Source organism: Callorhinchus milii, unplaced genomic scaffold, assembly GCF_018977255.1.
Source record: "Callorhinchus milii isolate IMCB2004 unplaced genomic scaffold, IMCB_Cmil_1.0 Scaffold3, whole genome shotgun sequence".
In the NCBI taxonomy this organism is placed as follows: Eukaryota; Metazoa; Chordata; class Chondrichthyes; order Chimaeriformes; family Callorhinchidae; genus Callorhinchus; species Callorhinchus milii.
This window is the reverse complement of record NW_024704744.1, coordinates 85930652-85988315: the sequence shown is the minus strand read 5'-3', so window position 1 is coordinate 85988315 and position 57664 is coordinate 85930652. Positions and strand designations below refer to the sequence as shown.

At 38.2% G+C, this 57664-nt stretch overlaps 3 protein-coding genes across 4 annotated transcripts; 1 reads left to right on the top strand and 2 right to left on the bottom strand.

Moving 5' to 3' along the window:
• Positions 1 to 2714: 2714 nt before the first annotated feature.
• Positions 2715 to 8014, bottom strand: prph2a (peripherin 2a (retinal degeneration, slow)). Its single transcript, XM_007892457.2, has 3 exons — positions 7437 to 8014; positions 6928 to 7174; positions 2715 to 2947 (listed from the first exon to the last, which is right to left on the bottom strand). The coding sequence occupies exons 1-3, from the start codon at positions 8012 to 8014 to the stop codon at positions 2717 to 2719; spliced, it is 1056 nt and encodes a 351-aa protein (XP_007890648.2). The 3' UTR covers positions 2715 to 2716.
• A 4469-nt stretch (positions 8015 to 12483) lies between these two features.
• Positions 12484 to 13831, bottom strand: tbcc (tubulin folding cofactor C). Its single transcript, XM_007892456.2, has one exon. It carries the CDS (start codon positions 13769 to 13771, stop codon positions 12710 to 12712), a length of 1062 nt encoding a protein of 353 aa, XP_007890647.2. The 5' UTR covers positions 13772 to 13831; the 3' UTR covers positions 12484 to 12709.
• A 3291-nt stretch (positions 13832 to 17122) lies between these two features.
• bicral (BRD4 interacting chromatin remodeling complex associated protein like) lies at positions 17123 to 50451 on the top strand. Of its 2 annotated transcripts, XM_007892451.2 has the most exons (11): positions 17123 to 17218; positions 24049 to 24169; positions 26119 to 26164; positions 27403 to 27451; positions 28233 to 28304; positions 29124 to 31097; positions 43234 to 43295; positions 46454 to 46602; positions 47060 to 47154; positions 47489 to 47591; positions 48374 to 50451. In XM_007892451.2, exons 1-11 carry the CDS (start codon positions 17213 to 17215, stop codon positions 49324 to 49326), a joined length of 3630 nt encoding a protein of 1209 aa, XP_007890642.1. In that variant the 5' UTR covers positions 17123 to 17212; the 3' UTR covers positions 49327 to 50451. The 2 variants fall into 2 exon arrangements, with proteins under 2 accessions (XP_007890642.1, XP_007890645.1); XM_007892454.2 differs by lacking the exon at positions 24049 to 24169.
• The last annotated feature ends 7213 nt before the right edge of the window (positions 50452 to 57664 follow it).

Genomic DNA, 57664 nt, shown 5'->3' with positions numbered 1-57664 from the left:
CAAACTATTTTTTTTATTAAAAATACATGTGTTGGATTTTATGAGTGTTACAAACAGTTGCTTTAACTCAGTCTTATCACAAAAAGCACCGATTAAGATAAAAATGTTGTTTGGGAACAAATTAACCTTCAATAATCAAATATGACTACTCTATTTCGTATTTCTAGGCAATGTAGAAATAGTAACATTAAATCAGCAGTGAAGGTTCAAATTAACATGTTTAATCCTTTGAGCACTGGCTATTTGAAGCTTTCAAAACATGTACCTTATTTCCTGTTATGTCTAACAGGTTCCATTTTTAGAATATCTCCAATGTCACAATTTGTTAATTTTTGATTTTTAGAATATCTCAAATATATTTTTCTAACATTGATGCAGTCCTCAAAAAGCTAAACTCAGTCTGAGTGAACTAACAGTCCTGTCTCGCACAAAACAAAGTGAAATTCAGAACTTGAGCCTGAAAAATGAGCTATGAAATATTGTCAACTGCTTCCTACAAATCATAAATCTCTACCACTTGAGCTTGATGCCTATTAATACTCACTACAGCCCCTCCCAATACATAACCCACCTACTTAGTGTAAAGGTCATTTAGTTTTTAATTAGGGCCCGAAGTCCAAATCCAGGTGCAACAAATTGCATCATCCCACCCTCCAAAGTGAACACATTTGCCCAATGACTTCCCTATTGCAATCTCACGAGAAAAGATCATTTTTAATATAGGATTTTAGTCAGGAACTTTGAATTAAAAAGTCTCACATGTTTTCCTTTGAGAGACTGTTTTCAGGTGATGATTTGGTTTTGTTAAGTTTGTTCAAATATTTCCCAGTCTTTTTCAATTCAGTGCCATGTATTGGAACAAACCAGCATTGTGAAGCAACATTGTGGAGCAAGCCTGGTGCCAATGCTCCATTCACGACTAGGAAATGTTCATTTGGACCCTTGTCTTAACTGACCTTTGCACGGGGGCTTCACCAGGAGTTGCTTACTATTTGTCATATTATGCCTTCTATTTGGTAGGCGACTGGGAGCATTTTCCAACTCGTGCAGGTTGACTGAGCTGCATTGTTCAAGGATAGATTGCCCCTACCTACTGACCAACCGAGGAGGCTAAATGAGAATTGAAAGAAGCAGAAAAAGTGAGTGGTTGTTTCCAAACCTTGCATTTCCAGTTTCTAAAGAGAATCTGATTAGAGGAAGTTGTAAAGGACAGAATGTTAGAACAATGTCTGAGGACTTCAAGACATCTAAAGACTTCCGAGGTGGTACCATTCTTACTGTCCTCTTGTATTTATCGTACCTTTCTGCGTCACTTTAGCTGTCTTCGTCAATTACTTTGATGCAATGTCTCCTTTGAAAAACTTTACAAAGGTCAATCCTATAAACTGGTATTAAAGAGATTAGGATTGTGTTTATCCTGGTAGTTGCTGTGTACGGTTATACCTTTAAGAACTGCCTACACATGAAAACATCTGCAGTTCTTATCACGCAAGACTGGTTAGGTAGACTATTAGAAACACTTCCAAATGACCACCCAATCCCTCCTATCTTCATTAAACAATTTGGACCACCTGAAATGAAATGCTATACATACCACATTTCGCTAGTACACCTCACAGTACGTGATACAATTTAATATATTTTACGTTTACAATGAGTAAATCTGAAATTTTGGTAGCAAAATCTATTTACAAAAAATTATTTTTCAATTTCCATCACTTAAAGCAATAAATGTAATGTGATTGCAATGATTATTGTACATTATGGCCTATTAATTAAATTAATTTTACTTAAAGTCTAAAGTATGCCTGGTAGGTCAATGAACATTGTCGTCCTGTGCCCAATGAAAAAACGCATTTTCCCATGCCACAGGAAATCTATTAATAGTTAAAATGGATGAATTCAGTTTTATGTAATCTGCAATTGTTGCATTTTAGTGTGCCAATTATTGAATATTTGGTTACTTGATCTATCTGAGTTGCTAAGCAGATGTGATGTGGCTTGTGGTGGTGGGGAGAGGCTTTTGATATATTAGATTTGAGAATGGGAGTAGGAAATATGCTGGGTGTCTTAGTAGAGCAACTTTCTGAAATTGAGCCATCTGATTACGTGCTTCCCACCACATACAAAATAAGTGATCTTGTTCCCCGCTTAAATCTTCTGGTTATATTTATATATTCTTCATTTAGTTGACTGGAGTTTTCATTTTCAAATTTCTAAAGTAAATATGTTAAATGGACACAAAAGATTAGCGGACATTTTCATTCAATGAGCAACTGTCCTTGTTTTTGCTTTTAATATTCTGCCCTAGTTTGCAGCAGCACACATCCTGTTACATCGTGTTTGAACTACGTTAAAGATGACAGGAACATATTGTAAAATAAGTGCTTTGTTCTGTTACAGAGCCGCATTTCCAGGTTCAGACAAATTGGTTACGTTTTCCACAACATAGCAGAAAGTACGCCGCCGAATAAATATACAGTATAGTCAGAATGAGTGTAAATGACAATTCAGGAGCAAATAGGTGACTGGTTCCACATGAAAACAAAATACAGGAGATTCTATTTTTTATCATCATAAAGAATTTTCAATATTATACAATGAAGGGATTTATGCATTTGGTTTGGTATTGTACATGTAAGATGGTATACTTAAGTCAATGTTTCATTTCCTCATAAATCCAAATTATTTTGTGTTGACTTGCTTCTCAATCTCTTCAACTGACTGTGGCGACGGTGGGAGTGCCCGTTGCATCCTCTTGCTTTTCTTCGGTTGCATCTACCTGGTTGAACTTACCAAGAGCTTTAATGCTTTCCAACATGGATTGAAATGTTTCCTTGAAGCCTTTCTCCAGTAACCAGCCCTCACTCTCACACTCGGGATCTTCCGGGTTTTCAATGTTTTCCAGGGCTGTGTGCAAATATCGCATCCCAGCCACTACACCAATCTACAGGCACAGAATACACCATAAATAAACCCAAACCATTAGTGTATGCAAATAGCAATACACGTGTTTTTATAGTGCGTAGAAATCAATACCTGTGTTTCTGCTGTGGTTTTTAATTTGAATGTAATCTACATGTGATCAAATCCTCCAGGTTTTAAAATAGTGTCTACTGTATATTTCACTATGATCTTGAATTCAAATGTTCTGGCATGTATATTTAACAGCATCAAAACTGCAAAATGGTTGTCTGATTTCTATCATCACAACCTGGTTAAGTATTAGAATGATCTGGCTCCTCTATATTGTTAGTTCAGTTATAGATTCCTTCTATCTTTAGCTGCTGTGAGTTTTATTGATTTGATATGTGACATGATCTAATCCTCAATTATGTTTGATTTATAACTTTTTCTGTAAGCAAATCGATATAATACCTCGCCAATCGTTGGTTCCATAAATACAGAACAGTTTTAACATGAAATTGGTAACAACAAGATCAGTAAGTAAAGTATTGAGGAATATGGGGAAAAGGGATAGAAATAGAATTACAGAGTTGGAATAGAATATGTGGTTGAGTAGACCATTAGGCCACTCCTGCTCTGGATTCCTGAGAGCACCTCTCCCACTTCCCTCAATAGGCAAATAAAGTACTGCACAGTGACAATGTAGAATTGGTGACTAAAGAAATGTACTGCACCTCACTTAGTGTTATAAAGGATGATATATGTGATGGTGGTTAGTTATGCTTTATTCCTATGCCAAATTAGTGATTAGAAATGGTGTGAGGCAGGTATCTTCAATAATTCTATCTTGTATATCTACATAAAGTTCCGGAAAAGTAACGCGGATTACTAACCACTACCATATTCACTATGTTGTTTACTGAATTTCATGACTTCCCACATTAGGTTTTACACCTCTGATCAGAATTTTAAGGATATCCAGTAGGGTAATTTAAGCATACAACTAACTCCCTTTGTGACATTCAGCCTGGAGATCTCAACTGGGAAAATTATGGTTAAGACTTGACTGATTTGGGGATTTCCCTAAACCATCTGGATATGATTTGATTTAGAGGAAAGAAAAGTGACACAAATGTGGACATGTGTTCTTTACTGAGAGGGGAAAGCTTGGACCATGTGACCCACCTCAGAGGAAAGAGGAAAAATCATTATTCAATTTAAATATTGCACTGTGATACCAAATACGTTTCTAGGTAAGCTATCTGGTTGCTATTTTGTGCAATGTCTGTGGAAAACTGGCCCCAGAATTTGATAATTTACTTGTTTTCTATGAATCTTAAAATAAGTTATTCCACGAAGAGACCATTTTACGCCTTATTTCAAATAATCGTTGATGGTCACCAAATATCTGGTTTGTTTTGTGGTTACTGCCCTAAAACATATTTATTAGTGTCTTCCTAGATTTGTATATAAACAATCAATGTTGTCTCAGACATAAAAGATAGATGTATTTAGTGTAAAAATGAATGTTTTCTGTAGTTATTTACAAGGAAGTGACTGATAATATTGGTGTATTTGGCCAATGTCATTTTTCTATCCTTTATATTGATCATGGACATTGCTTCAAATGTATAGGCATGGACTGACTTTGTCATAGTCACTTTTTATATTTAAAAAGTCTTAATGAATTGTTTAATCATGCCAAGTGTCCTCTCCATTCCATTAAAGGGAATGTTATTTCGTTTGAAGCATTAGACTGTTCTTGTGCACTTGTTTCTTCCCTCTTGACCCAATTTCTAATTCCATACCTATAGCGCATCAAATTAGTCTTTGCAAATATAGGCTTGGTAAACATATTAAGGATAGGCAGTTTACATGATCATGAAAGATGTAACTTGCCCTAATATCTTCATAGGTAAATGCAATGGTCTCGTACCCAGATTCTAATCCCACTCTGAGTTGCGCAAACCCGTAGCACTTGCTGATTTTAAACAAATCACAATTGGGCTGTTACAATGGACATCAATGTTTCCAGGCTTGAAAGCGGGGAGGGGAATTGACCAGGGTTCTCACTCCTGTTTCCTACCCAGTGACTCCTGCTGGAAAATATGTGGGCGTGTGGGTTGGGCCATGACAAGTTTGTCAATGATGACCTCCACAATGCAATTACTCACTGGTGAAGAATGGCAACTTGGGTAGGGACCAGGGTCACAAAGGGTCAGAACCTTTAGGGATAAGCAAGTGGAGAAAATTGGCAACAACAAAAAAACGGCGAGACCATTGCTCAGGCTGACCTGAGCCACAGGAAAGCCAATGATCATACTGCTCAAAATACGATAGCCCCATGCGATTCAATTAATCGGTTGTGCTGTAGAAATTTAGGATCTGGCTTCATTTTGTGCTTATTTGGGGATATTTAAATCTGTCAAGAAGGCCGTGGTAATTGAATGATTAAATGATGAAATTTGGGGGGATGATTTATGTAAACATTTGTACTTGTTCTCATTGCAATAATACTAGAAAAAAATATATATTTTGGAATTCTTTAGCATTAAATGGTTCTTTTTTTGTATTTGAAAACTCTAAAATAACCCTTATGTTTAAAAAAGACGGTCGTGTGAACTCAGCTCACATTGTTACTTTGAAGTCAACAAAGCATCGATATTTTGAATTGCACAACAGATGTAAAGATATAATCGTGTTATTTAGGATATTATCAATATCCACACCACAAAATATTGTATTGGCAACTTAACCCCACCTCTCTAAAGGTTCTACCATTATGATCGAAAGCATAGACATGTTGGAAAGAACCGTTGAGTTTTGATACAAAAAGAAAAGGTTTTTAAAAAGGACATTCATTTAACAGCACTTGATCCCCAAGAAGACACACCACTTAATCTTTAAAGCGTTGATCTGGAAGCATTGGTGAAAGCCAATGCACAACAGCCCTCTATCTGCCCCCAATCTAGTGGATATAAGATAAATCGCTCATGATTTTCACTTAAGATATTGTTAGGAATCGGTGCAATTTTTTTAAAAAAATCACTACAGAAAATAACACGTTTTTCTGTTTTTAGCGATCGTTCTCGTCGAATTAAATCAACGCGTAACACAGAAGAAGTTCCAGGTAATCCCAAATTGGTGAGGAGACTCTGAACTTGTCAGCAGACATTACAGGCAAATTTTATCAGAGACGGGACAGCGTGGAGTCCTGTAGCTCAGTGGGTAGAGCACTCGCTTTGTAAGCGAGAGACCTGAGTTCAATTCCAGGCAGAGGGCGAAACCTTGGGCAAGTTTCCTTACTCCACACAGAGCCTAATAATAATCCCTCCAAAAAAACAAAACAATAATAAATTGGTCATTTTCAATCTAAGACTGTTTGTGGGACATTGCTGTGCGCAATTGGCTGCCGCGTTCGCCCACAAATATACAGTCAATTCACTTTACAGTGTGTTCTGTGAAGCGCTTTGGGACGTCCTCCCGACGTGAAAAGCGCTATATCAAATGCAAGGATTATTATTATTATAAACAATATTGTGTTAAACGACAGTTTCCACGTTCCCCGCTAATCTGACCAATAAATCAATTACATCAACATAGATACAATTGGCAACTCACACGGGCTCAGTACTTAGCAAAAGCCTAAATGCACAACGCCAGACATCGAGATGTACGCAATCTGCATTTGTCCACGAACAATTCACTATTTTTTTTTCCTTTCTCCTCCTCTACAATCCCATTGAGAAATCCAGTGCTGAAGTCGGTACATACTGTACAAACACACGTGAAAAGCGCTCCAATTGCGCACCGAAATGACCGGTCCATTTTCACATCACAGCAAAGTAGCAAAGGATGTGATTGTTTGCGCGGGAGCTTCGCGACACTAACATTTATAACCAGAACGTCAACAAGTACTCTGTGTCTGCACTCCCGGGGGGAGGGGGACCCACACTGCAGGTGATGGTCTCGATCAGTTAAGTGTGCGATCACCTGTCACACTTCACGGACTTCGCTTACCTCGAACACCCAGATAAACAAGAGCAGGATTCCCATACTCTGCATCATGCCGGCGTAGTAGTTGAGGACCGCCTGCTTACAGCCTCGGGTCCACAGGTTGAGTTCCTCGGTCTGGTGCTCGTAGCTGAAGTGTGCGGAGTTGTTGGTGATGTGCTGCTGGATGCAGGGTCGGGGGGACGCCGGGTTACAGCAGCTGAACGGGACGTCATCCACCAGAAACTTGCCATCGACATTGCTCTTAACGCGACTGTAAAGAGAAAGAATCGGACCTCACAATAACCGGTCTCTGGAAACCCATCTACAGGACCACCAAAAAGGGGACCTGTCAATGAACACATCCGTTCTCCTCGTCTTATCCGTAACGATGGGACACACCAAGCGAATCCGCTCTCACACTGAGGGCGAAATTAAGGGTCATTTTACACCCAATGACAGGAGTAGCGCTACATCACCATCACCGGGTGGTCACTCCTACCCCCGGACACGAATTCTCGGCGCTTTTGACTTACTCTTTCACGTCCTTGGAGCTGAAGTCCAGGTATCTGTTGCTGATCCACTGGATTTCGAACCAATCTCGAAAGCCGTTGTTTCCGCAGCAGCGAAACTCCATCTGCAGCTGATCGATGGTCTTCTTCATGAAGCACCTGCCCGGGGTGTCGGTGTCGCGGTAGAACTTCATGCCGTTCCTCAGCCCCACGGACAGGGTCTCGTCCAAACACAGGCGCATCAGGAAACACACGATGATGGTGACGAAGGTCAGGAAACAGAAGAGCAAACAGAAGGCCAAGTAAATCTTCAGGATGGACTTCCATCGCGCGAATTTGGACGGATCCAATGAATCGTAGCAAAACTTGCCCCCAAAGCAGTTGATGGCGCAGCCAAAGACTCCGACAAGGATGAGCGAGTTGGGCACCAGATGACTCTCCGCGTTGTCCATCACTTCGCTCCGTTTTTTCAGCTCGATCTTGAGGAATAAACCCATCCCGAAGATCACGATGCTCGAGAGCACACAGAACCAGTTTAGGAGCCATAACCCCTGGGCGAGCTTGACCCGCTTCTGCAGGTTGAATTTGATTTTCAAGGTCATTTTCTGAATGTTAATTTTTTTTTTTTTTTTTGCGTTAAGTCCGAAAAAAAATCGAAACTTGTGGCGTTGTGGGGGGAAGAGGGGAGAATAAATTAGAAAAGCATGTGCGTGGGTGTAGAAAGGATAGGGCGCAGACTGCCTGAGTTAAGCCCAGTCATCTGTCCCTCCATACTGAACACCCTGGAAACACATCTGCCATCAGGCAACGTGCTCCAGCAAACGAAATGTTGCTTTTCCTCCCCCCCCCAAAAAAAAAAGCGCAAAAAGTTATATTTCCAGCCTGAAACCGACAGCACGTCACTAAAAAGCTAATAGCGGTGGACCTTTCCTTAGCGAAACGAAACGGATCCGAACGCCACAGGAGAAAATCTGAGTCTGCGAGACGTCACCTTAATACCAATCACAGGGCTTATCTGTAATCATTCAGAGAAATCTCTGCCCCAGATGAGCGATTGAAATTAATCCGCCTTTTTACTGTGTAGTTGCTTTGCACTCACATTGTCAGCTGTTGTGCTCGCACCTAGAAAGTTTGAGGAGTTGGGGGCTTGACTGAATGTTCACCCGACTTGACTGCCCACCCACCCACCCACCCACCCACCCGGTGCTTTGTGTGGCTATTGCTTTCCCAGACCAGTCTAAGAGGTGATTTTCGTGGACCCTTTTTAAATCAAATGGAACCGTGTCGTGAATTCTTACACTTTGTTTCCACACATTACATGTTTTTTTTTGTACAAAATGAAAAAGGTTAAAATAACAAGCGAACATAACCTTAAATGTAGGTTAATGCCCTGGAATAAATAAACATTCGCCTCGACCGTATTAATAGATCCATGCAAGTGGAGTACGCAAAGCTGTGAAACAGGATTGCAATTAAGCTCTTCAGAAATCTTACACTTAGGGGATCTGTAACTCATATAGTTTAATGTTTGTTCAGCATTAAACGATCTGATATGTACTCCTGGTTTTGTTGTCATGTTATTTTTGCAGTCTCTATCCCGCTTTCCCATATACGATGACTGAAAGCCATCCTGTCCCTTTCCTAAGTAGCTAATCTTCATTTGTGAGTGGTTGACAGTGAGAGGAGACTATTTAGTGAGAGAGGCTATTCGACCATAAGGCAGACCATCGTTGTTGGAGCCAGTCTGTGTACTCTTTCCAGTAAGGTTGATCTGACAGCAATCAGAAGCGGTCGGTCAGCCTTTCTTGAATTTTCTCCTCCTTAGCTCGAGAGCACTCAGACCAATACTAACGCACGGGGAATACCCAGACTGAGACCAGCTAACTCAGCACAAAAACAAGGAGTCATCCATCCCAAGATCTTCATTATTTGCATTGCTTCAGTGCACTCCACTGAGCCTATAGAGAAACTAAAGCCTGTAGCCACTGTATTCATTCTGCCAGTGACTGGAAATATAAAACTACTTATTGTACATGACTAACTTTTTTTTAAAAGAGCTAATACACCTATGAATAGAGTTCCAAAATTACATTTTAGATCAAATTAATCTATGAGTTACATGGTATTTTTGAAGTCATGAAAATGGAAAGTCATTTTGTTTGGTTGAGGGATTTACTTGTTCTGACGAATCTCAACGATTTTTAAAACAGTGCTCGCAAGCCAACAAAACCATTGTAAATAGTCTGTTGAACATGCGGGTGCATATTTAAAAGAATACAATTTGATGTAATTTAAACTCAAAATGGTAAAGAGGAAAAAAATTAAATATGGAAGTCCAAGATGGACCTATTAGATTGTTGAACTCTGATAATCCTTGCAATTGATATAGCATCTTATAACCTTATCACATCTCAATGGAAACATCTAAAGTACTTCATGGGATTTTACTGTAAAATGTAGTAACTGTGTTTGTAGGCCAGCGTGATAACCAAGTTGTGCTCAGCCATGTTTCAAACAGCCATGAATTTTATCTGAAAGATTTTTTGGTCAAGACTCTTTTTGAATAATACTTGGGATCTTCAATATTTATCTGAACAGGTAGACATCCTGGGACTTAAATTTGAAATCTAGTGATTTACATTAATAGTTGCTAAAATCAACATTTTTACTTAAACTAATCTGTCAAAAGGGTTTTGGTAATGGTAATATTGCCAACACTTTGTATAAAATACCTTATTTTATTTAAACCTGAAATGAATAAGAATTAGAACAAAATAGATGTGTTTATTGCACCCACCCTACAGTTGCTGCTTTAGATAAGACAATACAGAGAGTGGTTCTGACTACAACTAAGATAGGAAATATTTACATTTTGAACATTTACATTTTTACATGAATCAAATTCTAGGAATCTGGCTCATGTTTTGACAACAATCTGTGTTCCTGAATCCAGGAGATCCCTAACAGCTCTGAAGTTTAGCAGACTAATATTACACCATAGGAGTTTCTTTCCCCTCAACTACCACTGAAAGCTATGAAAGATACTTGTTTTGCAGGAATTTGTATTCTCAAGGACCACTTGTACTTGGCAACAACAAGCTGCTAACACAACTGCCTTTATTCAAGGTTAGCTAATCGGTTTTAAAATATTAAACACAGCGGGAGACTGGTTTTAAAGTAGCAGAATCCATTATCCTGACATCTGCAGCAAGGCTTTGTTTTACGGCTATCTGATGAGATTCCACCCGCACTAAACTTCGTACCCAGACTCCACAAGCTCCCTATCAGAGAATGGATCGATTTCAAGATCCTCACACTTGTCTTCAAATTGCTGAATGCCCTGGCAGCTCCTCTCCAACCTGCTTACTATCCGTTGCCTCCCCTCAATTGGCTCCGGCTTCCTGCTGGTCCCTCGGCGACTGCACGTTTAAGCCAATATGCCCTGAAACTCTGGCCTCTCCCGCAATCCCTCTACCTTGCCCCTTCCTTCCCCATCTTCAGGTCACGCATAGAGTCCTTCCTCTTCAACCGTGCTCACGGTCACCCTCCCTCCCCCAACCACTTGTGTTCTATATCCCACTCAAATTCGACCCATCCTGATTGAATCTTCACACACCAAATAAAAAGCTCAGCTCTTTCAATATATAGTGCTGCTCACGGTCCAGTTCTGCAAGAATCACGGTTATTGTTCCAGCTAAGATCAGCCAACTATGCACAGACTGGGAATTTTACCTGAAGCTTTTCTGGTTTGTATGACTGCAGAAAGAACCAATGCAGAAAAGAGTGGATATTTTGCTGCTGAGTGTGAGAAGTGCTGTTATCACTCTTGAAAGTATTGGAGCTAATGCTAATTCTCTCAGCTAAGTGAGCTAAGATCAGAAATATGGGAAAATTATCCTGGCCTATTCTCTCCTGCCCAACTATCCTTTTTTTTTCAGAACCTTTTTATTGCGGTTGCAGAATCTTTTAAATTCCTGCACATTGCTTCTTCTAAAATAAAGTAACATTTCCTAGGAACTATTTCATATAGTAGTATTTACTAGGTATGAAAAGCTTTAACCTGAAGCATCTTTGTTCAGCCTTGAGCCTTTTATTGCCTGGATAACTTGAGTTTAGTTACTGGAAATCTTTGCCACAAGCAAATGTTTGGTTGGACTCTTGTAAGATTTGTCAGTGCTTTCTCTAACAAGGTAGTTTCATGAGTTAAGGTAGTCCATCAGTGAGTTATGTACTTTGCATATTCTGGGACAATTGGGGGGAGAAAAGAGTGCTGATCACGTAAGTCCAGTGAATGGGAAGCAAGTTAAAATATCTTGGCATGGCTTTTCTGGTGTCTAGAAGTCTAAACAAAACTAATTAATTCCTGTAAACTATACCAAATGTGACGATCAAAGACAATTTCAAGTCATATCCCCTTCTTGCAACTCATCCACAACTGTGTTGGAGATAGTAAGCTTCTTCTTAAAAAGAGTATTACACTATACCAGTATGAATGTGGGCCTTAAGCAAGATAATGATGGTAAAATTGATTTTTTTAATATATAAGTAAGCTCATATAATTCACAGGAAGCTAAATAGAACGGTCAAAAGTGCCAGTGCAGGAAAATTAATTCCATCTAATATTTCCAAATAAAAATAATAAATCCTTGCATTATAGCATTTTATCACCATCACCAAGACATCTCAAGGCACTTCACTGGATATACCGTTAACAGCGTCTTGCGACATCCTGATATGAAGGGCAGTATACGTATGTAATTTGTTGTTGAATTTTGTGGTGAAACGTTGCATTCAATTTGCACACAGCAACAGCCATGGACTGTGACCGTTTTTATTTGAGGGAATGTTAGCTAGGACACTGGGAGAAGCTTCCTTCTCTTTTTGAATAATATAGAATTAATAATTCTGTCAGTTTCTAAATCTATCACCTCTTATTATATGAAGCATAACAGTATTTGGGCTTGTATGTTCGGTGGCAAAATTTTCTAATAGACTCAAATATAGTGTTCAGAATTTTTTGAGTAGCAGAGAATACCTCTGAGTGGTATAGCTAAAAATAAAATACAATATACATGTGCAAACTGTATAATTTATTAAGTCTATTGACAAACCAATTAGTATCACAAAATCAAAGTCAAGCAAAAATTAAGATTACTTGCTTGTTGCTCAATACAAACTATTTATGTAAGTTCAAGTATAGGTAGAGCTGCAGATTGTAGCATAGGCTGGGAACGCAATAAATTTAAATGATAATCTGCAAAAGCTCTGTAAACACTCAATTTTGGCACAACCACACCTCACGGTGACAAACTTTTGTCCCAGTCAGTTATTCTAGACTCTTCAGCCAGGACTCTCCAGTTTGGAGAATGATCAGATGCTAGCCAGTTGAAATCATCAATATTGTTCCAATTGTTTTTCGTTCTGTCCAAACCTGCCAGCTCAAAATCCTTCTCGATGCCTTCATACTTCCAGTTAAAAGGAGCAAAAGATACACCAGTGCAATCCTCTATGATGGCTCTGCTTGTCACATGCAGATATACGTTTGCGTCTTTCGTGTTATGGGTCCGCAGCTGCTGACATGCAACAGCAAAAGTGCAACCGACTGATTGATCCACAAAGACCGAGGTCGAGACAGGTCCGCACAAAACCTTGGTGTCGGTCACATTCTTGATGTGCAGGGTGTTGGGCGATCCCAAGAGCTTCACCACGCAGTTGGACAACCTGCTCAGGAGCACGTCTTTCCCATTGATCTCCTCTGCTCGCCTGACGAGCACTTGGGAGTCGGCGTCTGAAAAGCCGCATAGGTTTTGGTCCTCCCTTGTTGTGGAGTCGGCAGGTTTCGGGCTGACGGTGGAGATCAAGGAGGCGGGTGAAGCAGACCTGGGGGCGTGGGCGGCCGCCTTCTTGCGGGACTTGAAGGCGAATTTCTTCTTGGGGAGATGCTCCTCCCGCTTCTCGACCACATTGGCCTGGAGCTTCTGCAGAGCCTTCTGCGCCTGGCGCTGGTCGTAGGGGGAGAGGAACATCATGTTGTCGTTCAGGAACTTCTGCAGCTGCTGCATCTTGGCCGCCACCTGCTCGAAGTGGCCGGGCATAGCGGCCTTGTCCAGTGAGCCGCAGGCCTCCAACAGCCCCTCGACGCCAGACTTCTCGCCGGAGAAAGTCGAGGCGAAAAAGTTGATTTTCTCCTTCTTGGCGGTCTGCACCTCCTTCTGGTGCTTCCTCCTCTCCACCCCCAGCTGCCTCTCCTGGTCCCTGCGCTGTAGCCTCTCGCCCACCTTCTCCTTTCGCCGATCGTACTCGGGGTTTTCGTCCGACAAACGCTCCCCGTTCTCAGTCTCACCGCCAACCAGCGCCATCTTTGGGGACCGTTTCTAACTGCCAACTCCTAACGAGCCACCTGGTTGGTCCAATCGCGGCCGCCGCCTCGTTGCATCGGTCATTGTGATTGGCCGCGGCGGCCTCTTTGGTCACAGGGAGCTTTGCTGCTTGGCGTCTCCGGTCACGTGTCGGTCCCACACCCCAACTGCCCTTCTGGGTCTCCATCACCACCACTCTTCCCTAACAATAAATAATAATAATAATTCGAGACGTCTCAAAGCGCTTCACAGAATATACATACTGTAAAGTGAATTTACTGTAAAGTGAATTGCAAGCCTTTGGTTTGCTCAATTGGTTGTAATCTCGTCCCCAGATCAGAAACTGCTCGGTTCCACACATCTTCCTCGGTCAAGACTTTGACCCCTCGGGTGACAATCAGACAGGGCAGGACTTTGGGAAGAGGAAGGGAAACGTGCTTCAGTTGATATGTTCTATTGTGATGTGGATGTTATCCCCTGCCCCTGTTTGGAAAGAGAAGGGAGACCTTCCCTGGTTGTATTGGCCAACCTTCATTAGATTGGTCGGAATAAAAAAAAGCCTTTTCGGCCATTCAACCTGATATCTCCTGAAAGCCCTCCTTTCTGTCCCTCATTCAATGCATCAAGCTTTTTTTGAATGAGTCCAGTATCCTGGCCTTTCCCACCTTTCTTGGCAACCTGTTCCAGTTTTACCCTCTAAGAAAAACTTCCTGCTATCTGTCCTGAAATTGCCCGTTCCTAGTATCCAATAAATATTGAGGGTTATTTTGGTTACACTTTCATCACATGTTTTCTCCAAATTAATCTAACAGGCTGCATCATGAAGAATAAAACATGATTTATGTTTGCTAACTTTTGTGGTTAGTATTATAGGTTATTTTCAATAAAACAATTAAAAATCCAATTGGATGTTTTATATAGAACTATGCATAAGTTTAAGTGTTAATCAAACAATTTCAGATTGCAGTAGATATATCTGCAGCCCTAATCCTGATTTGTTTTGGTTAGCAGCGAGACTGACACATGTGGAAACTCATGGTTAAGTTTAAGAGTATCCAAACTACTCAGTTCCACACACTGTACCTATGGAAACTTTCATTTGTCTGGAATGCATTGTGTATTCTCTTCCGCGAGGGAGAGCTCTCTCTGCTTACTTAGTACTGGACTATTTAGTGATTGGTAAGAGCCAAGGCTTGGATCTCAGAGTTTATTTGGGGTACAGCTGGAGTTTAACCAACTAAAACCACATTGCCAAACTTCCCATTGGCTTGGCCAACTAGGAACATCCTTCAGGGGTAACTGAAGATGAGTGGGAATAATCTCACCCCCCCCCCCACTTTGACTGGTCTGTCCTCCATGTTTGTGGCTGTTATTAATGATGCCTTGAAGTTCTGCAGACCTACCTGACTTATGCTGTGAGGCGGGTACTGAAACCACTAGAGTTTCGACTCAATTCCTAACTTCAACTGCCAGGCATTATTATCTTGGATCTTACTCAGCCACAGAGACCCTGGTTCCCCAGGATAAAGTCAACAGTTATGTGTGTTTAATTTCTAAAAACCTATAAATGGAACTGCAAAAAATAAGAGCGATTTCCTCTTTCCCTATGAAAGTATGAGCATAATAATCCTTGCATCTGATATAGCACCTTATCACATCTTCAAGATGTCTTGAAGCTCTTCACAGAATATACTTTAAAGTGAACTGACTGTATATTTGGTGGGTGAAACGCAGCAGCCAATTGCACGCAGTAGTGTACCACAAACAGCCATGGATTGAGTGACCAAATTATTTTTTAATCAAAAGATTGTTGAAAAGCAGAATCAATTTTTCCTTAACAACGAGTCTGCTCTCACTTTTCCACGTTCCTGTTTGAAGAAATCCTGCGACTTAAAAACTTTTAACATTTAACAATGCACATTTTGCATCTGAAACCACAGAGGATCATGAGTTGTGTTGGAACCTCTTTATAGATTTTTTTAAAACAAAAATCAAGGCACCGTCATTTTTAGAGCCCTCCCCCCTTCTAGTAACTGCAAGCAAAAACGAAATAATATTGCAAGGAAAAAATGACAGCACGTTGCAATCGAAGCTGCACTCCTTCACAGTGCGGCCTCTCACTGCAGTGAGAGCTGCAGTCAGTGGGCGAGAGAGAGGCTATTGTACAGTTACAGGCAGCGACTGCTGGGGAGCGGGACGCGCATGCGTAATGGCTCAGGTAGAGGACCCCGGGCGCCCGCCGCTGCCGCGCTCCCTCCGCCCTCAAAGAGGAATGGCGTTGACACGTGTGCAGGAGGGCAGCTTCAGTCACAGGCTCGTTTTTATTACTGCTGTCACGTTATTCGGGATGCAGCAATGTTTTTAAACCACCCACAAAATCCTGCTGGTCTCACTTTATGTATATATATATATATATGTCTATGTATTCAAAAAATAATAAAAAGTCCCAATTCTTCCAAATTGGACAACGCAGTGGTGAGGTCCATCTGAAGAATTATGCTCTCTAATTGTCGCAATGGTGTTAAAAAAATTCTAGCACAAAGGCGATCGACGGGAACGAGAAAGAAAGAGAAAATGCCATGTCACCACCTTTGTAAAAGGCGAAAGCCACTCATCTCCCATCTACAAGTTTCCTGCTCCAACCACCTGCAAGGTGGCTTATTTGCAATATTCCCATAAACGTGTGCATACATAGCGAAAAAGATACATTTCGCAAATATTTGCAATAAGAAAGGGTATATAAAATACAAGGAAAGAATTGGGGGTAATTCTATCAAACCAGTACAACAAACCCCTACAATCAACGAGTTGTTTTTAGATATTGTGCATTATTTTATTTTTTGGAGGAAAGTGCCTTGAGCAGTTCTATTTTATCCCACTCCCTACTTGCGGGAAAACGCATTTTCATCTACCAATTTTGCAGGAAAATGCCTTTACCAGCTACCCCCCCCCGCCCCAATTTACAGGAAAATACCTAGAACAGCTGTAATTTCCCAATTTGAAGGGAGATTGCTAACAGCTCCAGAATATCTAGACTAACTCATAGAATTAGTTTTTTTTAAATGTTCTGCGTCCATAGAATTTTATTCCCAATCCTTACATTATTTTCACATCCTGTATCCTTTCATACCGCAGATGTTTGCCTTTGAACAGCTCAGTTAATTCCTTTCCAAATTTTTTTTTTTGCAGGGAAATGCCTTGAACAGCTCTGCTCTCGGCCCCAGCACTTTACTACTAACTGACTGACTTGCTGTGAGCAGTGCGTATATGCGTGTGTGTGTGTGTGGTGTGTGTGTATGAGGGGGGAGGAGGAGCAGGGAGTGTGTTTTTTTGGCGGGGGGGGGGGGTGGGGGTTGTGGTGTGTTTTTTTATTTTGGCGCCGGGTGATGTGGCCGGCCCCTGGCGCGATGGCGAGGAAGCCCCGTTGACAAGGCACGCTTCATGACGGTGAGTTTCCTTCAGTGTATTATAATTTTGTGATAAAAATTTTCAAGGGAAAGGGAGAGAAAAAAAAACACCCTCCGCCCCCCCTCCCTAAAACAACAACTCCTTCGAGGGGAGGTGGGGGGAAAAGAGAGCGAGAGAAAACACAGGGTCTAAGAATTGTACTCTTTTTATCACACAAATCTCCCTCCTCCTCCTCCTCCCCGGCTTTAGACAAGAGAGAAACACCACCATCACATCACCACCACCCACCATCACAGCGCAGCACAGAGTGAGAGCCAGGAGAGAGAAAAGCTCTTAAGTTGCAAAGAGACACAGACGCGCTGATGAATTTCAACAGCACTTCTCTCTTTATATATATATAAAGAACCTCTCCACCCCAACTCCCCCCCACCCCTTCAAAAAAAATTAAATGAGTCATCGATTTGTACTCTTTTTTTCCCGTCCTCTACCTCCCCCTCTTCTCCTCTCGTTCTCTCAAACACCTCCGTTTGATCAGGACGGGGTTGGAGACAAAAACTCACCACCCTCCTCCCTTTCTGCTTCCCTAAACGCTTTTTTTNGTCCAAGTTCAGGGGCGATTGCGGTTGTTTTAAGCGGTAGATTGACCTGACGGTGGTTATTCTCGCCCCCCCCCCTCCCCGGCATCAACGCGTCCATTCCTTTTTTTAAAAAAGGAAAGACTCCCCGATTTCTCTCTCAAGACGAGGAGAGAAAGAACATGAACAACTCCCTTTCACCTAAAAAAAACCTTCGTGCTTTTCTTCCTCATCGAGGAGGAAAAAGGACGCACCCCAACCATCGCCTCTTCGCTTTTTTAAAAAATGTACATTTATAAAACGTCGTCGTGTTTTTTGACTCCCAACTCCTCGTCCCTTCGTCAGCTCCCAACCGATCTGTTGCTTTAACTAAAATAAAGAAAGAAAGTGAACCCGATACAAGAGAGAGAAAAAAACGCCGTCTCGCCCGCTCCTCCCGTTCATGGCGATGGGCGGGATTGGATTGGAGGTCGATCTATTTCTTACCCCCCTCGCTCTCTCTTTCTGCCTTTTATTTTATTTTTTTAATTTTTCTCTCTTCTCTTCTCTCGTCCCCCTCCTCTGAGAGTCCAGACCGCGTCTGACTCATTTCCAAACGGTTTCTCGCTTTAAAAGGGCTTTGGGTGGGGTTTTGTTTGGAGAAAAGAAGCAAACCCCCCCCTCCCCCGTGTCAGTAACTGCAGGATTTTTTTCAAATGGTCACGACACCAGCTTTTTTTTCTTTATTTCAGATTTGTTAGTAATTACAAGTCGCTTTTCTATCTTAATGTGTGTATTTTAAGACGTGGCTCTTTGGTGGCCGACATTACTATTAACCGTCCGTCTCTCTCGCTCTACCGGGGCCATTTAATGCTCATTTTTGTCCCAACAGCAGTCGTTTTTCTGCTCTCTCTCCCTTTCCCCACTACTTTAATTTATATTTTTATTTCTCTCATCTGGACGAATGAGAGCAAACGATTTTTACTTGTATTTAAAAAAAGGCAGAAACCGCTTTGCTAGAGGAATGTTTATAAGCTAATTATCTTCGTTTTGATTGCGTGTATGTATATATATATATATATATGTATGTAGCTCGGCTTCAGGGTTTTTACAAAGGTTCAGCGTTTCTATAAACTCACAAACCAGTCTAGTTCGGCGCTTTTGAAAATGGCGTCAACGGGCTTTTTGTCGGTTTAGGCCCCGCTGAGACCCAATTTATTATTTTGAAACTCATGCGACGAAGGTTTGGGAGGTGTTGGACTTATTTAGTTTGGAGTTTGCAAATTCCCTACTCCCCCCGCAATGATGTAATTCGACTTTTTATATATGTATATATATAATATATATATATTAAAAAGGCTCTATTTGAAACTAATGTAATGGTGGAGAGTCGCCGCCCTGGCGCGATGCCAGGTGTGCTGGCGCACCTCTAATTCTGGCCGACGCCATTTTAGTTAGATGCTGCTTTTTTAAAACAATTATAAAATCATGTTCTTCTTGGTAAGAAATAGTAAACGAGGTTAAGTATTTTTTCACCGGAATCACCTTCATTGATTAAAAAGTCGGTCTTTTGTCAAGGTGACCTTGTCCTCCGTACCCTACAGTAAAGAAGCCGATTGATTTGACAATGTTATCTCAGTGTTTGTTGTATGCCTAATGTCCTAATGTACAATTTATTTGGTACAATAAAGCCTGATGTTAGTGCACAATACTTTGTATGGTGCTTTCATGTGTAAAGGTTTTGCATAACACGATAAAAACAAAATGCAGTCTCTCAACCAATATTTTACCGACTTTTTATATATCTGGTTTGGCGTTTATTATAATATAATGTCTTTCTTAATTTTAGGTCGCCGTAAAAAACATCCGAGATTTTCAGACGCTTTCCATGTTTTAGCATTTCCTTGTGGTGCATGTTAACGTAAACCTATTTATAATTTAGGCTGCAGATAGATCAACATTTAACTCGCTGCCCATTTAACTCTTAAGTTAATAGTGCAGTCGTTTTAAACGAGCACAATAAAACCGACTAATAATTTTATACTTTCCAGATAGTCATTGAAATGGGCTATAAAGTAAACCATTAGAGTAGTCTCACGTTGAAAAAGAGCTTTGAAAACGAGGTTACGTTGTTGCTCTTGGTAGAATAAAAATGCAGAGCGGATAAAAGTACTTGTTTCAGAATGCAAATGCACCTGCATTTACATTCTGAACAATTAATAGATGTAGAATTGTAGAGTCCAAAATGCTATTTTAATAATGGTAATTTTAAAAAAGTTTTTAATTGTTTAAAGATTGTGTATGGATTATAGAGGATTTGCAGTACTTTAATACAGAATGTGTAAAGGTTTTGCATAATACGATAAGAACAATTTGTTAAATTTGCAATTCCTTTTGCAATTCCAGTGTTCCAGAATATTTAAAAAAACTTGGAACAAAACCTATGATTTTAATATTTTTTTACCAAGTAATTTGACCCAAGTATATTGCACCACTGACGCGCTTACTATGAATGCAAAACTCCTGTCAAAAAAAAAGAAAACTGATAAACAAGTACTTGAATAGACCTTTTCAGCTAAATGCACAGCTAAGCTAAAATGGAAACCCATTAAAACGATCAGCAAATGGACTGAGCAATTTTAATCACCTTAGTGGGTTGACCTTACTAGTAAGCTTGTGTTCATGTACTATACAATGTTGAAATAAAAAAAATACACACAAACCTCACAAGACTACCAAATGTAGTGGTGTGAGTTTAAGGTAAATTTTTGCTGTAATAGTTCCTTATAGTTGTGAAACATTGAAACAACAAAATTACATTTGTATAGCGCCTTTCACGTCTGGAGGATGTCCCAAGGAGCTGTCCAGCGCCTTGGTACATCCTTCCGACGTGAAAGGCGCCATACAAATGTACTTTTGTTGTTGTTGTGGAATACAGAGAACGTTTTAAGGAAACAGTTTCAATTACAAGTGTTTTTCGCTGAAGAATTAAAACTTTACAAAGAACTATCTGATTGAAGTGAGCTATTGTGTATTACATTTTACATATTTTAGAAAGATAGGATGTTTAATTGGTTAAAAGTTGTATGGGTGTGCTGTCTGTGAAGAATATCAAGAATTTCCCAAATAGTATTTTTAAATAAATTGGTTTAAAATTCTCCATTTTGGAAACATTCATTGGTTATTATTGCTCAAATCTGAAGAACTTCTGTAGGAGTAGGCACACTAAATCTCCCCCTCCCCGAATTTTTTGGAAATTGCTAAGAACAGGGCAAAACCTTGGGCAAGTTTCCTTACTCCACACGCCTAATAATAATCCCTCCAAAACAAAAAACAATAATAAATTGGTCATTTTCAATCCACGACTGTTTGTGGGACACTGCTGTGTGCAATTGGCTGCCGCGTTTCGCCCACAAATATACGGTCAATTCACTTTACAGTCGATTCTGTGAAGCACTTTGAGACGTTGAAAAGACGTGAAAAGCGCTATATCAAATGCAAGGATTATTATTATAACTTTATATTTGCTAGTAACTGTTTCATAGTTCAGCAGTAGCCTTAGTGACAACTACCATGAATAAATACAGCCATAATGTGAAATATTAATCCCCTCATGTAGAGTTTTGACAATAGTGTTCATTTATACAGATATATATATATGCATTGTTTTCCTTTACAGTTGCTTTTATATTTATAAACAAACCCTTTAGGAATACCCTTATTTATAGAATTTTTAAAATCTTATTTTACCTAAATTCAAAAATAAACAGTTGATCAACAACAAGACAACAAGATCACATTTGTATAGGGCCTTTCACGTCGGGAGGACGTCCCAAGGCGGATCAAGATGTTTGTCAAAAAGATTCAGAGTTGTGCAAAGTTGAATTGGTGCAAATTATTGTAATTTGCAAAGCATTGCAACTAGAGCCAAACATTTATCCCAATGGGATACACAGGTATTATATTTCAAGTGAAATCAACTGAAAGCCTTTTTTTCCTGTTTTATATTTATACAGCAAGTGTAAATTTTGGTACATACCTTTTAATTGTGTCAAATGAATTAAAAGTGACTTATGTGGGAGCTTATATACAGAGGACAGATGAGCTTCTTTATGATGTCACAAGGAAACGGCTATGTATCATACAGTGTTCGCCACAACTGTAAATGTATGCAGAGGAATAACAAATGTGTCCTGTGGGTTCTGAATCTGCACAATGTATGAAGGTTTTGTAAGTGGACAGATTCACCACATAGTCTAAAACTGAGTATTTACCACAAACTGAAGTAAAACCAGACAAATTCATATTTAGCTTCAGTGTGCCAAATCTTCAGATAATGTTCATCTGCGTTTTTGCTTACGTGTGATTTAAAAAAAAAATCTCTTGAGATATCAAGGATAAATAAAAGGGAAGCTGTGGGATAAGATTTATATCCCCAAAGTGACAATATGCATGACTTTTGTAAACGATACAATTGAGTTATTGTCACTGCCACAAGTGGGATATAAATTATTTCCACAACTCATCATTTTTTTAAAATATAATTACATTTCAATTTCAGTGTCTTATTACAATTCTTTTATGCTATATGGGATAGGTGTTGCAGGATGTATATGTTTCTGAGCACCTTAGGGGTGACTAGTCATGTATTTATGGATAATCCTGGATATTAGATCTGGTTGTGTATTTGGTTTCTAACATGTGTTAGGATAAATAATATTGTATAAATATTAATTTTAAATGAACTAGATTGGTGTTTGGTTTGTGGATGGAAAGTTTTTTTGTCACTTTTCTCCCGTGCCTCAAAAGTGTCGATTAATTTCAAGCTCAGCTGTAATGCTCATATGGTGAAATTGCCTGATAGTAATTGCTGTCACAGCTCATGCATGAATTATGGAAGACCACTTGGGTAGTCCAAAGATGGATGATACCCATGGAGCTATTCTTTAGACTGAATCAGTGCCTCCAGATGAGGAGTGGAACAGACTGGCATTTGGAATGGCAGGAAGGAATTAATAATAATTGTATTTAGTTAATCCAAAACCAAGCAGAAGAAAAAGCATTCTTGTTTTTGGTTACTAGAATATACAGACCAGAATACAAAATACAAGAATTGGATTTTACAATCTTCCCCACTGAATAAGAAAATTGAGATAGCCTTTGTTATTGTACTTAATAAAATGCAAGAATTATGCACTTGGTTGCCTTGATCAATTGCAAACAACTTTGGGATAGAAATTGTACCTGGATCTATATTTACACTGCTAGGATTTTAACTGGTAAATTCATAAATACAGTCTTAATTTTAGAATGGTTGTTCTTCTATGAGTTCTTTTAAAAGCTGCAAAAAAATGGCTTCAGAGTTGAGACTGAATTTAACATTTGGCCAAAATCTAGCAGATAAAATTGGTCATTCATTTTAAGGCTGTTGGTGGGACACTGCTGAGTGCATATGGGCTGCCAAGTTCACCGGTAAATCTACGGTCATTCAACTTCACAGTAAATCCTGTGAAGTGCTTTCAGACATCCTCCTGATGTGAAGGGTGCAATGCCAAATGCATGGTTTACTATTTTAGGATTATTATAAAATCGGGATACTCAAATGCTGAGTAAATAGAGTAAATCTAGACCCAGGTGGATTTATCTCCTTTTGTGGGAAATAAGCAGGTTACAATTATCCAAGGTCTGTTTGTCTCTCAGAGGGGAAAATTGGAAGGACACAGAATAATCAATGAGTATATAAAAGACATCAATTAAATCATGATGTCACGTGTGGCTGATCTTTGAGACAGATTAAAATGCATGTTTGTATGGCCTTTTTCTTTAGTAACATGACAGGCTCTCCATTGTTCTTGATACTTCTTGCCAATATTTTAGGGCAGCAGTAGAAGGTTTATTTACAAAGCCTTCTATTCCTAAAATTAAACGAATAAGAAATGTTAAAGTTAGGGGAAATTTCTGAATTGTTTGCTGGCTATTGTAATGCAGAAACTTGAAATGAATACTGTTATGCTTTCAAAGGGGTGTAATTTGGAGGTTGGAAACTTAAAATTATATACAGAACTAAGATTTTAGCATATATTGTATTAGATATTTAACTTTTGTGGCCTTTCTGGTGTCATTTTAGATAAGCTTGTATTACTGCTGAAATTGAACTGAGGCAGGATATTGGGTCTAGTGGAAATACCAATCAGCATGAATATTGTGCCAAATTAAACAGGTGTATTTTTTTNAGTATTTTTTAAAAACTGTTTAGAAAACATCATGAACATTATAATCAGCTGTTAGCCATTCTATCCCCGCTCTCTGAAGCAGACAAGGAAGGTTATGATTTGGAGTTCTGGTTTTGAGGCTGAATTAACTGATCTCAGCTGGGGTAGTGGTGGGATGACACCAGTCAATTTCTACCCCAGCATCAGCCAATCTCTTCAAAGAGGTGAGTGATTGCAGCCAATGGGGCCGAGGGGACAGAGACATTAAGCAGGCCAGAGTTGGGGTGGAAGTGGTGGGCGGGGAAGACGGGATTGCAATTTGGGTAAGGCGTGGAGTTATTTGAAGGTAAAGATAAGGATCTTAAAGTCAATCCACTGGGATATAAGGAGACAGTGGAGTTCAACAAGGATGGGAGTGATAGGCATGTGGAGACTAGTCTGGGAAAGAATTTGGGTTTGCAGAGCCTTGTTCAGGAGAGAATATGAAATGTGAAGCTGTCAGTGCAGCACCCAAATCGCGCATAGCAATGTCCCAAAACAGCTATGAAATGATTGACCAGTTTTATGATTGTTGGCCAGGACACCAGGAAAAACTGCCTTTTCTTTTTGAGTCGTGCCATTGGATCTTTAAGGTCCATTGGTTTCATGTCTCATCTGAAGGATGGCATCTCTGATAATGCAGTTCCCCTTGGAACGTTGGGAGTGTCACCTTAAACTGGTTGCGTTCAAGTCCTGATGTGGGGCTTCTGACTCAGAGGCAAGAGTACTACCAACTGATCTAGGCTGACCAGTATATAATGTATCTTGAATCCAGAAGAAGATAGTTATTTATTTACATATCATCTATGCCTGTAATAGTGTATATTCAAAATGCACACATTGTGTTTCATAACATTTGTATTGCCAAATTCCCATTTAAAACTCATCATTTATATTCTATAATGTGGGTGTTGAATGGCAAAAGATTGCTCACTCTGGAATAAGAACTTGTAAATAAAATTTTGTGTATACATTAAATGTCCATCTAATTGATACGATGCAGAAACTGAATTTTTCTGCACTGAAGAGTGCCCAAATCATGTCTTCCACAGTTACTTCCCCACCGCCCAAATTGCTGCTTTTTAATTAATCCCATTTTTTGGCTCTTCCCCCTATTCCTAATGTTTTTACTGCACAGGTCCTTGTCCGGTCCCTTTCAATATTTCTGTTGAACCAGCTCAATGCTGCTTGTGGTCATGAATTTCAAACCTTTACAACCCTCTGAGTAAAAAAATTAATTCTAGTCACTCCTCTAATTTCTCCAATCTGAGAAACAGCAATCAATTCCCACTTTCTTCACTCCTTCCCTCAACCATACTTCTATCCACTTATAGGGATTCAGTTAGTCAACTATAATTTGCCCTTCATGACTGTCCTTGATCAATTTATTTTTCTCTATCAATTTCTTCCCTTATAAAATCTAAGATTTCTCACCACTGACATGCGACTAACTGGCCTGTAATTCCCAATTTGTATCTTGTGGTATAGCCATATATTTATTTGCTTACTCATATCTTGTTCTTTGGCTGGTAATTTTATGACAGCTTATATCAAAGTGAATTTTTTTATTTCACTGGCTGGATAACAGACCTATGTGCTAACTTTAATGTAAACAGGCCAGTGTTAGCACCATAAAATCTCACATCAGTCACAAATTGGACACTTAACCTAGCCACTATGCTTAATAACTTTCATAAGCACACAAACCATTCATAAGTAACACATTAAGTATGACAAATGTACAAATGAGCTTCATAGTACTCTTTGGAGAGAGGAGAAGAATAAGAAAAATAGTACTCACTCCTGGGAAAATGCTGTTAATGAAAGCCTTGAAGTTATTGTGCCAGTTTTATGATATTAGATTATTGGGTTTACAAAATCGATTGGCACAGCAACTTTGCTTTTCCACTTATTTGTACCCAGAGTTCTCTTTGTTCCTTAACAACATTAAGAACTTTACCTTTTAAGATACATTTCCTTTCATCGTTCTTTGTTATTTTATCTAAAAAGTTCTACTTCACATTAAACTGCATTTGACAGCTTTCTGCCCACTATTTGGTAGTATTTGCAAATATAATTTTGTGATTGGTGGAAGATTAAAAACTGTGTTTCTTCAACCATGTTTATTTTCTAGTTGTCATGGATGATGATGATGACCGAGATCTGCGAGATGTTATAGGGTAAGTCTTTGTAAATTTTGATAAAAGATTGATTTACAAAACATTTAATATTTTGCCTACAAATACACATTCACCAACTTTACAGTAAAGCAATTGAGCAATATGATGATTTTGGGGCTCTATATCAAATGCAAGGATTTTCTTTCAAAAGTACTGTCCCAAGAAATTAGAAAACTAGTGTAAAGGAATATCGCAATTGTTTTAAGCATTTATATGAATTGTATAGAAACTACATATTTTTGAATTAACCTAGGAAATGTAAGAGAAGGCTGTCAAATTAGAATATTATCACCCAGACCAAAAAGGGTGGAATAGAAACTCGATAAATCAAGAAGAAATTGTTATGTGACGTCAAGCTATGTGTGTACTGGCAGTCCTGAGCCATAACTTGCTGACGTCCTTTACATAAAGGGCAACCCCTCTATCTTTCTTGTCTCTCTCATCTTTCCTATGTTGCCATGTATGTTTTTGGAAGTTATAGTGACTTCTATCATCCTAGTTCAGCCTTATGTGGAATTTCTACATCATTGTAATTACTCGTTGTCAGCAATGCTTCCAATTCTCCTATTTTAAAGGGATACTTTTTTGTTAATCCATTATGTTATTAATCAGAATTGGAGCATAGGTTGCATTTTGTTGTTGCTCCTTTTTTGTTGATAGCATTGAGCTTTTTCATAAAGCTTCTCTATTTTATCTTACCTATTTGCCACATTGCAACAAAGGTTGGTAAACTGGATGGTGGAATGCATTCTATGATATTTCTATTCATTAAACAAGACACCTCTATTTCAATTAAGGAATATTTTACAATGTCCACTTTGGCATTTAGATTAGCCATATATATGTGTTTTTAATACTGCCTGGATACCAGCTTCAATGCTTGGAACAGTCATCAAATTATTCATAAATAATGTTAACCGGATTTGTAAGGGTAAGAAGAATCTGGAGTTCAACAGATCCACTTCTGTATGATGTCTTTCTATTATCAGTATGTCAGTCAAAACATTGTATCATTGATTCATGCTTACCTGTGATAGACCAATTGATTGTTGACCTGATTGAAAGACAGTCCCAGCAAATATTTTAATTTAATTTTTTTTCTTGCAGTGACTTACACAGGCTAACAACTTGTATAATACTGGAGGCTACTTCTAAATTGTAATATGCTTATTAATAAATGACTAATTTTAGTCCTTTTTTGAAAACAAATTTTGAGTAATGCCTTTTTTCTGTTATAGTGATGTTCAGGCATTGAATGATTTCTTGCATGGACCTGGGAGTGAAGCAGTAAGTATTTTTTGGGTGCATTTCATCAATTCTAATAATAGGTTCCATGGGTACACTTTTAATGTTATTGCTTCGGAACACTTTAGTTTATTACCCTGGGAGTTTAATGCGTGAAGTTATTTTTGTAACTGTTGCCAGATGTTCTCATGTTAGCACTTCAAACCACCACATTGATTGACTATGCTCTTGAGGATTATCAGATTGTTGACTTTTTACAATGAAAATAATCGTACTATAGAGATCTGACTTTTAGTCCAGTATTCCTTTCATTAACTAGTAAAAATATAGTCAATTTTTTTTGAATAAATGTATTATTGACGATGTGCATGCTGCTTTCCCTTAACCAACAGCAGACTTCAGCAGGATAGACATAAACTTCTATGCTTAATGAACCTTACTTAAGATTACATAAATCTTTTTTGATTTCCATTGTTTTCACATTTTGCTTGAATGATAACATTTCAAAATCTTGCAATATTTTATGTATACAGTAAATACAATTTAATAGGTTTAGGAAAACTAAACCTGATGATTATCCAAAGTTAACAGATATTCACATTCAAAGACCATTTCCAGCAAACAGAATTTAGTTACAATCTCGGCACCTCAAAGCAATTGCTCCAGCAAAGTACTGGCAGGAATTTCCTGAGTACATGTATGAAAATGCCAACATTCATTTTTTTCCAGTAACTATAAATTTAATGTGCCGATACTGCCTAGAATTGTTGAAATAATTTACCCATTTTAAGTATATTTCAATCTTATATCTTTTTGTTTTCAGTTAGATGAGGATGAATTGCTTGGCTCAGCCTGCACTACTGCCAACTCAAATTCACTTTTTGCAGACTTAACTGTAAGTAATATTAAAATTCATAAGCACAGTATTTAAATAACTTGCGGGAGCTATTGTTTCCACAAATGCTACTGCAAACAAGATATATTTCATTAGGAGACACTTCACCATTTGAGGATGTCGCTAGGACAGCTTGGGAGATGGGTGTTAGCAAGCCTCAAAATTGACAATATTTTCAGTTAAAGAGTGATAGCATTTGAAGATAAACACATGTACAGTATTTGAAACTTAGTAGTGTATGGATATATGAGGAAGTATTTTGAGCAGAAAATATTCCCTCTGAAGTTTTGTTCCAACTTTCAGTATTATAAGATTACTGTAACCAGCATCATACCATCAAGGAAAACCTAAAATATACAGAATTATTTGTATTTTTTGGTACGTAAAAAGCCTGAATGTTTTTTTCTTGCAATATCTTTAAATGTATATCCTGCTGCTTTCATTTTAATTTAACTTCCAAGGCCATTTTCAGAAGTACATTTATTTAGCTTGATGTACTTTGTACAAAATTACACAGTGCATTTTGAGATCATGTATACCTAAAATTGAAATTGCACTTTTGTTCTCACAAAAATAAATATTATTCATATTGTGTGTGTAAATGTCTTCAGATCGCTTGCTAAGTAAACAGTGTCATGTTTATTTGTGTTTAAAATTGGCCATATGTATAAAGTATACAAAGCTGTTACCATTTGCTATTTTATGTGACATTGTGAAAAATGATTTATGTTTTAAAATATTGCTAATAACATCCAAACCAAATTATGAAAGCGTTATGTGAATTGTAACCCTTTGATATGGTTCCTTTTTTTTTTGCAGAGCACTGACCCCGCTTCTACTAAAGATGCATGTAACCATGTTGGAGAAGAATCTAACCCAAGATTACACTTATCAAGCAATCTTAATGTTTTGGAAGAACTAGATGCTTCTTCACCTCTCTCAAATTTAAATGGGGACCAGCCTTTTGATATTCTTCAGAAGTCTCTTCAAGAAGCCAATATTACACAGCAAACTTTGCAAGAAGAAGCTGATTTGGCAGCCAGCTATACTTCTACCCAGGATTTTTCGCAAGCTCAGCTTCATTCTACAGTGTCTACGTCTTTTTCTCAGTTACCTTCCTGCACTTCAGCTGTAACAGGCCTGGCACAACAAATGAATGTAACTCCTTCCATTTTGCAACAGGTTGTGAGAGCTCCCTTTGTAAACAATGAAGTTAGTGTACAGCCTAGCTTTTTTCAACAAATGGGTATCAATAGCGTTGCTATCCACCATATACCCAGCAGCAACCAAGCTGGTGGAATTGGACCGATTCAGCTAATTGGTTCATTAGACACTCAACAGTCTGTGATGACTGTAAATCACCTTGAAGGGTCTCAGTTTATATCAAAGGCCAGTGGGCAGCCATCTGCTCTAAACTCTGTATCTGTAGGTGGTTACAACATGTCCTCTCTTTCACACCAGCAACAAATGTCTTTGAACACAGCCAGCATAAATGAAAGTGGTGGATTATTACTTCAAAGGCGAGTAACACCACTTAATGGGAACACTTTCCATGGGGCCTCGAATATAGGCCAGGTAACGCAACCTCTGTCTGTTCATTTCAGTGGTAATAATATTCAAACAGCACTGCCTTTGCACAACATTATTATTCAAAGAGGCCCTGCGCCAAACCTACCTAAAATTCCTCTTAATATTCAGCCCAAGCCTATTTCAATGAATCAGCAACAAACAGTTTACAACGTCAACAATTTAGAATTGCAAACAGCAATTAAACTCCAAAATGATGGAGCCCTACAACAACAGCAACAACAAATGCAGCAAGGCCTTCCCTTTATGTCTACAAACTCTTCTCAAGGTTCATCAGTGGGTCCTCCAATGTCTGTCAATATTGTGAAACAGCAGGGATCTAGGAAGTCTGGCCGGCCACAAGTTTTAAATCAAACTGGAAGCAGTATCATTATTCGCCCTCCCATGGGTCAGCATCAGCCTCTTGTGTCCCAGAATCAATTTTTTATTCCTACCAGCTTAGCATTAAATATGAACTCCACTGTTCAGCACCTCCAAACTCTACAAACAACTGCAAATGGTCAGATTCTTCAAACTCGAACAGTACCCACCCAACTCGTCTCCAGCCACGTAACTTCTGAGCATATTCTAACGAACCGGAACTCTGCAGGTATGATGGTGGCTACACAACCCTTTTCAGGCCAATTTTTGAGTAATCAGAATTCTGCTGGACAATTGACCTCTGGTCAAAGTGAACAGACAATAAATGCTCAAGGAGGACAACTATTAATAAACCATGGTACGTCACAGCTTGTTGCTGGTCAGGTTCCATTCCAACAGGCCTCACAGACTCTGTTTAATGTAGCACCCACACCCGGCTCAAACATCAATGCAGAGTTATTTAAGCAGTCTGGGCAAAGCTTGGTTCCAGGAAGATCATTGCAAAACCAAGTAACTGTCTTAAACACCCCAAGCTCAATGGGTTCTAAATACGTATCTGCACTGCAGCCTGTGATATCAGGAGTAAGCAGTGGCAATCATGTGACCCAAACTACTGCAAACAGTAATATAGTAATGGTTCGTCAAGGAGAGCAGTCTCTTGTATCTGTACAATCTGCACAACAGCCACAGGGTCAGTCACAGTTGGGTATGAACCATATTTATCGACTTTCCAATCCATATCACCAAAGTACCAGTGTAGTGCAACCTTCACGACAGATGGTATTCAGCCGGACGGAGATGCCAGTAACACAAACCTGCAATCAGCAGCAATTTCTTTACTCACAAGTAGGTAGTGAATGTTTTTGAAATTTGCCCTGTGGTAGATTTTAGAGAAATGGTACAACCTGTTTGCAGGCATTCATTCCAGAATTCACAAGTGTATCATTTTATTCTATTTGTTTTTAAAAAAGGAAACATGCTAATCTATGTCTAGTAACAATAAATGTATCCTGTTGATGTATTATTAAAATCTGAGAGGAATTGGTCAAATACTAGGTCGAGAAGACAAACTATATACAAGTTATGCCACTGTGAAAAATAAGCACCGCCGCAGAAGACTAAATGCAACATAATAGATATGGATGCTTGAAAAGAATATAGATACATGAGAAATGTGATTATAAAGGGATACAAAGAAGATGGGGAATTGGAATTATTAATAAATAACCAAGTAAAATGGAGAAATAGGCTCATTGGACCACAAGGTCTAATCCTATTCCTATTGTTTTATAATTCTAGATAGCTCAGTAATCATCCAAGCATGGCTTTTATGGATTGTTATCTTCAAGGTCAGGGATATGATTCACAATGCTTTATCGTGCTCATTTAAAAAACAATTTTGATCAATTCTGAGCCTTGCCTTACTTGCTACTGGGTATCAAAGCCAGACTAAGATGTGCATGTCACCCATACATGGAAATTTACCTTTTGTCTAGTGGAATGTTTTCTGGAGGCTTGGGGAAACCAGAGTGTTGCATTGGGGTCGTGCTGGAGTTCCAGATAAACTAAAAAGTTTGCCATTGGGAGCACTGTAGCAAGTTTCCCACAATATTGACAGACCAACCAACTAAGACCAACCTACATTTGAGGGTGTTGGCTTGCATATTTAACAGAGTTGAGTGGGAAGAATTCTTGCCCCCAGTGATAGGTCTGCCATGCCTGACAAGTTCTGCTAAAACCAGACAGGCTGTCTGGTCTGCAGTAATGCTTTGGATTACTGTAGATACACCAGGCTCAGGAAGTAGTTTACCAAGACCATCAGAAAGGATTGACTTGATTCTGATATTCCGTTGCCAGGCACATCACTGTGGAGTCGATCCAGCTCCCAAATAGCCCCTCTGAAGCCTCCACACCACCCCCCCCATCACTGGTTGGTCATCACACTTGACAAATGTAGGTATGAGCCCTGACTCAGTGCATAGTAGGTACCAGGAACTCAATTTGGATCTTGCTGTTCAATCCCGTTGCCCTGCCCTATCCCCTTACCCCTTCAAGCCTTTGACTTTCGTATGACCTACCTGCTTCCCTCTTAAAACCCGCAGTGGTCTCTGCCTCCACCATCTTGCTAAAGAAATGTGGCCATCGTAAAGCGGCCTTCACCTTCAGTGTCTTGAACGACAGGGCAGCAAAATCTGGAGTTTCCCTGCCACTCCTTTACCACAAACTCATTTTATCGCTTAGTCCTGGATTTCAAAATAGGCTGAACAAAACCCCTCCCACTGCATGTCTAGTTTTAAATATGTCTATTCACTTCCCTAGAAAGTTAAAAGCTTCAGTAGACTTTTGGGCAAATTATATCTTGATGGGTCGAACAATCTTCACTCATTTCCATATTTGTGAGCTTTCTTATCAAACCCAATGATATATTAACCGAGTGAGAGATCTGATCTTTAGTACTTCTAATTTTTTTAATGTTTTCATATCTGTGAATGGTGACATAATTTCAAAATTCTTTAAAAGCTGAAAAGCAAGCCTGTCTTTTTGAAAAGACGAGCAGGAGATTTGAACATAATGGGAACATGATGCTCCTGACAATGACGGACAATGACTGATCTGATCGTGATTACGGCTTATCTTCATAATTGAGTCTTCCAATAGGAGAATAGACTTAATGTTGCAGATTCCAGATTAGGTATCTACAAGAAAGGTCCAGGAAACATCACAAGACTGATCCCTGAAGTTCATGAAATGAAGGGGATATTCCCTACCTATTTGCCCTCCATTACATTTTTGTAGAGTAATCTGTAACAAGTAGTAGCAATTTTGTGATGCGAACAGCTACTAATATTGTAATGGTTTGTTTGCCAAGCAGAGCAGTCTCTGGAAACTGTACAATCTGCACTTACATAGATTGTTAAGTTTGTGTATGAACTAAATGCATTATCTTTCTAATCCATATGGCCAATATTGAACATGATAAAATGTTTGAACTGATTGGCTGTATTTTTGATGTGTGTTTCATGACAGTCTTTTACTGCAAAAAGAATTTTGGATTTTTCTGATGAATTGTTTAGTCTTTCTAACTACAGTTTCTCTAGTTTTTCAGTGCTCTTTTCATTTGAGTGTTTATTTAAAGTGAGGTCAAGTCTGCCTTTCGAGGTGGACTTTAAAGATCTAGTGGCACTATTTCAAAAGAGGAAATTTTTCCTGGTATTGAAGCCGACAATCCTCTAAATAAATTGGTAATTTCGTAATTTCTTGCTGTTTTCCGCAATTCCCACCCCACCATTAGCAGTTGGGCATTCAGTATCTCTGCCCCCACACTCTGGAACTCGATCCTGCCACCCCTCCGCCTAACCGTTCCCCCCACCCCACCCTCCACCCGCCTTCAAATTCTGTCTGAAGATCTTGCTCTTCAACCATGCCATTGGCCACCCCCACACCTCTGCTCTCGTCCCCTTTTGACGCCAACTCCCAGCTTGGGTCCAAAACCCCTGATTGGCCAGCGCCCTGGGACGTGAAGGACGCTGTACAAGTGTAATTTGTTTGTGGGACATTCCTGTGTGAAAATCGGCTACTGTGTGTGGCTCCAAATATACAATCGCTACACTTGACAGCAATTCCCAACGAACTGTTTTGCGACATTAAACTTCAGAGGTGTTCTAACAAATGCAAGGATTATTCTTAATAAAGAAAATTGTTTTGAATAATTCTTTTAGTAATTATACTGAATTTTTTGTATAAAGTATTCATTAACTCCATGTTTTATATTTTTAATATGTGCTAATATAATCATAATTTTAATTATATTATAATTGGTCCTTTTAGCAAAATTGGAATACAATCGTGTTCAATTGTGCAGTGATGTCAAGCAAAATAGTAATGTCTTAAAGTTCTAGAATCTGACATTCCTCCACCATAAAAAGGCGAGTACAATATGTGCTTTTCAAATATTTGATGGAAATGGTGAGAACTGTACTTCGTAAGTGGCAAAGAAAAAGATGATGTAATTCATGAAGAATTTGCAATAATCTTTTCATTCTTCTGAAAAAAATATTAAGTTAGTTAATCTCTATTGCTTTTGAAAACTCAACATGTCAAGTTGAGTTTTGTGGTGGGGAGGATTGGCTCAACAGCAGCAATGTAAAACCATTTTCAGTGAACCTGGTTATGCAGAGATGGAAGGACAATCAATGAACATACAGGCAGCAGCAGTGTTCTCCAGCTGACTTAGAAGATTTGCCAAGGGGCCAGAAGTTGCATCATTTTTGTTCTATTCTCAAGGTGCTGGTTCCATGTACGCTACTGACTTCTTGTGCCTCACGCAAAAGACCATTCTTCAAGCATAAGCAGTATGTTTGCAGACTATTTGACCATGGACAGCATCTCATCGAGCCTGATCCTGTACTCAGTTGTCTGTGCATGTGCTTTTCTGTGGGTTTTGCTGGAAAGCAATTAGGAATGGAATCTTGGCTGATTTTTCTCTCCCAGTCCCCCACACACACATTTCAGGAGGTGCAGAAGATAATTATAACATCCCAAATGACACCAAGCTGAGCTCAACTAACTCAGCATAAATCTGGATCAAACTTGAGACCTTCAGGTCTGTATTGGCATAGCTTCACGCAAGGCAGTGCGTTTATCACCTGAGCCATTAGGAGAGCCGAAGTTTCACAATTTAAAGAGAGAAACAGAGGTAAGACTTGAATGTTATTAACATTATTGATTGGGAACATAGGCAATATCCATCCTAGCTATCTGGCAGGGAAAGTTGTAGTTGTAAAAGTTGTATGCAAAATTACTGTTTAAACACACAAAAATGTTAACAATAATGTAGAAAGCAAGGCATTAGAGGAAAAAATAGAAGTATGTAAATTTTATTTATATATTCATAACAATGAACATACCGCAGGAAAGAATTACGTGCACTATACAAGAAATAACTTAAATCACAACCAATACAGCTTCAGAAGCTAGATCTTGTCTTACCAACTTCTTGGATCTTGCCTTACCAACTGCCTTGATCTTGCCATATTGCTTTGAGGCAGTGACATCTCACATTGGCACGTGAACCTCCAAAAGACATATATATGATTAAGTACCACACAGGAAGCACCTTTAGAAACTAATGCGAATATCAAATATGTGGAAAGCAGATAGAAGTTGTAAAGGGAATTTGGTCAGAATGGGGGGAAGGTATTAAGTGGGTATTCAACAGTTTGATCATGTTAGTAGAATGATTATTTGAAGCCAGGACACTGAACTCTTTAGAAATTCCTTAATGTTGGAATAGTATTGGTATTCTAGCAGGATGTGGGCTGAGAATCTTTTTTTTATCCAAACCTATTTTTGTATATGAACCTTATGTTTAAGATAAAATTCTTACATAATATCAGAGTACAGGGCACAACAAAGATATTTGCACCATATGAATAAAGAGTGAACACCTCAAAGCACTATTGCTAAGTAACCGGGTGATCAGCTATCCTGTGATTTGCCCAATTTGTTAAGTGAATGTCTCCATCTATGTTGTGTGTGAAATTACATTGCAATATGCAATAGAAAGTGTATACAGTATATATTTAAAATGTACTCTCCTCTCTTCACAGATGAAGAACCCAGTTAATTAACCGAAGAACATTGCACACCCCCAATTTAGCATGCTGGAAGGATGTTGACGCTATTGAGGATAAGTAATCACTAGAGTTGTGGTGATGCCAACTGGTATAGGACTTAGTTCAGCCTTACTGAGTATCTGGGAAATCACAGACTTAGTGGCTTTTATTGAAATGGAGACAAGTCACCTGCCAACTGCAAATTCCTTTGTAAAGTCCTGGGTAGTTGAGGGAGTCCAATACCCATTTTTTTTTGCCTTATCTTGGATGTGGGCATTTATTTCCCATTCCCAGTTTCCGGTGGGGTGTTTGTGAGCTTTCTCTTAAAATGCTGCTTTTTCACAGCTTTATATTATAATAATTGAGTGGCAAGGTGTTTGCCATTTCAGAGGCTATTTTAAGAGTTAACTGCAGACAGTGAAGGGTATCTGCAGTGCTGACTAACATTGTGTAGCTCATTAGAATCATCTTGTGAATGACGATGCTACTGCCTACGCTTCTGGAGAAAATTTGCAGCCAATAATATCTGGAATTCTGAGACCTTGTGGTTGTTCACTGTTCTTTGCCCATACAGATAGATCATTGTGGCACTGTGAGGAGGGGGCATTCAATTGTGAAGTACAGGAGTATACGTGTAGCAGGTTGACACTGATGACACTGGCAGTTCTATACAAGTGACAGATGCTGCCTCAGAAAAGACAGACCCCACAGCCAGTACAGTACTTGATCAGCAGGCCTTTCAGGGATATTTTTGAAGATAAAGTTAGCACCCCTTCTGTACCTTTGCAAGCAACCACCACTGTTACTACTTCAGATAGGGAGGATTTAGGACAAAGACACTCTAATACAGAGGATCACAATGCACAAAGAGCAAAACATCAACCATGTACCCATTAGTATGGTACGGTATCATTTAATAAAGTTTATTTATTGTTACCAAATCTTGTCTTCTGATATTTTTATTGTGCAGATTATAGTCTAAACACTAGAAGCAAAATGCATATTTTACTCAGCAAGAGCAAAAGTGGAATTGCCTCCAAAGAAAATAATGGTGTCCTATTGCAGAACTAACTGGAAGAACTGAGCCAAAAGACCCTTACTCACTGACTCTGTGCCTCAAGTGGCTGATCTGCTGCTGTGTTTTTTTTTGTGTGTGTATTCAGGGTTTCAGTTACAGAAATAACGCTTTGTATGACAAAACAGCTTCTTGAGATTTTGATGTAGATGCCTCTTAGGTATCTGTTGAAAAGTTAAAAGCAGTGCCTCTACCTACTGTTTTTTTGAGGACCAGATGTGACAACCTTGCCCAGGTAACTGAATCGAATTGGGGTAGACATGCTGTCTGGGATTGCATAAACTATAACACAGGAGATTGTCATTGTCTTTTTTGCTCCCAAATATCTTTCTGCATTGTTAGTATATAGACAGCAAGGCCATAACACCATGCTTGAAGCATACTGGAAGTATCCTCTCAATTCTGTCATGATTTCTTACTTATGGAATACTGTACTGGTACTTAATTAATTAAGAATGCTCTGAACAAGGATAAATCTTGCTGCTTTCTTCCTACATTCCACCAATCTTTATGTACATTTTTGTAGAGGTTCATAAGTTGAGAAATGATGAGCCCATTATTTGTATCTTTAAAAACTTAAATTGTGCTACTCATCAGTTGTAAAATGCTTAAATAAATTCTGTTACTTGTAATGGACACAAGATGAAATGTATGATATTACGATTATTCAGTGTATGAAAAACGTTAACTACGTTCGTAGAATTTGTTCAGTTAAGTAGTATAAATTTTATTTATTCAACTACATGGTTGCAGGCTCAGAAGAAGGTGATGGTGACAAGTAAACAGCAATTCCTTAGCTTAGGGCAACTGTCCAGTCAGTTTTTAGCTTGCCTTTTTGGAAATCAAAGTTTATCCGGTTCCGTTCCAAAGCCACAGGCTGCAGATAGCTTACAACAACCATACTTATCTGGCTTGATCAACAGTTCAATGGTTCCAAACAAAACTACATGTCTAGATATGTAAGGCAAAGTTTTCAGTATAGTTTTTTGAGGGGATACATACAATATGTATGGTTTAGAAAAACCATAAATTCTTGATGCAAGAATTTAAAAATATTCAAATTGTGAACTGATTGCATCCTCATGTAGATCATTTATGCATGCAGGTGGACTCCTTAGTGGTTAGAGCACTTGCCTCGCAAACAAGAGGACCTGGGTTCGATTCCCAGGCAGGGCGAAACGTTAGGCAAGTTTCATTACTCCACACGCCTCTGTTAATCTTGCAGTAAGTAGGATCCTGGTTGTTAGTCAATTATTAGTCATTGCTGTGAGCAATTAGCTGCCGCGTTTCGCCCGCAAAATATACAGTCAATTCACTTTACAGTATATTCTGGGAAGCCCTTTGAGACATTTCAATAATGTGATAAGGCGCAATATGAAATGCAAGGATTATTATGATTATTATGTAAGCAAGTTATTTAACTTTTGACTACTTTTGCACAGTTAGAAGGCACAAGTACATTAAATACCTAAGAACTTGAGAATAGAGAATTTCCCCCCCCACAGAGTTGTGGGTAAATGGAAGAATTTCTCAGACAAAATAATTAATCCTATGTCAATTAACTTTGTAAAAGAACTGAACAAATAGAGTATGTGATTAAGAAGAAGCACAGAGTTATAAGGATTAATGCAGATAGAAATGACCAGTGCTGTGTGGAATATAATGATTCATGAGCTCATAGAACCATGGAACTGTCATGCCAAGGAAGGCAGAATTTATAATGGTGGATGTAAGATGGGTATTTTGGAGCTTTGCTGGATGTACCTTTGAGTAAAGAGGAGGAATAACTTCTGATTTTCTTTAAGGGGATTAAATGGTTTGGATGAAGTTCATGATAGATTAGACTTTCTGCAGAAAGAATTGCCCGACAACAACAACAAAATTACATTTGTATGTAGCTCCAATTAAAATTGTGATGAAAAAATGCAAGCATGAGCTTCGCAGCAGTGGAGATATTGCATTTGAAAATTTGAGAAATAAAATTATAGATCCAGAATATTTTTTCAGTGTGATTTTAAAACAAAATTACATTTTCCCTATGTTTAGCTTCCTGGAGCTCAGTGGTTAGAGCACTCACTGCGCAAGAAAGAGACCTGGGTTCGATTCCTGGGCAGCAAGTAGGAACCCGGTTGGCAGAAGACTTTTCCGATGGTAATAATACCTTTTTAACAAAAAAAGGTCACTAAATCCATGACTGTTTGTGGGACACTGCTCTGCGCAATTGGCTGCTGCGTTTCGCAAAATATACAGTCAACGCTTTGAGACGTCTCAAAGACATGATAAGGCGCTATTTTAAAATGCAAGGATTATTCTTGCTATCTTAGCTTCCAAACATAAATGAAAGTTTTACCAAACGTAAATGAAAATAAGTTCATTTTTCAATTAATAATAACCAAAGTGTTGTATTCCTTTTTTACTTTTGAAACTGGGATAGTTGTTCAAGTTGAGTTCTGGAAGTCTTAAGTTTTTCTTTATTGCCAATGGTAATAAAATATCCAATCAATCCAGTCAATAACATGATAAGGTGCTATATATTATTGTTATTAATGTAAGAAAGCATGTTAAAACTGGTTTAGAAGCAAACGGCCTTGATTTCTACTTGTATCTTCCATACATATTGCTATTATTCTGGTTCAATTTGTTTATCTCTGGCAATGTTCTTTCTTGAAGAGGAGTATTAAGTTCACCACAGTTTATGCATGCTGTTCATATATATTCTTTACCAAGATTTTACTGAGATATTGTAGGTAGGACAGTCTTAACTTGTGATCCAAAATATGGGTAGTTTGTATTTTGTGAGTTTCCAGCCACATTTTGTTTCAAAATATGTAAAATATAACTTTATTTTTTAAAAAAGAAGCTAAAAGGAACCATGTTGGATGCTTACCTCACACTATCTGATTTCAACCCAAGTTCTAATTACGCTAGAATCTATTATTTGTAGTTACTAAATTCTAGTGTCCAAATACCAATGCTATACAAGGATCTTTAGGGAGCATTTTATGTCATTCTGTTGTTTAAGAAAGCCTTGAGAGTGAGTTTCCATCCAACTATTTGAACCTACGATGACATTTGTATGAATTTTTCTATTCATCGCATTTGGACTGACTTTTAATTTTTTTCAAAACCATACCTATTAATGATTATGTGGCAGGTTTTAAAAAATATTGTCACACTTCTGTTTCTATTTTATTTCTGGAAATTTTTCAGTTAAAAAAATATATATTTTTAGTCTTTTTATTTTTTTTTCTGATTAGGCCTCTGAGTGCCACACCATTCCTTGTCCAAGATGTTGACTTATTCCCATGCCTGTTCTGGTGTGTTATAAGTTTGATTACCTTTCTGGATTTCCCTCCTTGTTGGGGAGACCGTGCATGCCCCTGGTGGCCTTGCTAAAATTATAATAATCATCCTCGCATTTGATATAGCTCCTTATCACATCTTCGAGACATCTCTAAAAGCGCTTCACAGAATATACTGTAAAGTGAATTGACTATATTTTGTGGGTGAAACATGGCAGCCGATTGTGCACAGCAGTGTCCCACAAACAGTCGTGGATTGAGTGACCACATTTTTTTNGAAGGAATTATTACCCCTGTAACAGTGATCCGCCAATCTCACTTCGATATGGAAATCACAAGTGCCCAAGTGCTTTTTTTTCTGGATTCACAATTTATTTTTAGGATAATGGCAACAAAAACCTTTCTTGTGCAAAGAAAAAATGCTTTGCTAATTTTCCTTTATTTCGCAAGTTATTGGTTTATTGCTTTTCATATGAAGGCTTCATACAAACAGTATTCTTAAGATAGGGTAATTTAGTTTATGATAGGGTAGAGGTAGTTAAATGTCATGAAGCACAAGACCTCAGCTTGAGTTTGAGTGAATGTTCAATCAGTAAAATCCTAAAATTGAATGTACTGCAGTGTTTGTTGACGACACCCAAAAAGACTGATCTCTTTGTGTTTGTGAAAGCAACATGTTCACCAGTTAGCCTCCCACTACATTTGGATTACACTATTTTATGTGAAAGGGCAATATTACCTTGGAAATTATTTAGTTCCTAGATTTTATTCCACTAAAATTTTATTCACCCATAAAAGCCATTTGTCTTCATAAATGTACATGGATGCAATTCCCAGGACAATATATGCCAGTGCTATTCTCTCTAGCTATAAAGTGCACAGTACATAAAATGGTAGCACGTTTGTTTGATTTTGACTTCCATCTGAGTCCCTGAATTCTTCTTGTACCTGTGATTGCAAATTGAGCAATGTTTTATGAGTATTCTGTTTATCTTTTTATATCATAGTTTGTATTATGACATAATACTAGATTCACATCTCAGTTGAAACGGTTAATGCAATTGTTGATATGGATTCTATGGTCATCTTGATTTCTCTGCAGAACCTGCAGAACCCAAAACAAACAAAATATTTGCACATCGAATCATTTGTGAAACAAAAACAGTAATTGTACTTGCAGCATTTGTTGCTTTTCACTATAAGGACACTACTTTAATGACATGTCCCTGGCTTTTGAGAACCATTGTGTTTGTTATCTATGAAAGTATTGAAACATCCTCCCAACGTGAAAGGCACTATACAAATATAATTTTTGTTGTTGTGTCACTTTCAGGAAGGCATGTGATTGAGATCTGGATACTCTATTTTAAACATACCTTTAAGCAATCACAGTATTGCATTATCATTGCTTTGGTCAGGCTGGCCATAGGCATCAGCTGTTTATTTGCACTACCAAAAATTAAGCACAATCCTGTTTGGAGTAGCAGTAATTGTAGTTGCAAATTTTCATGTTAAATTATTTTCATGTTAAATTATTTAAATTATTTGCAAATTTTCATGTTAAATTATTTACATTCATTTATAGTTTTCATTTTATTAGGAGTTCACAAAGCAATATATGATCTTTGTGTATTTAGTGGAAAAGTGCATTTTATTTCTGGTTTTGCTTCCATTTCTGATTGTTGCTGCAACCTAATACAACACTTTCCCAAATTGTATCGTGTTTTAGACCTAGTGGTAGATAAGAGAGTTTATTGATTCGTGATAGAAGAGGAGATGCTCTCCATAAGTTTGATGAGTGGAAGGAGGCTCAAATTTCTGTCCATTTTTGAAATGTATTTGACTTGATCTCTATTTTTGTTTTATTTTGCTGCTTTTCCCATCGCTTTGCTTTCCTCCAACTGGAGGAACAGGCAAAGTCTAGATTACAAATTTCTCCACCATCTCAGCGTTATTCTGCATCAGCTGACGAGAAATGTTTTGCAGGCTGTGTTTCGTGTTTTTTTTCTTCCCTAAGAGAATGCAATCTCTTAGGGAAGAAAAAATATTCCATCATCTTTAAGTTACTGCATATCATGAGTTTGAATGCCTAGGATTTCATTCTGAACCCTCAGATTTTTAGTTGTGCGTTATAGTCAATGCTGTTGAATGTGAACCACCATTTTGTTTCTGCTTAAAAATGCAGCTTAGAAAATAGGTCAATATTAAAGGTAAATTCTAACAAAATGTTTTATTTCAAATGTAAAGCTGATTTTTTCATTAAACCATGTTTTTCGCAAATGTTTTCAACTCAACTCATTAAGAATTATTGCAATATTTTTGAATGAAAAAATAAAAAATTGTTTTGTAGAAATCTTTTTCCATGATTTAAAAATGGGCATTTCAATTCTCATTTTCTGTATATCTATATCTACTTTGTATTTTTCGACAGGCAAAATCTGCAACTTTTTCGCAACTTGTGTTAGAAAATTGTTTATCATAAAATTAACTGGGAATAAAAACACTAAAAGAGCTGATGGAAACATTTAAATGCAATGATGTATTGGTCATCATTCAGATCCTTTAATGTTTGCAAAAAAAAACCTTTTAATTGTCCATAAAATCCTCAGATGTTAATTAGGGAGCAACTTCAAATTGTAGAATGCTGATATCAATTAGGGGGAACTGTAAAGCGGATATGTAAATTCTTAGCTAAATTTACAAATATATTTGATATTCAGAGTTCAGAACACAGGATTTTGAGTGTATTGAATACTGTAGGGCATTTTTGCCACCATGTGTTTTTAAGAAGATTAGAATGTTGATACTTGCAGTGAAAGAATTGAGATGGCACTGTTTTACAATGTCACATCTCACACTTAAACTGCTGGGAGTTGGTTTGCAACCATATTTTTCATCATCCAAATTAAATTGCTTCTGAAATGTTTGGTATAGTTATTTGTAATATGTATTTTAAGATACTAAATACTTTATAATTTGTTTTGTTCTAGTTTGATGGCCATATTGGGGGACAGAAGAGACCTGCATCAAAGCAACTTACTAAAGAAAGTTTGTATGTATTTGATCAGCCGAATACTACATATTTTAAAAGTATTTAAGCTTTTGAAGAAATTCTCCTGGCCAGAACCATCCTGTGTGTGGTAACCTTATTGTTTATAGTGTGGTAATGTTGGTAGCCCTTCTCTGACTGCAAATGAATTGCTGTCATCTTTTCTGTATTGCATTAAACAGAGCTGTAATGTGTTGTTACGCAATGACCAAAATATCAATTGATACAACTATTAGGGTAAATAAAGCGCTGTGAAGCGCTTTGTAGGAGTTTTGTAGCTCAGTGGTTAGAGCCACTCGCCTCGGAAGTGAGAGACCTGGGTTTGATTCCCGGCAGGGCGAAACCATGGGGAAGTTTCCTTATTCCACACACCTAATAATAAATCTCTCAAAAGAAAAAAACAATAATAAAATTGGTCACTTCAATCCACGTCTGTTTGCGGGACATTGCTGTGTGCAATTGGCTTCTGCATTTCGCCCACAAATATACAGTCAATTCACTTTACAGTATATTCTGTGAAGCACGTTGAGACATCTAGAAGACATGAAAAGCGCTATATCAAATGCAAGTATTATTAATATTAAACTCGCCTGCAATTTTCAGAAAAAAGTTTCTGCAGTATCAATCAGACAATCTGCATTTTCTGGGAACTTTGGAGCAGTACAATGTGTAGATTAAGATTTAATATCCCTGCTCTTGGGATAGTCATAAATGTGTCATCTGTATTCTGAAGCATGTTAAAATATGAATTTATAGAGGTTGTGGCACTCATTATCCTTCATTTTGGCACATGATTGACTTTTATTCTCCTTGTTAAACCTTTGTGCTGATCCAGGTGACGGGGCTAATGCAAAGTGAAACATATTTCCACTTTGGGCATCCAGTGCCACCATCAAGCAGTCTCTTTGTCAGGTATTGTAGGATCAAATGCAAACTAATTCTGACCCAAAACGTGCCTTACATTACAATAACGACGGAAGAGCACTTTGATGCATATTTCTGCACTTTCCACACCAGGAATCCTTATGGTCCCTTTGAGTAGGATTACAAATGTTACTACTCATATGTGCTGAATCATAATAGTTTTAAATTGCAGGTTACTGAGAGCTGGATTAAGGCTTTCCCAATTTGTTTTAATCTAAAACATTTATAGCCATCAGAGTGAAGATTAGCTTTAATCTCAAAATGACAGTTCTGAATTTCTAGGAGTTTTAAGCAGTTTAAAGCATAATCTATAATGATTACATGAAAATTACACAGCTTACTTAATCTGAAATATAATCAATATAAATTGAAATAGAAATTGCAATCTCTCCATTTTTTCTAAGTGGCCTGGAATTAGGCAGGCCAACTGATATGCGTTTACAATACACAAAACAAAAATAATCACATAATTCTGAATATTCAGAAGTGGAAACTTCAGAACAAAGGGCCACCTAGCAGGACAGACTTTAAACTATATTAAAAAAATGTTAATAATATTAGTCAAATGTTACTATTGATTATGATTTAAGAAAATAACTCAACACTATTTCAAGGTCTTCGAGATGGGCTTTAAAGGTGGGGAGAAAGGAGAGAGGCTGAAGGACTCTGGGATGGAGTACCAGAAATCGGGGAAAGAATGTCTGAAAACTCGCCAACTGACAATGGGGTGAAATATCTTGTAGATATGAAAATGATCTTTGAATGTATGACATTGGACTGCTTGACATCTCTGAAGGTTTTTCTATTTTAAAGGTTGTTAATGAGCATTTTAAATTCATCACTTTGTGGAAAAGAAATTGAAGTGGGCAGTGAACATTAAATAAGTGTTTTAATATGGATTTATACCCATTTGATGTTGGTTTACAATACAGATTATATTTTCAGTGAATGACATGGATGAAAAAGTACATAAGAACGTAACATAAGAAATGCTAGATGAAGAAAGACCAAGATCCATCTAGTTCGCCTTCCACCTTCCTGGCGGTCGCATGCAAAAATGTCCCAAGCTACCTATGTGCTATATCCCATAATGTTATTTCCTAAAAGAAAACTAAGTATATCAACATAGTTGAATATACTCCGTCCCTTGCACATGACATTAGGAATTATGGCAACATTTTACTGATGTCAAACGTGCTGTCAGTAACCTTTGATGGTGTGAGTCTTCTCTTCGCCATTCTTTCTTTGATCTAGTTTTGAGATCATTGAGGTGCTTTGTACAGTGCTGCAACTTTTTTTATTTTGATATTTTGAGGTTGTTTTACCTTAAGTGTTGTGAGTCTCACTTGGCCAAACATCCTCCTTCTCCACAACTTTTTGGGGCACTTTTCTGCTCATTTAAGCAAGGAGTTTTCATTACAGACATTCAGTATTGGCATCAAGCTTGCCCAACTCAGGTATAGCACAGTCAGCTGAAGAATAAAGCTGAGCCTTAACAGTGTACCTTAACTCCTGCACAAGTCTTCCTTTGTTTCTGAGTGAGATTTGTCAGTATTTGTTATGCAATCCAGTTCATTTTCCAAATGAATTGTTCCACTAAAGTTTGAAGTTCCTGTTCTCTGAAATGTTTATTGCGTTGTTGTTTTTCGATTCCATTTTCTATGTTTATTGCTAGAGGAAACTTGTCACAATTTTAACAAAGGTCAACTAGATACTGTTGGTTCTGGTAATGTACAAGTAGATAGCTTAATTAGCATTGTACTGATTATCTTAACTTACTGTAGGAGGTATGGAGAATGTTAACATTTGCATTCTCACAGTTCATTAGTAGCTACAAAGTTACCATTCAAATAGCTTTTAATACCCACAGACATGATGATTCTGGCCATTTTTTTTTAGCTATGTGTTTTAAGATTAGTATGTATCATGATAGATTAGTATGTATTATAGTGCAAGTCCTGGTTAGGTGTCTTAGTTAATTAGTTAAGACGACTAAGTTAACAATTACAGTCAAACCTGTCTTCAACAACCACTCAGAGGACTTGGTGAAAGTGGCCTTTATATAAGAGTGGCCTCTGAGTAAGGGTCGTTGGGTGTGTGAACCGGGGCTGTACCAAGGTGGCTAACGGGTGGTTGCTGAATGGAGGTGGTTGCTCGTACAGGTTTGACTGTAGTTGTCTCAACTAAGTCTTAGTTACTTGTCTTCGTTATTATTTGTAATTATTTTTTTCCCCCAGGATTCATCAGCACTTACAAGAAGAACAGAAAAATGTTCTGCAGCCAGATTCCAAAACTCCATTCAACTCACTAGAAGACGCCATGCGACGACTTCTTCCATATCACGTTTTCCAGGGGTCACGACCTTCCCAAATGGAATTTCAAAAAGGTGGTGATCTGAATATTTTATTATCACTTTTAGACCAGATATTGGATTGGAAAAAACACTTAAAAGCATTAGAAAAGTGTGCCTCATGTAGGGAACCCTAAGTACTTCATGTCAACTCATGAAAACTGCTCTGAGGTGATCACTTGTCTGTACAGATCCTCACGCAACAATTAGGATTGTCACCTCAGGGTTTTATGACACGGTGTGAAACTGGAATATCAAGATAGACAATACGTGCAGCTGTCTGACCATGCAGGAGCAGGATAAGAAAGAACGTGGCACACTTTTTTGTATTATATTTTGTGTATATTTGAGTTCCGCAATGATACAAACAGCAGTTGAGGTTTCTAGTTGTAATAATTTTGCATGGCCGAGATAAAATAGTTGGTAATTTACAAAGGTATAATTGTTTAGAGTTGATATAAGATACTTCAATGCCTTATTTTTTTCTAAACAGTGGATTCTGAATTTGAAGCTTTGTCAACACAGTTGCTGAAACACACTGAGGTGATGCTCAGCAAATATAGAAGACTGTTATTGGATGATGCCATGGTATGTGGTACAGATTATTTTGAATATGTTTATAGGTAAGCAGTATTGCATTCCACTGGTTAAAGGTAGCTACCAGGAAGCATCTTAAACTCATGTTTAACAGTTCGAGAGTAGAGATGGCTAATGTATGTGTTGAGTGTATGTTACTTTATTTTTAGATTAATTCCTATTTTCTTAGAACTTGGTGACTCGATTACCACACCTGTAATATAAATTGTTGAAGCATACTGGAGATTGAGATGAGAATTATGTAAAACTTAAGTATACTTTTGTTACACTCACTGTTATTGATTAGTATATTTTTGTGAACTCATTATTGTGTGTTTTTTTTTAGCGGGTAAATCCCTCTGCCGAGATGGTGATGATTGACCGAGTGTTTAATCAGGATGAGAAAGCATCCCTCATCCAGGACAAGCGCTTATCTGCGGAGGATTCTGGTGAGAACACCTACGCGTTTCAACTTTGGCAGTCTTGATCACTCCGATGTTGGAACGATGATCTGTAAAATAAAAACTGATTTTTAATACACTCAAATTCTGGTAAGATTAGTTTAATTATTAAAAATTAAAAAGTTGATCATAAGAGTGCCCAGTTTGTAAAATTCAAGTGACGTCATGACAAGTGCTTTACCACAGAAGAACACTTCCTATGTTGGCTAAGACAATCCTACTCATCGACTGAAGGAGGAAGCGTGGCAGTAGGAAAAAGATTTGTGTGTGTGGGGTGGGCAAGAAAGCAGGGGATATTACACATTTTAAACAAAAGTGCCTCGTAGAATCAGAATTTAAAAAGTAAACCACAATCTCAGTTAATGGGGTAAGGTGACTGATAATCATAATGCAATTTTCCATTTACTTTTTTTTTACCTTTTACTATATGATACAATTTATTATACAGGGAACAGATTAACAGTCTTGATTTTGTCACAGATATGTGTGAAGGATTATGCAGTATTGTAACTTGCTGGAATTTGAGCGAACATGAAGCTGACTATGTGATTTTAATCTTTTGAGCATTAGCTGATATTTATGGGAACTTTTACTATTAGTACAGTCACATTTTAATTTTTATTCATCAGAAAATCCTCATGACTCTACATGGTATGTGCTAACTGTTTTTCCATTACCACAGTGACAATTTTATTTCTGCTTGTAGTGATCCGTATCATTTCTTTATAGTTTTTTTTAAACCCCCATAACATTTTATTTTCTTTATTTAGATGGCTATTTGGCAAACTTCTGTTGCTCCTCTGCTTTATGTGTAAAATCCACAGTTGAAACAGCAACAATAGTTACAGACTTGTCTCCAAGCAGTGGCAGCATCCAGTCCACGTCAGCGAACACTGTTCTCAGCCAAACGAGTGTATCTTCAAGATTGTCTCATACAACTTCTTCTGCAGGAAGTGGGATCAAAACAGCCACAAGCTCTCCCAGGCACAGTCCATACTTTGCAAAATCCTACAGCAGCAGTAGCCACAGCAAAGGACTCAAACTAACAATCAAACAAGGGACAGTTTGTGGCATTCCAACACAAAATAAATCTTTAAAAAGTCAAGAGCAGTCGGCTATCAAAACTCAAGGTGGTAAAATCACTGCTGTTCGCAAATCTGGTCATGTAGATGCACAAAGCACGAAAGGAACATTCGCAACTGAACCTGCTGTGAGAATTGTACAAGTATGTATAGGAGAAGAAAACAGGACTGATGTTGAGAAAAAGTGCAACAATCCTTGTAATGAAGTTACTGCAGGAGGTCTTATAAAGGAAGTAAAGAAGCTTGTCTTTAATCAAACTGGTAATTCTATTGAATTGGAGCATGTGCAGGGTGGCTCAGATTTGCTTTGGCATGATCGGTCACAAGGTGATGCTAAGAATTCTCAACTGGAAGACTTTACTTCTGTGCAAACTAAAGATGGAAAGGAAGTACAACATGACACATCACTCCATGAGCATTTGGAGTGTGCCATTAATAGCATTTTGGATTTACAACAAGTTCAGAAGCCTCCTGACAATGCAGTCATCAGAAATAGTTCACCAGATCTTGAAATTCCCCAATGTTCACCCGTAGCTCCTGTGGAGAACTATTTAGAGAAACCTATCCCAGACCATAATGAAGGTATCAGAGAAACAGACTCTGTTTTAGAAGCAGCAGTAAATAGCATACTAGAATGCTGATAATGTGAGCATGCAGCAACAGAAATGACAGATTATCAACTGCATTCCCAACTTAGAGAGATGAAACTGGAGAAAAGGAAGTAGCATGTTACTCAGTTGTATTACTGAGAGCGACTGGTTGGTACTCCTGGAGAGGATGGTTGCAGTAAAGACAAGGAAATTGATTTAATTTGAACCATACTAGTTTGAACTTAGGGAAGGTATATGTAGCTTGTACTGTACTTTAGAAATAATTATGGTGGCACAAGATACATATTTAGTCTTCTTTAAAAATAGTCAAGAAGAGATATTTAATTTTATTGAGTTTTTTAAAGCTCTGAATTCATGTAAAAGGCACTCTGCTGAATTTAAGAGTGCTTTTGAGTTTGTGGTAGTAATTTGTGTTTTTATTTGTAATTTAATGTGAAAGTGTTGTTTTCTAGTTTTTTTGTTTTATGTAAAACATTGAGAATTGAGTGCCAATAAGTTAATTTTTGAATAGTGGAGAGCAACATTCCCATTTAAATCAAAACATAAAGCTGTAACTGTTGATACTGAAATGGCAGACCGCTATAATTTTGCATTGTCCCTTTATTTAAATCCCACTAAGTATGAATGCTTTGAGCCTTTTAAGGCCTGAACAGAAATACAGTGTGGATGGTCCCAGTGTGACCCATTAATTTCTGGATCTAAAAAATGGTGATTGTATTCCCATTTTGCAGACCTGTATTATTATTTTGTCTTGCACATTTAGCAGTAAGTCCCAGTACATAAGTGAAGAGCACAACAAATACCTTGATCAGTGAGGCCTTACAAATTGACTTCACAAGAAAAGATAGGAGGAGAATTTCACTTATGGGCTCTAAGATACAACTGTGGGGTTTTTTGCTTTAAATTCTTTGATTTTGTGTAGTATTTAGATCTGGTCCTCTTTAGAGATGCTTTGTACACATTTTTTAAATATTTATAAAAGACTTTTGTAAAAAAAATATAGAAATGTCAAAAGTTATTTTTGTTATTGTTGATTCAGGAACTGTATATAAAGCAAGAAAAGCATAATTTGAATGAATTATTAAGAGTATTTTAGTTGGATGCTAACAGATCAATGAATCAACTTTTCAAATGCAGCCAAAGAATTCAACAAAACTGAGTTGTGTTGGTCTTTTTTTAACCATCTGCATTTTATTGAAGATAATTGTATATTCATGTTTGTAACACTACAGGGGAATGATCACCAGCCGTTTCTCAATATTGCTGGCTATTTGAATACCGTTTTTTATCATCTTTAGGCTAGAAATATGATGGGTCTGACAATACAGTGACCTTAAGAATCCATGAACTTATTAAATTATCAGATGATTGGCCCACAATTATTGCATTGTGACTTGGAAGTTTATTTTTTGCAAGAGAAGTTTTTGTTACCACTTGTTTAACTGCTATGCTGCCAAAAGTGAATCTACCTTGAATCTTTTGATGCAACTATTTCACGTCTGGCAGATTCAAGATTTGTGCACAAACAAAGGAGACCTTGAAACCCCAGACTTAACAGCAGTGGATTAAAAAAACTATGCTTTTCATTTATTACCAACAATCTAATCTCTCAGGTTTCCTGGCAAATGAATCTTATTTTGAAATATTTAATACTTTTTGTGAGAGAAAGTCTAGAACAGTGTTTAACAGTGGCGGAGCCTAACTCCGAGCCCTGGGGGTGGGGGGGTGAGGTAGGTGACTGTAAGCACAGTCGAAAACGAAGGTTTTCAGGTGGGACTTGAAAAAGGGGAGGGAGGGGGAAAAGTGGAGGGATTGAGGGAGAGTGTTCCACAATTTTGGGGCATAGTGGCTGAAAGCATGACCTCAGTGGTGGAGTGGAGGGAGCGAGAGACAAGTAGGAAGCCAGTGCCAGTCGAGTGGAGGTTCCGGGTGGTGGATTGGAAAGTGAGGAGGTCGGAAAGATTGGGAGGTGCCAGGGAGTGAAGGATCTTGAGTTTGAGGATTTTGAAGTCGATCCGTTTAGTGATGGGGAGCCAGTGGAGCCTGACCAGAACTGGTGAGGTGGGTACGGAATTTGGTCCGGGTCAGTATGCGGGCAGCAGAGTTCTGAATGAGCTGGATTTTTTGAACAGTGGAGCTGGGAAGACCAGCGAGGAGTGCGATGACATTGCCAAGGGGGAGCATTTAGATGAGGAAAAGAAGAGGGCCAAGGATGGAGCCCAAGGGTACCCCGCAGGTGACTGGGTAGAGGCAGGAGGAGAAACCATTTACCAATATGAAGTGGAGGCGTTTGGTTAAGTAGGACTCGAACCATGTGAATGGGTCCCATGAAGGTGGATGAGGGAGGAGAGGCAGTGGATAACTGTGTCGAATGTGGCAGAGAGATCCAGGAGGCAAAGGGAGCTCTGATCACAGATAGAGGATGTCGTTTGTGACTTAGCAAGCGCTGACTCTGTGCTGTGGGCAGGACAAAAAACAGACTGCAGGAGAGAGTGGAGGGAGAGGTGTGACCGAAGTTGACCTGCAACAATGTGTTCCAGGACTTTAGCAAGGAAGGTAGGTTGGAAATGGGACGGTAGTGTGAGCGATTAGAGGCATCAAGGGTGGTTTTTTTGGTGGGTAAAGCGAAAGTAATCCAGTTAGCCACACAATTCACTCACATGTCACTTATGTATCTTAATACTATAATTGGCTTTGCTGTGAAGTTAATTCTTTATTCCATTTTATGCTGAATGGTATGAAAACTTGTAAGCACAATACAGTGACCTTATCTAATAATAAACCTCTTGAGTTTCACCGTCATAGTCAAAGTGAATGCAAATGGCAACAACCTGTTTTTCCCTGATGAGAACTCAGTAATGCAAATAATGCTGCATATTAAATACAATAGTCTTATTCAACACCATTAAAAGTGAATATTGTATTTATACAGTTGATTTACAGATACAGTGACTACTAGCACAAGAGGGTCCCTTCAAGATGAATGCTGCTCTAATCCGAATGTCCTGGTTTGCCCTGTCGAGCACTAATTGTAATCCTAGTGCCTTATTTCAGATAAGGATATTTAAGGAGCCCAAGGCGACAGTATATCAGCAGGCAAATTGGAAACCGAGTACACCAGTGTTATTCCTTTATTTTGGAGAGAGGGCTGTATTCTTTGATTTTCCTCTTTTACGAAGTACCAATCCCCATGTAAGAGAAGATAGACAGGCAATAATAAATAACAATAATTACATATGATATAACTCCTTTCATGTCAGGATGTCTTGTTAGTGCTTCCCAAGGTGTACTTTGAAGTGCAGTGATTTGTATATTTTGTGGGCAAGGCACAGCTTAAACAATAGCAATTTACTGATTAAGAAGCACATGGATCCCAATTTCAGCAATATCATTGGAGGGAGGTCCTGAATAAAAAAGACCTGGTGCCTCCCAAAAGGGGGAAGGAATATTCACAATATGTCAAAAGCTTCCATTGTTGCCTTTAGGTGACCTACTAATTTGTGCACAAAAACAGTCTGATGTGACATGACTTCCAAGGGTTCTTCCTCTTTGGAAAGCACCAGGTTCAGGACCTCCCTCCAATGATATTGCTGAATCAGAATCTATGTGTTACTCAGAAGACCAAGGTCCATCTACTTCAACTTCCACCATCCTAGCGGTCGCTTGACATGTGTCCCAAACTATATACGGTATCCTGAGATGTTATTTTTTTTCGTAGAAATTTATCTAATTTGTTCATGAAACAAACATTTAGTGCTTCCTCTGTCTCCCGAGGGAACCTTTTCCATAAGTTTACTACTTGTTCACTGAAGTAATGTTTCCACAGATTTGTTCTAAATTTACCCTCCTTTCAATCGCAGGCTGTGTCCTACTGTTTTACTGTTCAGTACAAGTTAAAGCAGCTTATCATGATCTATTCCCTTCAGAATCTTAAAGATCGTAATCATATCACCACTCAACCTTCTCTTCTCCAGTGTGAACATACCCAGTTTATCTAATCGCTCCTCATAGTCCAGTCCCTCCATCCCCTCAATTATTTTGGTTGCCCTCCTCTGTATCCTCTCAATCACTGTAATATCGTTTTTATATTACGGAGACCAGAACTGCACACAGTACTTCAAGTGGGGTTGCACCAGTGATTTATAAAGTGGCAGGATTACCCCATTGTTTGGGCTCAATATTGCCCTTTTAATGCAACCCAGCATCTTGTTTGCCTTACTCAGTGCCGCCGAGCACTGTTGCGATTGCTTCAATTTATTATCAATCAGGATCCCCAGGTTCTTTTCATATTCTGTACAGATTATTTTCTTAGCATTTAAATAATAGTCCTTCCTAGATTATTTTTGTCCCCATGTGAAGCAATTTGCATTCTCTACATTCAATTTCACCTGTCATCAATCTGTCCAATTCCTAAGAAGGTTCAAGTCCTCCTGTAACCTATCCTGTTTATCTTTGCAGTCTATCACCTTCAAACTATCTAGCATGGTCAGGACACATCATCAGAATATTGTTAGGGTTGTAAATAGTGGAAAGGACCACTTAGGTGATGCAAACCTTAAGTTTAAAAGCCTGAAGAATGTAAGAGGAAGAGGAACTTAGGGAGTTGGGGAGTTCTAAATTTGTGAGGTCCATGGTAAGAGTGAGTGAGAGTACAAGATAGATGGGAAGTTTTGATTTCAACAAATCATGCAGTATGTTTAGGACACTATTTGGCATTTGAGGCTAATTAATAATAATAATACTTACATTTGATATAGGTCCTTATCACATCTTCGAGTCGTTTCAAAGTGCTTCACAGAATATACTATAAAGTGAATTAGACAGCAGAGTTCAATGGAGTTGTGACCAAAGTAAGATTGATTTTTCAGGAAAAAAATGCGATGGGGGGAGTGGGGAAAGGCAAGGTTAGAGCTGAAGACAAGGAAGCATTCCCGTCACACAAGCCTTTTCATATATTCTGTGAGAAATTAGGTTCAGAACTGCATACATTTTGGTGCAGTAGATTGAATATTATAGTATTTTATTACTAGTTAACTGCTGCTCAAAATAGCTTTGCTTCCATCACCTCTCAGGTTTAAATATTATTTGTGGAACAGACTTGGGAGGGCTAAATGGTTTCCTGTTCCTTTGTTGCTGTGTGCAAATTGGCTGCCACGTTCTTTCAAATATACACCTCACTTCACAGTAAATCTTGTGAATGCTTTGAAACGCCTCGACGATGTAATAAGGCACTATATCAAATTAAAGGATTATTATAAAACCTTTGACAGGCTGGCGAAACTGCATATTACATAATTATTTGATATTGATCAAACTGCATTCCATTTCCCTTACATTGGTCAGAAATATTGCGTGGAGCAGTGAATAATATAAAAACCCATGGTTTCAGGCTTTTTTTTATATGCCCTTACTCAGGGGAATGGATTTAATGGGCTGGTAACCACTATTATTTTGATTGGTAGACATCACCCTCTGCTGGTGTATAGTAGCATGGTATATACGTGAACCACAGCCACTGCCTTTAAACTAAATGACAGAGATTGCAACAAGACACTATGCCCGCATGAACTAGTAATTTATTCCTGTAGTATAATTACACATGCAATTTTTCTCTGATGGCACATTGCGTGAGAGAAGCTTCAGAGAAGCGCTAGTTATTTTTTACCCTTTGCATTCACCATTGCCTTCAACATGCACATTCTTGTAAAACCATTTGTACTATTAAATTAGTTGATTTGCTTTTAACATGTCGTGTTGGATTGCTTCTCGCCTCAACGTGGTGAAAACATCCTATATGATAAATATTTTCCTGACTGGAGATTTTTAATTGAAGCTATATTGTGAATTGAATATGCACTGTTTGTTATACTCTGCCTATACTTCAGATTTTCTACATGCTAATGGTACTCATGTAGAACCACACACACCAGGAATGATACCAGAATAGAGAACTGGTTTATATAGTTACCTGATCTTGGTCAGGTAGGTGCTGGATTGCATAATTAGCCCCCCTGCCCTTGAACTCAGAAGAGGTTCCTTGCTATTATCCAATGATGAACTCATTTTAAAAGAACAACTGCTTGGGTAAGTACCCCAGAATATAGCGGTGCCTTCACGAGTAAGTAACTGGGCACACTATTAAAAAGTACATTACAAAAGTATTTTGTACAAACGGCACTAACAATCGTTAATGATTAGCAATTCTTCTATTTCCCATTACCAAACATCCTTATTGGCTTTTATTGAATGAGATTATTGATATTTGTGTCAAATTATGTGGGAAATTTTGGGTGGTAAGACTGGCTATCAGGACGTACAGGATGTAAATGTACTTTACACAGGATCTGTTCACGGTGGAATCTCATCCATCAGACTACTGGATCTGTAGCCAGGCTGCAGAAATAGAAGAATGGCGTGATAAGGTAATAATAATAATAATCCTTCCATTTTGATATAGCGCCTTATCAGGTCTTTGAAATGTCTCAAAGCGTTTCAAAGAATATACTGTACAGTGAATTGACCATATATTTTGTGGGTGAAAAGCAGAAACTAATTGTGCACAGCAGTGTCCCACAAACAGTCGTGGATTGAGTGACCAAATTATTTTTATTTTGAAGGAATTATTACCTCCGGGAAAGCAATCCACCAATTGACTAACAACCAGGTTCCTACTTACTACAGGTTAAAGGGAGACGTGTGGAGTAAGGAAACTTGCCCAACGTTTCACCCTGCCGGGAACCAAACCCAGGTCCTCTCGCTTGGGAGGCGAGTGCTCTAACCACAGGATTCCACGGGTCAAAGGGTAAGAATCCTCACAATCTCCACCTAAACCAATGAGGTTGTGGGTTGACTAAAGAGCAGCATTGCTAGAGATGTGCATGTTTTGTTTGACCAAATGCTGTACATTTAAAGCTCATCCTTCCGGTTGATTAGGTTTGGCTTTCATGACTCGGATACACGCACAATGCTTGTCAGAGAAAATACTTTGGGAAACGGAAAACTTTGTTTTATAAATAAAGCAAGTTTATTTGCACTTGAAAACAGGAAACATTATTGTATTTTATTGTTGTTTCTTGAGGTTAAAAAAATCCTAGCTGTTTAATGCAAACTGTCCGTGCCTGTTAATTTGGAATGAAGTTTACATTGCAAAAAGAATCCTTAATAAAACCACTAGGTGGCAAACAATTGCTACATGACCAGTTACAGTGCATTTAGGCACAGATGTTCCTGCTCCATATCTGCATGTAATAAATTGCAATGATTCCAAAATATGCTGTCATCTTCCAAAAATGATTCCAAGATGTGTTTATAATTGGGTACTAACTATTTTAAACAAACTGGTGAAACAAATTGAAGTATGTCGATTAATGCAAGGATTAAATGTACCATTTAATCTGCATGAAAAGTTCAAGTGCCCCAAAACAACATCAACAACAATTTACATTTATTTAGTGCCTTTCATGTTGGGAAAATGTCTCAAAGCACTTTACAATTTCTGAGTGGGAGCCTATGGAGGGGGTGGGGGTGTAATGTATCTGAAATACATTTAGCATTTTTATTTCTGTGTGTTCCTGGGCCTTGGGACATACTCCTGACGTGAAATGGGTTATACAAATGTAATTCATTGTTGTTTTGTTGTATGGAGGATTTATAATGCATTTCTCATGAGGTTAAATTAGAAAACTTATAGACCATGCAGTATGACCATCAAGATTTGAAGAGGGTTGTGCGTTTTTGGTTTTTTTTCAAAATTGTAACAGAAACTGTAAAATAAAATAATTTATTATTAGTCCCAAGCAAGCTCTGCCTTCACAAGAATGTGTTATCAAAATGACTCTGTTAGGTCTGGAGTGTGTGAAAGAGACGAGAATAGTATACAATGGAAAATGATAGAGCTTAGAAAACAGATTGATTTTTTAATATCTGCAATAGGTTAGGACAGACAAAATGTGGTAACATATGAAATAGGTTATAGCAGTCAAAAAAAGTTGCATAGAACCAGATGCATACAACACAATAACTATGCCAATACAATGGCTTCTGGAATCTCTCATTGTGAACTTTTTAATTGAGCTTTCTGTTAAATATGTTGCTTTCGATATTCTTCCACAGCATTTGGCCTTAAACGTGGAAAGTGAGAAAAAGAATTAGGATAGAGGGAAAAGGGGCACACAAATATGTGTATATCCTAACACCTATTGTCACTTAATTAGTAATTTCTCCCAGAGATAGTTATGGTAGGAAATTTTAAAAAAATCATTCTGGTGAAGTAGGGGGTGCTTTTATAAAGCTAAAACTACAGGACATTTGGGGGCACAGGATAGGGAGTTCAACTCCCTATGTAACAGAACCTGACCTAGGAGTGATG

Bases quoted from the DNA above. Each gene is read 5' to 3' on its own strand.
- prph2a (XM_007892457.2), bottom strand. From the start codon at position 8,014: ATGACCTTGAAAATCAAATTCAACCTGCAGAAGCGGGTCAAGCTCGCC. The intron at 7,175-7,436 runs GTAAGTCAAAAG...TTCTCTTTACAG, and splicing joins AGCTCCAAGGACGTGAAAGA to TCGCGTTAAGAGCAATGTCG. The intron at 2,948-6,927 runs GTAAGCGAAGTC...CTGTGCCTGTAG, and splicing joins TGTTTATCTGGGTGTTCGAG to ATTGGTGTAGTGGCTGGGAT.
- tbcc (XM_007892456.2), bottom strand. From the start codon at position 13,771: ATGGCGCTGGTTGGCGGTGAGACTGAGAACGGGGAGCGTTTGTCGGAC.
- bicral (XM_007892451.2), top strand. The intron at 27,452-28,232 runs GTAAGTATTTTT...TTTTGTTTTCAG, and splicing joins ATGGACCTGGGAGTGAAGCA to TTAGATGAGGATGAATTGCT. The intron at 47,592-48,373 runs GTGAGAACACCT...TTCTTTATTTAG, and splicing joins CTTATCTGCGGAGGATTCTG to ATGGCTATTTGGCAAACTTC.